This window comes from Brassica napus, chromosome C8 (genome assembly GCF_020379485.1).
Source record: "Brassica napus cultivar Da-Ae chromosome C8, Da-Ae, whole genome shotgun sequence".
Classification (NCBI taxonomy): Eukaryota; Viridiplantae; Streptophyta; class Magnoliopsida; order Brassicales; family Brassicaceae; genus Brassica; species Brassica napus.
The window spans coordinates 46007960-46068907 of record NC_063451.1 but is presented as its reverse complement, the minus strand read 5'-3'; the positions used below and the strand labels follow the sequence as shown (position 1 = coordinate 46068907).

Genomic DNA, 60948 nt, shown 5'->3' with positions numbered 1-60948 from the left:
TTAATATAATATATGCTCGGCAAAAAGTTCGTCGATGCTAGTGAGAAGATTCGTTCTCGTTGACTCTGCCGCCACGTTCATACTAGATGTAATATCAGCCAAAGTGCAGCCGAAAAATGCACAATAATATCAGCCAAAGTGCAGCCGAAAATTGTTCCATATTTTCTACTTTAATGAAATAAAAAATATAGAAGTAAAAAAGTGTGAAAGACGGAACGAATATATATAAGCACAAGATGTTAAAAACCCAAATTAAAAATGGCATTTTTTCCTGAGTAAATATATAGTATTTGTTTCGGTGCAACCGTGCAAACTCTATACACTGAATTCATCAAAATGAACCAAAACACTAGAGAAGAATAGAGACAAATTAATTTTTCTTGACGTAATGATTTGTAGTAGCTACGCCAAAACAAATCAGAGAGTTATGAATGTTGGTGGATTAACAAATGATGAAGTCAAAAGCCATTTACAAATCCTACTAAAATAATTGCATGTGTTTAGTAGGATTTGTAAATGGCTTTTGACTTCATCATTTGTTAATCCACCAACATTCATTAATTCTCTGATTTGTTTTGGCGTAGCTACGACAAATGGAACCAAAATTAATATACTAACTAGAATACCATGAACCCCAAAAATCAATTTAAAAAAAAAATCATATATGAATATTGAAACTCACCATGAGCTCCACCTAGGTGTTGAAAGAAGCGTCTATGCAACTGCGACGACCAACACCTTCTTTGCTTTCTTCTTGCGTCTTTCTCCGCCTCTCTCTTCCTTTCTTCACCACTGTTAACGATTGGATATTTTCCTATACTTTCATCTATCTCCACAATGGTCTCAATCATCTTTGGTTGCAACCGTTCCTAAATCGCAAAATAAAAATATTTAGAGCGTTGTCATAAGTTAGCTAGTATGCGTTTCAATATGGATATCTTATATATTTTACCTCTTTGGGAAGAATAGGTTCTGGCTGGTTCCAGAGCTGAACAGACTTAAGCCAATCAGATTTCATGTTCTTGTCCTCAGAATCATTGTCCGGATCATGAGTTCCGTGTTCATAGTCGAACTCTTCATCTTCTTCTTCATTGGAGGGCGATGAATCTTTAATAGTTACAAATTTCTCCAAGACTACATGTCTACATTCACCGATTGTCTGCTCCGAGCGCTCTGGTCGTCTGTACAGATTGTATGTCGCCATCTCTGGTAACTCCCTCTTACATGCCTCGATTGCTAAGCAAACAAAACCAAACAAAGTTAAGTTTTCCTTTTTTAGATGCTAGAATTTTCACATATATGTTTTTGCATTTCTTTGTAGTATATATATTATACCACTCATTGTATATGTATATTAATAGATCATAATACGTAAATATGTATGGAAACAAAACAACTCGTACTATATATGTATATTAAATTATAAATGTAATATTAAGGAATAATTTTTATAAGAAAATGATTGTTTAAAAATATGAAATAAAAATTTAATAATTTATTTAACTAGTATTATTAAAAGAAAAAATTATTTGAAGTAGAGTTGTGGATGATTAGATAAATGAGCAAAATTGGGGATGTAGCAAAGCGAAGACCGATAGGCCAACTACATGTACCGATTGGTGCATACCACCTCAGGACGGAATGGTTTACTTTTGGGACCAATCGGTACTATCCCATCAAATCCGCAAATTAAAACTACATATGGTTTAAGACATGTTTAAAAGATAAGAGCAAAATCTTTGGGAGAATTTCACACACCAGAATCGTCTTTGCATGGATCAATATGCTATTCGACCCCAGTTCTACAAATGCTTGCGTTTGAGATCAAACCTCTAACCATCCAAATCGTCAAGTAGAACATCTTCAATAGACATCCATATGAGAATTCCTTTGACTATATTTGAATCGTCTGAGGAGCTGTGTCGATCTAGTAAGACCCATAGTGTTCCTTATAATTACGTGATACTCATTTTCAAGTTTTTTTTCTTGTGATAAAGCAGTTATGTGGCTGAAGTTGTTGGAACTAGGATCAATCACCACATGGGCTCAGTGCAAATAAATCTTCATAGACCACTTATACTCTATAGCAATGACACCGGATTATTTAGGAGTAGGTCTATAAAATAAATATCAATCATGTATGTATTATTCTGCTGATCCAAGTCACTAGTCTATTATTCCCAAAATATTTTGTTACTCTGTAGATTGTGATATAACAAACTAAGTCCCATATTGGAGAATTAGACAAAGAGAGTCTAATATATAAAGAACTATCCAACTCTAATAGTACGAGGCCTTTTGGAAAAAAACCCAAAAGTAAATCCATGTGGGTTTGCCAATTAGGCCCAAAGTTGACAATATCGTACTAATGGATAATATAGAATTGGACATGGGATTTCACTATCCCAACAATTGGTATCAGAGCGGTTGACGAAAAATCTGCAAGAAGACCAAAAATACCCTTCGAGTAGGAACGGGACCAATCGAGTTAGGATTAGGAGGTGTGTGTGGTAGAGATCAAGTCAAAAGATCCTGGAAGTCAGTTGTGAGACACGAGATGAATGTGATCCTTAGTTTGAAGGGGAGAATGTGATATAACAAACTAAGTCCCACATTGGAGAATTAAACAAAGATAGTCTAATATATAAAGAGCTGTCCAACTCTAATAGTACGAGAACTTTTGGGAAAAAGCCCAAAAGTAAATCCATGCGGGCTTGCCAATTAGGCCCAAAGTGGACAATATCGTACTAATCGGATAATATAGAATTGGACATGGGATTTCACTATCCCAACATAGATGTCAAGGTTAGCTTAGACTTTTTTTTGGCTTAGTAGACTTGAATCTTTTGTAATTAAGAAATTAATTTTCAATTTTCGGGGATACATTAAAATTGTAAATCAGATCAAACGTTTATATTCTTTAGACCTCCTGATTTTTGAACTAGATGATTAAAACGCATATAAGTTTATGTTCTTCAAGAGTAGAGAGTTATAACTTATTGTAGAAGCCGGAAAACCGGATCAAAGAAACGATATAATATAAACGACATTAAGGAAAATATATAGACGATTCAAAACCGTAACGAAAATGAAACCATGGAGTCGAGATGAATCTCTTTCCTTAACTCTTAATATTCGCTCCGTTAGTGCGACGGATCTGTACGAATAGGAGTCCCAGGATAAAACCATGATAGGTTATCACGCGACACTCGTGAAGAACCTCTAACGAACTAAAATTTCTACGAAACACTCTCTAGACTTACGCTATAGGATTTGCTGGTTTTGGTTGTGGAAAAACGTTTTTTTTTCAATGAAGAAGGAGGAGAGTCGATATTTAAAGAGACGGAGAAGACCCACTTCCCGCAACAGCTGCTGCACGTGGGCGAAAATCTCGCGGAGATCGAGGGAAGTTGAGTTGCGAAACTCATTCCGCAAGACTCTCTCTTTTCTCGTTTTAAAATTTTTGAGAGGATAAACTGCATGACATTTTTATTTTCTAGACAAACTACTTGTCGTTTTAAATAAAAAAAATCATGTTGTTTTTCTTGTATTGAATGGCAAAACGTTGAACTTAATTTGGTCCAAAAAGAATATTCTTATCGGGCCAGAGGCCCGACACCAAGACCCAAGACCCAAGACCCAAGACCCAAGCCCAAGCCCACGCCCACGCCGAGCCGGCCGGACGGCGGCGGCGGCGCGCGCGTGTAGAGCCTTTCTCTCTCTCCAAGCCGTTTACAACCTCATGTCATTAACACATATATAAACAACTCTTCTTTTCTCTTCTTCCCCGATGTGGGACATTTCTAATACACCACATGACTTCATTTTTTGGGCTTAATAACATTTAGCCCAAGTCATTGTATATTCACATTTTAAATAAAAGCCATTGGGCAATTTATTTGATCCAACAATCCCCCACATGAATAGAAATGACTCTAAACATATGCAGACTAAATGCAGTCTCGATAGACTCTAAAAACTATACTTATTCTAATCCTGACTAGACTAGACATACTTATCGAGAGTGTTTGCGAAAAAATCCACTGTGTTTGAGTTGGTGGCATTTTTAAGCCTTGAACCACTCATAGTTAATATCTGTCGGGTTTACTTTACCAGAAGGTGAACATGATGTCTTGAACCAACCGGTGTTTTATGTATACCGAGACAACAGGCATAACACATCATCATTTTCTCGTAGAACTTAGTTATCTATTGTGTTCATTGTGGCCCTGAACTATTCCTGGTTTTCATGACTGAACTTAGAGAATATAGCCTTGCATTCATTCTCCTAGAAACGGCCCCATTTCACACTCATTAGGTGATTTACCATGAAAAGTATTGAGTAATACTCCGCTTAGAAGCTATGGAATCATTAAAAACTTATGCTTATCCTTCTCACATTTGTTAGCACTTTTATCATCGTAGGAGCTGGGAAGAGACTACTTTGTCACAAGTGCTTTGGTTAGATTATGTTTGATTTTGTTTTCCCTTTGAACCTACGTCTTGGGATCTCCAGTATAGGTAGGGTTGCAATCAAGCATCCTCATTCGTTATAGGCTTTAAGCCCATTCCTTTTGATGATTTAGCAACAACATCTCGTGACAAACCTTTAGTAAATGGATCCGCTAGGTTGTCAGCCGATTTGATGTAGTCTATTGTGATTACACCAGTTGAGATAAGTTGTCTAATGGTTTTATATCGTCTTCTGATGTGACGAGATTTACCATTGTAGAGATTATTCTGAGCCCGAGCTATAGCTGATTGACTATCACAATGTATGCGTATAGCTGGCACTGGTTTCTCCCACATAGGAATATCTTCCAAAAAATTTCTAAGCCATTCAGCTTCTTCTGCTGCTTTGTCTAAGGCTATGAACTCAGATTCCATGGTTGATCTGGCTAACACTGTTTGTTTGGTAGATTTCCATGATATTGCTTCTCCTCCTAGTGTAAATACATATCCACTCGTGGATTTTGAGTTTTTAGAATCTGATATCCAGTTAGCATCACTGTATCCTTCTAAAACTGCTGGTTCTTTACCATAGTGAAGCCCAAAATTTTTGGTGTAGCGCAAGTAATTGAGTACCCTCGTTATAGCTTTCCAGTATGTATAACCTGGATTACTTGTATATCGACTAAGTACGTTTACTGCATGCGCTAGATCTGGTCTAGTACAATTGGTCAAGTACATGAGACTTCCGATCACACGTGCATACTAGTTTTGTGAAACCGCTTCACCTGAATTCTTTGTTAAGTGCATTTGGGGATCTAACGAAGTTTTTGCCGTACTATTAGAGTAATTTTTAAACCTCTCTAATATTGTTTGAGCATAATGAGATTGGGTTAAGATAATTCCGTTTGAATTTCTTGTGACTTTAACCCCGAGAATTACATCTGCTAATCCCAAGTCTTTCATCTCAAATGTCCCTTTGAGCATGTTTTTTGTTTGATTGATAATGTCTTTAGTGCTTCCAATAATGAGCATATCATCTACATATAGACATAGCAAAACATACGCATTTTTGGTTGTTTTGTAGTATATGCATTTGTCACATTCATTTATTTTGAAACCATTTGACATCATTGTATTGTCAAATTTTTCGTGCCATTGTTTAGGAGCTTGTTTAAGCCCATAAAGTGATTTTACAAGTCGACATACTTTGTCTTCTTGCCCGGGAATGACAAAACCTTCAGGTTGTTTCATGTAAATTTCTTCTTCTAAATCACCATTTAGAAAAGCAGTTTTTACATCCATTTGATGGATTTCTAAGTCTCTTAAGGCTGCGATAGCTATCATCAGTCTTATTGATGTTATTCTCGTCACTGGAGAATATGTATCAAAATAGTCAAGGCCTTCCTTTTGTCGGAATCCTTGAACTACAAGCCTAGACTTGTATTTTCCACCAGGTTTTCGTGTCATTATCCATTTATTCCCTAATGCTTTGCAGCCAGGTGGTAAATCTGTTATGTAATAAGTATAATTTTGCATGATCGAATCAAATTCACTCCTGACAACTTCGTTCCAGAATGGAGCTTCTGGTGAAGCCATGGCTTCTCCCAAAGTTTTTGGAACATTTTCTACTAAAAATGCCATTAGGAAATCTTCTCCAAAAGATTTTTCTTTTCGAGCTCTTTTGCTCCTTCGAGGTTCATCTTTTTCTCCATTTTTTGAAATATCATTTATAGAAATCTCGACGTTTGTCTCAGTTTCTGAGTTTTTGTCATTGTCTCTTTCTTCTCGAATTCGTTTTGAACCTTGTTTTTCCTTATATGGAAAAATATTTTCGAAGAAAGATGCATTTCTTGATTCCATGACTGTATTTACATGAATGTCTGATATTTCAGATTTATGTACCAGAAATCGATAAGCATTACTGTTTTGTGCATATCCGATGAAGATGCAACCCACTGTTTTAGGTCCAATAGAGACCTTCTTTGGTGGTGGTACCGCAACTTTTGCCAGGCACCCCCACACTTTGAGGTATTTATACGAAGGTAAATTACCTTTCCATAATTCATATGGAGTTTTGCCAGTTACCTTGTGTGGAATTTTGTTGAGGATATAATTAGTGGTAAGCAACGCTTCCCCCCACATGTTCTGGGGTAACCCAGATTCCTGCAACATTGCATTCATCATCTCTTTTAGAGTTCGATTTTTGCGTTCAGCAACTCCATTAGATTCTGGTGAGTAAGGAGCTGTAGTTTGGTGGATTATTCCATGTTCTTTACAGAATGCATTGAATGGACCATCATACTCGCCTCCTCTGTCGCTTCTTACTACTTTAATAGTAGCTTTAAGCTGATTTTCGACCTCGAGTTTAAATTCTTTAAATTTTTCTAAGGTTTCATCTTTGCTATGTAATAAATATACATAACAATATTTTGTGCAGTCATCTATGAAGGTCACAAAGTACTTTTTCCCACCTCTAGTTTGTAAGTATTTTAAATCACATAGATCGGTGTGAATAAAATGTAGAGGTTTATTAGTTCTTTCAACACGAGGTGATGGCGAAACTCCATATGTTATCATGATAGGTTATCACGCGGCACTCGTGAAGAACCTCTAACGAACTAAAATTTCTACGAAACACTCTCTAGACTTACGCTATAGGATTTCCTGGTTTTGGTTGTGGAAAAACGTTTTTTTTTTCAATGAAGAAGGAGGAGAGTCGATATTTAAAGAGACGGAGAAGACCCACTTCCCGCAACAGCTGCTGCACGTGGGCGAAAATCTCGCGGAGATCGAGGGAAGTTGAGTTGCGAAACTCATTCCGCAAGACTCCATTTTTATTTTCTAGACAAACTACTTGTCGTTTTAAATAAAAAAAATCATGCTGTTTTTCTTGTATTGAATGGCAAAACGTTGAACTTAATTTGGTCCAAAAAGAATATTCTTATCGGGCCAGAGGCCCTCCACCAAGACCCAAGCCCACGCCGAGCCGGCCGGACGGCGGCGGCGGCGCGCGCGTGGAGAGCCTTTCTCTCTCTCCAAACCGTTTACAACCTCATGTCATTAACACATATATAAACAACTCTTCTTTTCTCTTCTTCCAGAATGTGGGACATTTCGAATACACCACATGACTTGATTTTTTGGGCTTAATAACATTTAGCCCAAGTCATTGTATATTCACATTTTAAATAAAAGCCATTGGGCAATTTATTTGATCCAACACTTATAAGCATTCAAGTTTTGTATCCCAATTTTTTTGGTGGATTTTCTTAACCTTATATTTTGGTTGATATAAAGGTAAATTTTAACATATTTCACCGAATAAATTTACATTAGAAATTTTTTTCTTACCGTAATAGAAATAGGGCTGGGTTGCGGGTCAAACCCGCCCCGCTGACCCGCCAACCCGCGGGTTATAAAGTTTTTTTTGTCAAAAAATCCGATCCGCACAACCCGCGAACAAATAAATTTGTACCCGCACCCGCCCCGCTTAATTTTGCGGATAACCCGCGGGTTATATTTTTATTTTAAAAAATATTTATTTAATTTAATTTTTGTAAAATATAATATAAATAATATATTTATAATTAAAATTTTAAATATTTTAAAATATTTTGATTATTATTTTTTAAAATTCCCATATTTTCTTTACAAAATATACATTTTTACAAAAAAAAAATAATATTTTTTTAGAAAAATGTAAAAAACAAAAAATTGCGGGTTGGCGGGTACCCGCGTTTCAAAATCCACCAACCCGCACCCGCCCCGCATAAAATGCTCATAACCCGCACCCGCACCCGCAAATCAATTTTTCTAAATTGTTCGACCTGCATCCGCCCCGCGGCGGGTCAAACGGGCCGAGCCTCGCGGGTAAAAACTCATATTCCCAGGCCTAAATAGAAACACTACCATTTCTCCGTACGATAAACAAATTATTAAAATATTATATAACCTCCAGAATCAAGAGCGTCTGTCCGCATTCATCATCTGTGTCAGACAAACTATTACATTTGCTAAAAATATGTAGACGTGACCATGTCTTTCCTTATTGAATCATTCTCTTGTAGTTGAGCATTTTTATAACTCAACGGTCAATAATTTCCAAAACATACAACAACTATGTCAAGAAAATATAAACAGTCGACAAATAGTATATGATCATTTATGGTCAACGACGTTAATATGTCTTTTAAAAAGAAAAAAGATGCGAGTTCTATAATGTTTTTCAAACCAAGTGTTAACTTGGTAAAATAAAAAGACCAAGTGTTTACTTATTTTAATGAATCTTATACCTATTCTTCATAGTCGTACTTATATCTTGCCTTTGACCTTATCCATCATAATATAAATATAGTTTTACAAAACTCCATCTATATCAAAAAATTATTTCATTTTATTATCAAAAATTAAAAATGCTAGACAACAAAATAAAAAGGTAAATAAGGTACAAATGTCTAATTATATTTTGGAATAACATTTTCAGAAAATTAAACTCTAAAAGATTAAACTGATACTTATGAAATTGAGTAGTTTTGTTTGAACTCATCTTCGGACGAAAATAATATGGTTATATGTTGTATTTATTTCTAATTATTTGACTCGGTTCTACGTTGAATAAAGAGGCAAGTTTGTATATGTAAATCAGTATGTATATAATTCTCTAATCCCTCTACCTAAACTATAATCTATGTTGTCGATATTAATTAGCTCATTATATAACACTACTAGGAGCCGTTATAAGAATTAAAATTATGGTCAACGGCTAGTCCCAACGGAGCCGTTAAACTTGTCAGACGCCGTTATCTCTCTCTCTCTCTGTGTTTCCTCTCCTCTTTTCTTTCGCTATAAAAAGCTGCTTTCCATTTGCTTGATTTACGGGAAAAATCTTGGAAGTTGTCTGTTGTCTATCTTCCCCAGATTTGTTTTTGTTTTGAAAGCAAAACCACAACTTCTTTGCGTCTCTGCTTACATTCCTCCCGATATTTCTGCTCTTAAATCAAGGACAAGAAAGCTTCCTGCTCACTCTATAAAACCCTTCTTTTCTTTAACTTTTCCAGGTGTTTTTTCTGGATTTTTTTGCGAGGCTGAGATGAGTGAACACATGGTGGTATATGTCGACCGACTGATGCAGCCGGTTCCGTCAACTCCCGTTGAGTCTGAAACACCTGAGCCGTTTTGCATCATGGAGGATAATGCAGTTGATATCTACGAGGGAGAGGCAGAGGAGGATCCACTGGTTTGGTGGGGGGAGTGTCGTATTTGTCAGGAGGAATCTGCTATTAAGAATCTCGAGAGCCCATGTTCTTGCAATGGAAGCCTGAAGGTATTTTTTTCCATTGTCCCAAAAAGAAAAAAAAGTAAAAGATGCTAATAAGAAAAAATTACAAATGTTTTTGGACAGTACGCTCACAGAAAATGTGTTCAACGTTGGTGCAATGAAAAGGGAAACACTATATGCGAGATCTGTCATCAGGTATATAAAGCCTCTCTCGACTCTGTTTTAATCTTTAGGAGTAGAGGGAGAGAACTGATGTAGAGCTGGTTATAAGATTTTGGAGAACATAAACATTTAGTATTTTAATAATTTTTTAAAAATAATAATTTAGGGACATACGTCTATGTATATCATCTTAGAATATTTATGGAATCAATGCCAATGAGTTGTGACCAAATCCAGATATGGGTAAAAATTAAAATCACCAGAAACTGAACCTTGATAGATTATATTTTTTTACAGTTTGAAAGATAATCAATTGTAGATAACTGTTTTTCTTAAACCTTTTAGCCAATACTTGTTGCTCAAAAAAAAAAAACCCAATACTTATGAATTAGTTGGAAATCTATGCATTTACTGTAAAAGTTCTATGTAAGTTTGAAATCTGATAGCCTTTTAACTCGTCTTATCCAGCCATACCAAGCTGGCTATACCTCTCCACCACCTCCACCCCAGTCTGATGAAACTACTATTGACATTGGGTATGATAAGTTTCTTAACTCTGCCATAACCTACTACATTTCTATATATGACTCGTAATTGTTCTAACTTAATAGTATCTGTTTGTAGAGGAGGGTGGACAATCTCAGGTCTGGATTTAGACGATCCAAACCTACTTGCAATCGCAGAAGCTGAACGTCAGATTCTAGAGTTGGAGTATGATGATTATACAGAACCAGATACTACTCTAGCTGCATTTTTCCGCATATCTGCTCTTATTGTAAGCCCTATTAAGCTTCTAGCAAAGTTTCAACATTACCGTTTTCTTACCGATGAGTTGTAAACCTGTTAACATCCCTCTCTTGTTTTCTTGCAGTTGATGACTCTTCTATTGCGATACGCACTGACTATACCAGATTATGCAGATGGTGAAGAGGAGGACCCTTCTTCAATACTTTCTGTAAGTTGAAACCAAGTTTCTATAACAGATTATATATGATGATGGTTCCAATTCCAAAACCACAATATTATCATTGCAGCTTTTCTTACTCCGAGCTGCTACTTTTCTTCTTCCTTGCTACATCATGGCATCAGCTATTAATATCTTGCATCAGCGAAGACAAAGACAGGTTAAGCTTTTTAAACACATTTAATACAAATTTTTCTTATCATTTTGACACTTTGTTGATTAAAACAAATCAATGGTTTGAACAGGAAGCAGAGGCTTTAGCCACCCGGTTTGCGTTGGTGCTCAGTTCACGTCAACCTAGAGACATGGTTAATTATTTGTCTATGGAGCCTTGATTTACACCACAATTTAGGTACTTCAGTGTTTTCCTCAGGAAAAAAATTGGTGTGAAAGAGTAACTTGCAATAAGTGAAAAAAAGAGAGGATTTATTGAACCAATCTCTCTTCCTTTCACTTGTTGGAGAGGAATAACACTTTTCTACTGAAATTACCGAGTCATGTGTGGTGTAATGCATCATAAGATCTACAAGAAGGTCCTTCTGAGTCGGCTTTCTCACAAGTTAAAGCGTGACGAAGGAGTGTCCTAACTTAGTGCATGGTTCTTTTAAAAAACTTAACGAATCTAAGATAGATTCGTGCCATCCAATGTATGTAGAGTTTAGAGTTTCTGATTTTGTGCATTGTATAATCTGAAAGATGTTTTGTTTATTTTTAAACATTGAGCTTTTCAATGACATTACAAGCATTTGACTACCGAGACGCGTCGACTATCACTTTTGTTTAGGCTACTTTTGTTCATATGATACCATCATGAGTTGTAAAGGCCAAGTATCACATTAGATATATATATGACTAATATGATTAATTAAAAAGTGAAGAATCCATAGAAAGACAACAAGTTAATTTGCTAGCATGAAGTCAATGAAGTGCATATAAACATGTATCAGGCATGATTTTTCTTGATATAGCATCACTGATGCGGGCAACTATGTTAAATTTTGGCATGGGTATTCATGTTCAGATCAGATATTTTGAATTTCTGTTATAATTTGTATCACATCTTATATTTTATTATAGTGAATTTGCAAGTCGATTCTAATTTGAAATACATTATAAAACTCATAAAATAACCATATATAGTTTGGATTCGGGTTATATTAGTTATGTTTCGATATATCCCAAGTAAAAGACAAAAATTTAAATCAAAACATAAGGAAAACAATTGAATAGAGTGAACATTGACCTCGTTTATAAATAATATGCATTACTATATAGATAGAGTAGATTTGTTATTTCAACGAGCAAATTATGAAGTATTATCTAAAGTATTTATTTAAGTTTTAATATTTATTTTATATGTTATACCAAATAAAAATTTAATTGAGTATTTGAAATACTTATTTATGTATCGAATATTTATATTGACTATTAAATTTGGATTTTTCGGGTTATCCGTTCAAGTTCGGTCAATATCACTTCAGATTCATATATGTTTTGTAATACACTACAAAATTCATTTGAATATTTTTCGCATTTCAGATCGGATAACGGATTGTTTTTTTCGTTCAGACTCGGTTTGATTTTCGGATTCTGAATTTTATGCCCCTAGATAAACTGTGAAACAAAAAAACCTTTTTGGGGGTCAAATTTACCTACCTTAAAAAAAAACTTTAACCTGAGGCAGTTATATGGGCCGTAAGTCTCTCTTATATATTATATGGGCCTTAAAACTCTCCCAAACCCAAATTGAGAGCCTTTTAGTTAACCTAGACAATAATCACATGTATAAATGCCAAGTCATTTGCTTAAGCTTGCTCGAGCAGCAGCAGTCCTGTCGTCAGGTAGTGGAGGAGGGAAAGGAGACAGACGCCATGGGAAGAAGTAAGTTTCTCCATCTCTCTCGTTTATTCATGTCAAGAGCTTCTCTGTTTTTTCACTTACGTTAGATTGTCTTATAAAATGGCCTTTTGTGATTAATTGAGTGTTAGAATGTCTTTCTTAAGACACGAGTTGATTTAGTTATGTCTTGTCGTAGATTCATAGTTTAAGCTACGTCTAATTAAAATCTGAAAATCATTGTAGGACCAGCTAGGTGTTACCGCCAGATCAAGGGTAAACCATACCCTAAATCTCGCTACTGCCGTGGTGTCCCCGATCCCAAGATCAGGATCTACGATGTCGGCATGAAGAAGAAAGGTGTTGACGAGTTCCCTTTCTGCGTCCACCTCGTCTCATGGGAGAAGGAGAACGTCTCTAGCGAAGCGCTCGAAGCTGCGCGTATCGCTTGCAACAAGTACATGGTGAAATCCGCGGGAAAAGATGCTTTCCATCTGAGGATTAGGGTTCATCCGTTCCATGTTCTGAGGATCAACAAGATGCTTTCGTGTGCTGGTGCTGATAGGCTTCAGACCGGTATGAGAGGGGCTTTTGGAAAGGCGTTGGGTACTTGTGCTAGGGTTGCGATTGGACAGGTGCTTTTGTCTGTGAGATGTAAGGATGGTCATGGTCACCATGCTCAGGAGGCTTTGAGGAGGGCTAAGTTTAAGTTCCCTGGTCGTCAAAAGATCATCGTCAGCAGGAAATGGTATGCAGAGATTGATGATCCTTGAGGATCAAGTTTTGTTTGTTGGTAAACTCATCATCAAGTTGGTGACTTTTGTTTCAGGGGCTTCACTAAGTTTAACAGAGCAGACTTTACGAAGTTGAGGCAAGAGAAGCGTGTCGTTCCTGATGGTGTTAATGCTAAGGTATTTTAGATTATGCATCAAGTTGTTATAGCTTGGGTTTATTGTAACAGTCTTTTGTTAGTGAATCTGACAATGTCTTGTTTTTTTTTCGCAGTTCCTCTCGTGTCATGGACCTTTGGCTAACCGTCAGCCCGGAAGTGCATTTTTGCCAGCCACCTATTGAAGTTTCAGGACTGTAGTCTACTTTTCCGTGAAGAGTTGTATCTAGTCTGAATCATTTTACTTTTATCCTTGAAACTATTGTTAAGTTTTTAGTTTGGACACATTCAGTATTAAATGATATTTTGCTATTTCTATGTTGCTCCTTTTGCAAGTTTTGTCGTATCTGCTATTGACTTCTCATTTACTATCTTCAACACTAAAATCAAATGATTTGAAAACTAAAATTGGTCAAATAAGCTGATGTGTTTGTTTCATTACAGTAATACTCTAATGCTAAGATGTTGATTCTTGGGGATTTGTTATACTGTTTATTTATTGATTGATTTTTTTTTCTGTCCAATTAAAAGTATAATAAAAGAGTGATTCTCTTGTGTTTCAGAAGAAAAAAGAGTGATTCTCTTGATGCCTAAAGTACATGTTACTAAAATAGATGTTGCAACTTGCAATATTTTTCGAAGAATATGTTGTAAATTTTGCAATCAGAGAGATGGGTGATTCTTTGGATATCTCTAGAGCATGTTTTGGAAGTGCATGTATTTGAAATTAGTAATGCTTATCTAGCTAATGTTAGGTGAACGTCATTTTTTTTAACATTTATGATCTAATATCTCATGAATTATCTTAGGCTGAGTGATCCAAAAGAAAAATGACAAAAGTCTAGACTACATGTCAAAAATCAGACTCAACCTACCATTTTCATGTGTAAAATCCATTTTTGTGTGCTTTCAAAAAATTTGTTGTAAAAGGTCCAAAACCTGTCAAAGCAGAGAACAAAGGTCTTCATTTAAAATGAGTTTAGTGTAGTACTAGCAAGCAAAATATCAAAGGTAGCTTGCAAGTTGCAACTAGGTCCATGGGATAAAAAGCTCTTTAGTCTTCTCTTTTCTGAGAGGAGAAACATAAAACATAAATACATTTTTTTGTAAAGAATGAATGATACATAAATATTTCCAAGACATAACAAAAATATTGTATTCAGAAAACAAATTCAACAATTTTTAACAGAACTGAAAGACTCAACTTTCTCCACCAACTTATTGTAAAACTTGTTTCGGTTCCTTGCACCAAAGACCCTGACCATTGTACCGAAACTGAATTAAATTGTATAGCCAAATAAATAAGAAAAGGCTGCATGCCACTTTCAACCTCCTCCAAGCAGCCAAGAATCTTTGATTTTCAATTTGCAAAACTTTTGTCAGCAACCCATCACTGCACAATTGTAAACAAAATTAGACGAATGTTTCCTATCAAGCAGTGTCCACACAGGAGGGCTTCCACCACTAGTTGGTATCCAAGAGTTCAGCTCAATGAACCCTCCACCTGAGCTCTTAGGCCCACCAATCACAATCAACCTCTCACCACAAGCTCTAAACGCCAACCCCCAACCATTAACCGAACCAGCTCTCTCAGGCAACCTCCCTAACGTAAACCACTTCTTACTCCCTTTATCATACTTCCTCACCACCATACCAGCATGATCCGCAGCATACAGCTCATTGTTCACAACCGCAACGAGAGGCGGCGCTTCCGCTGACGCCGGCATCTCCCTGCTCCTCGGCGGCGACATCTCCGGTATCTCAGTCCATTTCTTGGCCGCTAAATCGTACTCCTCGCCGCCGCCGACCCCTCCAATCACATAGAACTTCCCATCCATGAAGACACCGGAACACATCTTCCTCGGCTTGTTCATCTTGGGAAGCGTAGTCCACGTCTGAAGCTCAGAGTTATACATCTCCGCAACGTCACTGATCTTACCTAGAGAGTCACAACCACCGGCGAAGATGGCAATCTCTCCTAAGCTCGCCGACCCGAACAAACACCTCGGAGAGTTCATCTTCTTGCCGGGAGACCAAGAGTTAGTCAAGAGGCTGTATCTATACACAACGTGAGAAGAGCCGTCGTCTTTGCCTAGGACAAGCAAGTCTGTTCCGACAGCGAGTGACTCTTTATCCGTGCACATGAAGGTATCGCCTGAACGCATCGTCGGGAGATTCATCCATCTTCTTTCCACAGGGTCGAAGGCAACCCATTCAAGGAGCTGGCAGGAGAAGTAGACCCAGTGCTCGATGATCCGGTTCTGTCTCCGGAGCTTGTAAATGGCTCCGGACTTAACCAGAGACCGGAAACTCCGGTTTAGAGAAGCGATTGAGGCGTAGTCGGACCGGGAGCAGCGAATCAGACAGCTGATGGAAATGTCTCTGCCGATGATGTCGTTGATGAGTGAGTCATCATCAGTCAGTTTGCGAGATTTGGTATGTCTGAGAGCGTCTTTGAGCTCATCGTCATCTAAAGCTCTTTTGCCGGTTTTGAGGTTAGATGCAGAGGAATCTTCTTCTTGTGGTGGATACATGCGATCCCAGTTTGATTCTGAGGGACGAGAAGATGAGAAGACTCTTGATAACAGATAGGTATGATCTTCAACCATAGAATATCAGATTCAAAAACAGAGCCTTTATCAGGAGAATGAAACAGAGAGACGAATTCAATTGAAAGACTAACACTTTCTAACAGATTCCAATAAAAATTTCAACTTTAGATCTCCAGATTCCAAATTTTGAAACCCAATTACACACAAAGATCTGAATATGAACTGCTCAACGGAGAAGAAGGAGGGAGAAGAAGAAAAGAAGAAAAAGGAAGAAGAATCTTTTAAAAAGAACAAAGAGAAGAGCTTATGTAATAAACAATAACAATGAAGGTACTTACGGATTGGAATAACGAAATAGTTTTATTTTTTTAATTAGTCGTTGTGATTCTGTCGTTTCTTCGAAACTCTCTGCGAATCAGAGTGCAACGTATGGTATGGAGTCTCAACGTAAAAGTAATCTAATTAGCCCTAGTTAGAAAATATCTATTCTACTTACCCCACATATTTTCTCATTGCCCCACCTTTTTTCACTCTTTTCCTTTTTCTCCTATTACCCTTTCTTTTTATATTAGTTTTTCTCTTCCCCGCGGACCCCACGATCCATGCACCTCTCTCTTCTGCGTGGACCGCACGTACCTCTCTCTTCCCTGCGGACCCTACAATATTTTTCTCTTGTTCGCAGACTCCACTTTGTTGTATTACTTTAATCTCACGTGGACCTCTTCCCTTCATACATTAAACAGAATCTATGTGGCCCCCATCCCCAGATGTCCTCTTTCTTTTATAACACATGTCCATTTTTTTATTCCCTAACCATATTCGATTTTATATGTTAATGAGCTCTATTTAACGATTTTGAAAGTGATTATTGAGGTAATTTAGTTGCGTTTTTAATAATTTTTTTTGTAGAAATGTATTATTTACGTTTTATGTATTAAGGCTAACGAAAAATATCAAAGATTAGTTTTAAAATCGTGGAGGTTTTTAAAGAAATAGAAAAATGAAGTTTAAAAAAAATTATACATTTTATGTATATTTAATAGTATTTTGAAGGAAAAAAATATTAAAATGGTGTTAGACGATAATTTGGGTTTTGTAATACGTTATTGGTCGTTTAAAACACCTAAACTGATGAAAAACTAAAGTTTTAGTTAGATATACTAGTATAAAACAAATATAAAAATAATGTTCAAAGACTATTTTATATATTCATGTTTATTTTGCACTGTTTTGAAGCAAAATAATATATTATAATGGTAATAGACGATATGGTGGGTTGTATAACACTTTCGTGGTCGGTTAAAAGGGTTAAATCGATTAAAATGAAAATTTCTAAGAATTATTGATATTACTAGTACTACTAAAGTGAAACGTGTATTACTAGTATTATTGGATCGACTATGCATCAAAGTTTTTGAACAACTTAGATTTTTTTAAACTGTTAACTAATAATAATTCTATTTTCAGGGAAATCTATGGCTTCTCATTTTACAATCATATATTTTGACTACGGGAGAATTTACATCAAGGATAAAACTGAGATAAGATGGATCTCGTGAGAAGATGAAATTCACACATTATTGATGTAAACATTTTTGGAAAAAGTTACATATTCTAGATTGGTTGAGAATATATGCAGAAATATTAATTAAGATAGATGGTACGCTGAAGATTAATTATTTTTCAATGGTATCATATTCGAACAAGCCATCAAATATTTGGTGTGATGAAGACGATTTGGATTATCTAATTCAAGTGAATAATTACTAACTACTAGGAACAACTTTGTACAACTATGTCTAATATGAACTAATAGGTACTACTGTAAACTACCTTGAACTAACTTAAAATACCTTGAATTACTATGTATTATGCATATTTTTAAGAACCTTAATGTTCGTCTTGTTATTATTTTTTAGAAGATATATCTCATATATTACGTGATTATATGTCTGTATATGTGTTTATTTGTCAAATTAGACATAAAATACTTTTAATTTCTCAAGTTGATAGAAAATTTTTCATTTCTATAGAAAATATCCTTATACTTCCATACCAACCTTTTGATGGAAAGACCATAATAAGATGAATAACAGAAAATACATATATTTTTATTTTTTTTTCTACCAATGTGTTATATACAATCTAAAACTGTCTAAATTGATTGGTATTACTAATAAAATTTATTTTTTGATGTGGTATCACTAAAAATTGTTGTAATTTACAAAAGTATTACTATGAAGAAAGAAATATTACTACTGTCTTGAGTATTACTAAGTGTAAATATTCAAACATGTTTCTCTCCTTTCAACAAGTTTTAGACATTTTTTTTGTTGAAATTTTTAACACGTTTTAGACAAGTTTTTTTTGTTGAATTTTTTTAACATGTTTTAGACAAAAAAAATTGTTTAAATTTTTTTATCATGTTTTAGACTTAAATTGCTGAAAATGATTTTTTTATCATGTCTTTCCGTGGCTTACACTTTTGATATGCAAGTTACAATTGTATTGTTTTTTTTTTTAAATCTCATGGCTAGCTTCTTTTATTATTGTTAGTGCAAAGCTACTACATTTAAATGTAGGTCGAAGACTTGACTTGGTACAACCATCCAAAGAATGGGTTGCTGCTGCTGTTGTTTCCCGATTCTGGCATCTTCTTCTATACACTGCTGCTCCTCTTCAGCCGCCTTTCCTGTTTCAGTTGCATCTAGACGAGTGTCCAATTTGCTTAGAACGTATTTTTGTTTTGTTTTGCATCACCCAAAGTTGGATAACAAAAGATAGCTTTAGTTTAAAAGTCTTCATCTTCTTCATTTGTTTTGTTGTGTCAGTTCAAAAACTCAATTTTCCTTCCACATAGATTTTCTTTTAGGAGCACTTTGACAATCTTTGGATTATTCACGTCAGACAAGGTTAATTTTTGATTGTTTTTTCTTCTTACCAATCTTTGGATTATTCACGTCAGACAAAAGATATATAAGAAGAATTAGCATGCAGACATAAACTACATTTGACTGTTTGATAAATACTTTGAAAGATTCTTCTACAAAGAGATTTGTTAAAAGTTAAAAGAGGAATGTAAAAAAACGGATTCTCTGACAAATTTCTTACATAATAGTTTTCTTTATTACTAAAGCCTCTGTATAAATCTTACTTTTATAACTAAAGAATAATGATTATGACAAAACCAAGAAACTCTAACCTTTTGTAACTTTTACAACAAAAGATATCCCTAAGAAGATCTGTCTCTCGAGTCGACACAGTCGCAGGATGATATCCTCTCCTGAGATCGAAGTTCTTATAAAGATGGCTTTCCAGATCAGATCATCAGCCACACTGAACTGCCCGCCACACAACATCAGCTTAGATCTTGTCTCTAACACGATGGCTCGAGTCAGAGCAAGTTCTTTCCAAAGAAGAGGTTTAGCTGTGCGCTTGTCTGAACCGGTCTCCAACAAAGAGACTTGTCTAGCCACTTCTCCAACGGGCATCACCAGCGCTTGGTCAGCCGCTTCGAGTGCGTTTGTGCAGACTCTAAGCAGCTCCCCGGCGTATGAAAGTTCTAATCGCTAAGGGTAAGATTACTTGCTTCATAAGAAACAGCAGCTCCGTTATCTTCAGCTGAATGGTCGGAGCTTCGTTGCCGAAACCGAACAGCAAGAAGCAAACCCCCCCCCCCCCATATCTGTTCTGCGGTTTCCCAAGCTCGTGCACCTATATAAACCCTAGCTTGACGCTGCTGGTTCTAGCGATGTTGAATCTCAGTAACATAGAAGCAGCTTCAGCTCCTGATCGTTTGGACTTAGAAAATGCAAAACCACAAGCTATAGCGCGTCTAAGCCTCCTCCTTAAACCTCTACGTTTCTCAGGGTGTTTATAAGCAGACAAAGCTAATAAAGAAGCTAGTACAGGCCGTGGAGCTAACCACCCTCCAGCAACAACCATTCTAGTAGCCAAACTCTTCGGTCCATCCGCGTGATCAAAGATAAAAAAAGTTTTTTTAAACAGCTGCAACAGAAACACACTTCTTCTCAACAAGCTCCCTTCCCGGCCGCAGCTACACGACATCTCTCTCAACGGCATTTTGTTTATAGTATCCAAAAGCTGGCTGGGGTTTATAGGAAGCTCTGATAAAATCGCTCCCACGCCGGCTAATAACGTTTTTGTCGATTAGGGTTCGTACAAAGAGAAAGAGAAAAAAAAAGAAAATAAATAAAGAGTGGGGTCGGGAAGGTTGTTTTGGGAGTTTTAGAGGAAAGAAAGAAATACTCGGGTTAGGTTAGAGGGTTTAGTTTAGGTTTAGTTGTAGTTTTGTAGATTCATTAAGGGTAGTTTAGTATTTAGCCAAGTTTCTGTAATTAAAGAAAAAAGAAAATTAAATTATTTACTAGGAGGGACAAATCAGAGTAAACCATGGAGGTAGTAGGGCGAATCAGAACAAAGTCCCTTGGCCGTTTGTTCTCTGTTTTGTGTTAAAATAATGAACTTATTTAAATATTCTTTTTTTTCTTTCTGCGGTTACGTTAGAGAGTCCAAGTATTTTAGCCAAGTTCTTTTTTTTCCCTCCCCCAGTGGTGGTTAACGTGTATTTAAATCAAGAAACTGAAACTGTTTCTAGCTTTGTTTTCTAGTGTTCAGTGTAAAATGTTCTACAAGTTTCGGTACTTTACCTGTAATAAATCCTCTGGTCAAAGGAAGTTAACTTGCTTTGTAATGAAAGTTATCAAAACCATGTACGTGTGCGTCATCCACAAAAATCAACTTTTTATAGTATGTACGTCATTCATATCTCCTTGCTCATTTTCTCTATAAAAAGAGTAATAATCAATTTTATATCTTTAATAGCATCTTCCTTTTTTCTTTAGTAACGTCTTAGAAAAATATATTTTTTATTATCATCTCATCATGGTTTATATATGATTTAGTTATATAAATTACATTTTCAAATTTTCATCGTAACAGTATCAATGTTCTCTTTCAAACAATTCCAATAAAATAAATCATTTTAACTATTGGTTTCATTTGAAAGTTTTGGCAATGGAATATAGTAGTGGTATGTGAATTGGAAAACAAAATAAAAGACTATTATTCGCATTTCCCACACAAACATTATTAGGAATATAATGCTTCTTTTTCACCGAATATAATGCTCCTTTTTATGTTTTTCCGAATATAACGTCCATTAAAATAACTGTACGGGAGAGCGCATGTATGTGTGTTTCATCAGAAGAATAGCTGAACAAAGAGATGAGGAACACGAGAAAGCTGTCGACAAAGTGAATCTAGGTTCACGGAGCACGTGCCAACGCACGTGGGAGTATATTTTTGCGCATAAACCATGAAATTAGTGTCTTTACTTAATTTAATACCCCGAGATTTACTGCATTACTTAACTTTAGTTATGTAGTGGGCGCCGGCCGTTGACCCCAAAAACAACTTATGTGGTGGTGGGCTCTTTATTCGTCAAATCGTCCGTTTTCTTTGACATGTGTTTTTATCATATTCTACACGTCTTGTTTTTATCGTTTAAACTTTAAACGATGGATTTTTCCACAGAATAGATAGAGACATAAATTAACCTTGGTTATTGAAATGTTTACTAGTATTATAATGAACATTAATTACGTTAACAATGGCAACAATTTCGCGGATTGACTGTGGACTATTCTCCATGATCTTACTGAACCTACAACATTTTACAATTGGACTGAGGAGTTTAAAAATGGGCTATATATCAATCATTTTATAAATGAAAAGCTATATTAAAATACTAGGGGTATATCGAATCTTTTGTTCTTTGTATATTTTGTTTTCTAATAAGTTAAAATTGGTCCGTTTAATCCATTTGATAGTGGTTATTGTCAGTATTGTGTTACTTGATTTTTTATCTGATTAGGCGAAAGAGGAGTACCGTAAGTGATTTCATAGATTAGTATAATAAGAATATAATATATAGTTGATAGATGGACAAAAGTAAATGTAGTACAATGTAAAAGATTAACTAAAGTCAATATTCCAAGCTGCACAAAAGTAAATATAGTATAATGTAAAAGGTTAAGTAAAGTTAATGTTCCAAAAGAAACATGTAAATTCATGTGTTTGTTTACTGTTTTTTCGTGCTAATGTAGTCAACAAATTCGTTCATCCTCTTAAAGTAATAACAATCTTCGCATGCACTGTCCATGTCATGATTGTGGCAATCAGTCAGGGGTTCCATTGTGGTTGTATTTGTTAAATATTTTGTCTTCAAAATGACTCTGATTTCTTTTAGTGAATTCTTAATCATGGTCAAACATTGCGCAGTTCTGACTTGATTAGTTTTCCATGATAACTTATCGAGGTACTTTTTTCCCTCACTGAAATCGCCTCTGCACAACATTAATATACCATAAATATATGTACCGTTGTCAAAGTTTCCATTTGCAGATTGACGAAGATGGTTGAGTCCTTCGATAGATTTGCGGTGCTGAAAGTATTGAAGTAACCCCTAGATGTAGTGATCCCTTGGATGGTCAGTAGCCAAAAATTCATTCTTTAAAATTTTGTAACTATTTAGCATAGTGAGTGGCTCTTCTACAAAATATTGGAGGTCGAGGTTCATGAAATAGATGGTTGGGTCTGTGTGTGAGGAGTTTCCTTCATAGCTACCAATACTTTCGTCTGAATTATAATTGTTTTCTGAATTCGCTGATCCCATTTTGTTTTCTTTTTTTTCCTTTACTGGTTTTCGAATATGGTGGATGAATTGTATTATTATGTTTGTTACGGGTTGGAGGCTAATACACTGTGTGCATAGTTGATTTATTAATTTTGTGGAAGCAGTTTTGTCTAATTGATGTTACATTTGACTTTTTATTTAATTTTTATGATACAATTTTAATGAGCTATTAGATTACTAAAAATGATTGTTTTCAATAAGTTATGGTGAATTGTTCAGTAACGACTAAATAATTTTGTTGGGTTGTTTTTGTTTGTTTGGATGTGAAATTTTTGTTCTCATATAATTGTAGTGTTAGATTTTAACAATAAATATAAGAAGGCTTATTTGTTTTGCATTTTTGTATTCTTAAATGAATTTACAATTCATTTTATGGTATTAGTAAATTAAAGATGCTTATAAATTTGAAAATGAAAATTTCTTGAAAAAAATGATATTATTTTTGTGATCATTATACATGTTATATTTTATGTGTGATTTTGCCTTCATTTGGTTGTAATATATTTATTGATAAAGAAAGACTTAAACAAATGTATTATCTAAAAAATAAAAGGCTGATGATTAGTTCGAAAATAGAAGTATAGAATAATCATATCTTTTCGTTTTAATAAAAGGCGAGTGCTTCTACAATGTCTGGACCAACTTTATCTATTGTAATAAAAGCCCATATCACATTCTTTAAATTAAGCTAGCATCGGATACTAAACGGAACGTTTGAGCTATTTCTATAATTTTAAAAAAGTCCAAATCATGTTAGAGAAATAAGTGAAGCGTTAGCCGAAAATCGTAAGGATGCTTGGTGTGGCGACACGTGTCGTAAAATGTACATCCCTCTTCGATGATGTGGCTTCATAATGAGAGACTAAAGTCTCCTTTATTGTATAAGATTACTAAACCAAAAACCAAATGTCAGTAATTAATGTTCAAATTTATCATACTACTAAAGGTCATATGGGTACGGTGCTTATCTTACATATTACTCCACTATATAAATCGTAGCTCGACTCGCGCCGAAAGATTATAACGTGCAACTAACGGATTATTGAGTATAAAATTTATTTTGCCAGCTTGAATCCACTCATTAACTGACATCTGTGAGAGCCATCGTAATCGTGTTATTTGGACGGTAGCAAAAGTGCTTTACTTTCTCTATTTTTATATATAAATTGTTTACATTTTTTTCTTATATCACTTGTTTTAAAAATTCAATTGAAGAAGTTAATTAATTAAATAATATTTAATAAAAAAATTCAAAATAAATATATTCTATAATTAGTATAATAATTATATTTTATGAATAATTTAATCGAACCATTTTTTTTTATCTTAGATACTGTTTAAGCGTTTGTTTGTTTATTTTTCTTAAAGCTAAGGGTTGAAATGGATGATAATATGGCTGACCAGATATATAGAAAGAGAGTTTTGGTTGTTATCAATAAGGTATTTCCCAAAGCTCATGAAACCCTTTTAAAAGAGTTATGTGCTTCAATGGAATAAAGAAATTAGATAGGTTCGTTGAGGTCGACGAAGCATAAGAGATCTAAGGTCTATATTTTATGTACCAGCATTACTACTTTATAGTTTTCAAAAAAAAAAAAAAGCATTACTACTTTATACATAGAATAAAACTTTGTTTTGTGACATTTAAGGTATTTTATAATAATTTCTGAATAAAAAATACTGAACTTATTTTATGTTGAAATTTCAAAGTTTTACCAAATTTGGGAGTCAACAGTCAATAACTATGAACTACTCTTATGAACGATATATCTATAGTCGGAGAAGATTTGTATGATATCGAATGAATCGTATCTAACTATCTATCTTCATATAACTTTTTGTCCTCTTTCCGTTTTTAATGAATACTGGTTGGAAAAAGGTATTTTTGCTTTTAATTTTCTTGCAAAATGATCGAATAGGACCAATAGGTGACTGTATTTTTGGGTGGTGACTTGTGTCTGAAAGTGAAGTCGTAAGAGCTGTCCACGTGATCTGTTTGTTTTGTGTGTTCACATTCCCTTTCCTTCCACCTTGATCTTTTTTTAACTCACGAGTCCCAGTCGTCAGAAAATATTATCTTAATCGGTGATTACATTTCTAAATTATATATGTGAACGTGTTATCCAAATTCTAAGTAATATGTTACATTAGTCATTAGGGTATAAACATAACATTGCTAAAGAGTCATCACCATCACGTCGAATAACTAATTTACATCTCATCTGAATATCGCATTAGTTGATGGGCCGTCATCGGCTGCGTGACAGCACGCTGCATCCGCAATCACATTCGAAGAAAAAAGACAAAATTGCGAACAATATATTTGGTTACAAAGTTATAGTTACACTATAAAAAAAAAACTATTGTCTTACTGAAAAAATAACTATCCAGCTAAATGTATTTTAAACGAGTTGTTTTGAATGATCGTCTTTATAAGATAACGTCGCGGCTCCTAAATACCTTTTAAAATTTTTTAAAGAACTAAGAATCACATATGAAAAAAGCTTTATAGATATATAGTAAAATAAAATTAATATTATTAGTCATGCTTGAGAAAAAAGGGAAGATATCAACTCCAAACGGAATTCTCTGAATCGAGATCGACTAAAATCGCGAGTCAGATAAAGACGAAAGAAAATTATGATTTAAGAAGATTAGGTCAGATTGATAAAAGACGTGTATATCTCCAAATTGACGTCAACCCAATCTCAAAATCATTCTTTGATCCTCACTGTGAAACTGAAATCCGAACTAAAACCAACCAAGAGAATAGATATAGGTTTGTACATAGACCATATTTAACCTTTTTCTTTTCTTTTCTTTTCTTAACCATATATGGTAAAGACAAGAATAGTTTTGTTGGACCCATATTCGACTATTTCCTGTATAATTTATACCATTTATAGAGTATATTTTTTTTAGTATATACTATTAGGGGTAGTTAGAAATTATTATTATTCTGGACAAAACTATAAAACACTAATAGACGGACCAGTTCTGAAACTCCTTTGGTCCAATGGTTTCACCAAAAATTTATTAATGCTTTTATACTGGTAAGTTTGGATTTCAATTCTTGAAAAAAACGAAGTCAGATGTGAATTCTCGTAAAACATGTAGAGTTGTTGTCTATAATATTGTCAATATAAAGTTTTCATAGTTGGCATAATCAACCAGTTTATATATAAATAGATATTCAAACGAATATATTTTTTTAACTAGTTAAGGATGACACATACAGGTGGGACGTCGCCGTGGGAGAGATGTACAAATAGACAATGAGTGATGGAGAAAGAGAAACGTATGTAATGATTTTGCCAAAGGGTTTTCATATGCAAGAACGGTAAATTAATGTTCTTTGCATTTTCTTACAAATACATCAGACAACTGTTAGCCGCACGTCATTTTCTTCTTTTTTGTTCTTCTCCTTCTGTGAACTTTCTTTTCCAATGTATTATTTCTCTCGTTCATGAATAATTTATAATTATTTGTATGCTACGCATGTCAATAATACATCAGTAAGAAAGAAAGAATTTTTTTTTTAACGGTTAGAAAGATAACATCCAAGTTTTATCCAACATTTACATGCAAAATTAAGTGGCAAGAAGAATAGGTAGTAAGGACTTAATTCTTTTAATGAACTTCAGTATTTATGTGCTAGAGTATAGACTATATAAGATGATTAATATCCCAAAAAGTATACTTTTTTTTTTAACACAGTATCAACGAAAAGTTTGTGATTAAGAATGGTTTACAGTAGAAGCTCCTACGATGTAACGGCCCAATGATCATTTTGTTCGTGAAGTCTAGGACTACTCAGGCAGGTAGAATCAAAGCTCAAACTCTAACGGTGGGTGGTGAAGTCATAGTTATAAGACCAGAGTAACTAGTTGGCTTTACAAATTATGGAGAAGGATGATCCTAAAGTTACAGCATTGATGCAACAAGCTGAACTTCTAAGCTCATTGGCGCAGAAAGTTAATGAAGATAACACAGAACAAAGCATGGAGAATGCTTGGAAGGTAAACCAAGAAACCACAACTTCTCAACATATTGAAATAGAAAAATGTTGTGAGCTTCTTGTTATATATGTTCAGGTCTTTCAGGATTTCATGAATAAAGACAAGAAAAATTATATATTGAGATATGGATTACCTGACATTAATTTTCAACTAGAGGAGTTCAGGGACCTTATAGATGTTTTGAGGAGTAGTTATGAAGACAATCACTCATCTTGGAAGTGAAAAAATAGCTTTCAATCACCACAAGAATGTTTGTGTTCATCCTAATGTTTTGATTGTATAACCTTTTCATTTGATAGGCAACCTGATCTCCATGACTCACCAGATAGCTATGAGTATAGTTCAGGATCAACCATCACTCTGGATCAGTATGGTGACAGAACACAACCATCATTGCCTGATACTCAGACAGAACATAAGGAAGGTGCAGATGAGTTTCTCTCAACGTGTGATGTCCTGAAAAATCTTGAAGAGAATATGCCCATCTTGGGGGAAGAAAACATCAGTTCCCCTATTCAGGTCACGCCACTGTTCAGATCTCTAGACTCTAGCAGACAACATCCAAAGTCTACGGTTCTCTGAAAGTGTAAGCCTATCTTTCATAGAATACTTAGACTCTGTGATCAAACATTGAGTCTTAAAGCTAATCCTTCACAACCACACCCTTGCAAAAGAGTCCTTCTCCATAGTTTGTAAAGCCAACCAACCAACCAACCATATCTCTTTGATTTATTAATCATTGTATTCCCACTTTCGCTTTAGGTTTCAGTTTAAGTGCATGGCAGCCATATCAGCCTGGAAGTTTTTGTGAAGCCGGCATGCCATGATTCTGCATTCCTTCCTCAAAGGTTTTTAAAATTTCTTTGTTTGTTCCTAGAATGTTAATGGTAACATTTCTTTATTTTTTTTAATGGTAACATTTCTTAGCCCCAACAAAGAAAGCTCTCAAGAATCTGCTATCTACTCTGGTTCATAAGGAAGCCATCTACAAAGGAAGGCACCAGTGTGTTCTTATTAGGAGCAATATGGGAGCTGGTAAGGATCTCGAGAGAAGACATAACAAGTCATTACAACAAACAACATTTAGAATTTTGTATATCGGCATGTCTCCATTAGTGAAGTTTCATGAGATTTTGTCTATGGTTGAACCATGGTTTTGTGTCCACACTTCACTTATAGTAGTCCATGTTTTGCCCAAGTGAAGATTGCACGCACTTGATACACATTCGGTAAACTGAAAACATCAGCATAAATCAGAAACGAAACACTTGAAGCGACAAAAAAAAAGGACAAAGCTGAAGGCATCAAGCTCTGTTTAGATGTTAACAAACAAAATTAGTTTCAACTAATAAGCCCAAATACACATCATCAAAACACTAACCGGGACTTTTGTCTCTTGCAAACTAAGATCCAAACATTCTAAGAAAGCAAATCCAGAAAGCTTTTCTTCATTCTACCATCCGATAACATATCCATAACAATCTTTATCGTGGAAGAATCTGCAGAGAACCCACAACTCTTCATTTCTTCTATAAGTTTAGCTGATGTCGCTAAGTCACCTTCTCGGAGATGTGCCCTGATAAGAGTGTTGTATGTACCACTAATTGGTGTAATCCCATCCTCTTCCATTTTCCTAAACAATGCATCCGCTTCAGACAAAGAGCCTTTCTTACATAATCCTCCAATCATTACGGTGTACGTCTTAACATCAGGCTTCACTCCTTTCGAAGGTAGGCTGCAGAATAGATCCCAAGCATCATCGACCTTACTAGCATTGCACATGCCGTGAATGATGATATTATAGATACAAATACCAGGATCAATCATACACTTGTGCATTTTTTCAAGTATTTCCAAAGCCTCTTCTACTTCTCCATTGTCACACAACCCCTCCAGCAAAATACCATAAGTCATAATATTAGGATGAACACCTTCAGAAACCATCTCTTGGAAGAGTTCTTTGGCGACATTAAGTTTCCCAGATTGACAAAACCCTTGGATTAGACTGCTATAAGTGACTGTATCTGCAACCACTCCTCCCACAGACATTTTGCGGAAAAGTCTCATACCTTCATAACCTTTTCATTTGATGTCGTTTAGGCAAACCTGACCTCCATGATTCACCAGCGAGCTCTGAGTATAGTTCAGGATCAACCACCATTGCCTGATACAGAACTCTAGAAGGCATCCCAAGTCCACAGTTCTCTGAAATTGTAAGCTTATCATTCATAGAATACTTAAAAAGACTTTGTGATCAAACATTTAATCTTAAAGACTAATTGCTTTTGCAGGAGAGGAGTTTCCTGCTAAAAGACAATATACATATGAGTGGAAATAATGATTTGACTTTTGGCTTGACTTATCATTAGTACTACATTTTGCTAAGCTTTTCTTTCCTCTACGTTTCGGACCTTAATATGGTAAAAGTAAAATGTTTCCCAGATCAAAAACAAGAATTATAGATTCAGCTTCAAGTCTTCTTCTTCTTCTGCGTCCTCTGCAGCTTCCTCCACTTCAAGTAAATCTGGTAAGACAAACCACCAAACACCATCGACACACATCCCCACTGTTTCGACGACAATGGATTCCCGCTCAGAACCGAAGACACCACGATGCTCACAAACTTCCTCGTCGTTGTTATGGTCGTGTTAGCTAGAGACCCGAATCTGCTTATCGTCAAGAAGATGAAGTTCTGTCCCACCGCGCCGCACAGACAGTACATGAGAATGTCCCACGCCGCCTCGGGGTGCTGCTTGCAGAACTGCACGGCTTCGAATCCGCTCCCATGCGGCAAGCCAAACATGTAGACCATGTTGTATATGGTTCCCCATAAGTTCATCCCCAGCATTATGTCCCACGCGCTGGTTTTCGGATACCTTGCGGTGATGGAGTCCTGGGTGGCGTTTGTGAACCCGTCGAAGGCGAGGTTCAAGAAGCAGAGGCCGTAACCAAGAGGAGCATTTGGATTTGCTAGCTTGCTGATGGTCTTTGAGCTAGTCTGAAACCGGATTCAAATACGGTTTACTATGTTTTCCATAGATAACAAAAAAGTTAATGAAAATGCAGCAGAGATGTGTTTACCTTAAGAAGGGCAAACATGGACACTCCTCCGGCAACAAGAAAAGTGCAGAGATACTCAGGTAAAGTGTATCTTATGCCATAAACTAAGGACCCCATCAACATGACTACATGAAAGTAAAAAAAAAAAGCATTAGAGATATACAAAAAACCTTGGTTTATATAAATGAAGAACAAATAATTAACGCTCTAAATAGTAACCTTACCTGGAATCATTTTAGAAGACTTTGCCAGGACCTGCAGAAAAAAAAATCAATAATAGTTAGGAAATGGTTAAAACATGAACCGGGGCATCTTCAATCCCACTCTATTTTTCACACTAAAATAGAGTTTGAAGTAAAAATGCTCAAATGGTACTTATTTCTCACTCTATAATAGTGTAAAAAATGAGTTTATTTTATATATGGAATAACTTGTTTATTTTTTGTTCATGGCTCTATTTTGCACTCTGAAATAGAATACTATTGGAGTATAAATCAACTCTATTATAGAGTTACTCTAAAATAGAGTGAACAATTGGAGATGGTCTTAGGCTCTTAGCTGAAGTAGGTTATTACCAGTGTTCTAAAAATCGACGCCTAGTCGGCAAATCAGACCTAAACAAAACGATTTTTCTAGTAGATTTTCTTTAAAAAATCAGTCTACGCATTCAAAATACATTCTAAGACGCCCCGCTTAATTAATGATCTCATATAAAGGCCTAACTACCTCCTAGCAATTTCTAGAACATTGCTTATTACAAAACAATGACCAAGTTACCTGAGCAGGGTAACTGATATACTTGAGAGCTTCAATGCCCATGGCAGGACCAATGGTGTTAGTAATGCCAGCACTCCAGTACGTCCACCATGGAGCTCCACCACTACCTTCATTGGACCACAGCTTAATCACTGCTCACGAAAACAAAACATACTTTAGCTTCTTCATCCATTCTTAGCAATACATCTAAAGGAAGAGAGTCTTTCGAATACTCACTTATAAAAGACCAAACCAAGCAGACCACATTCTGAGCCAAGTTCAGAAACGCAAGATGCTCGAACCTCTTCTCGTCTTCACCAAACCTCTTCGTCGACCTAATCGAGAAACCATAAAAGTTTGTGACTTTTGGATCGCAATCACATTAAAAGTTTATGGCTTTGATGATCGGATTCGATTCAGATTATACTTACAGGGTTTCCTGAAGAACGCCTTGGTAAATGTAGGCGGCCCAGATCCCGGCGACGCAGAATGAGAGTAACAGAACTCGCCGGAGACCGGAGCCGTGAGATTCCATCGTGTGTTTCTCTCCGATTATAAACAGGCGAGGATTCGAATGTGAGTTTTAAGTAGTTTTTTTTTGCGATGAATTTATGAGAATGGATCTGAAGTGAGAAACGGAAAGTTATTAACAGTGTCGGAGGCGCGAGAAAGACGTAGATGTTCCACGTGTAATTGTATTATTGGTTGAATGAACTGACATGGTGTTTTTCATTGGACGCGGGACGTGGATTCGTTTATGAAAATCCAAGTCACACACTGGCATCTATGTCTGAGATAGAGAGGTGAACTACGTGGCGTTTGTTTCGATGAAAAACGTCAGGAGTTTCATATAACCTATGTTTCGGGTTTAGTTCGTCTTTTTTGGATATTTTAATTATCCCATAGTCTATATCTGTGAAGTGATTTTGTCACATATCTTCTTTACAGTCAATTTCACAAAACAAATATGACAAAGTTACTGAAATTGATGACATGTCTTCCGTAAAAATATAACATGAATAATTTCATTTAATGTTGATTTATATTTTTGGCAAACTTATTAGAATATGGTAATAATTAATATATTACATTTAATATTGATATTTCTTTTTGGTAATTTTTTTTTTTAAATATGGTAATAACTCATACTTCATCTATAAAATAAATATATTCATATATAACATTTCAAATTTCAAAATATTATTATTTTTGTATAATTATCCAATTTGTATTACTAAAGCTTTCAAAAATTTCTACAATTTTTTAAAATTTTAAATATCTAATCGTAAGATCATTAATTTTTTATATACCTACAAATTTTATAACTATTATCTATGCTAAATTTTTGATAATTATACAATTTTATATTATTTTTATTAGTTTTATACAAATTAATTTAATATATATCAAATATATATTAAATATTAATAAAAAAAAGTAAAATATATAATATTTAATAAAATTTACTTTTAAATATAAGTTAGATTAAAAAAAATCTTTACTGCACCAACACCTAGTTGTACTGTATTTATTCGGCCTTCTTCAGATTAGCCCAAAATGCAGACAGTAAACATTAGACAACGTCGTGGCAAAAAAAAAATTTAGACAACGTAAAGTAAAACTGCAAGAGCACATATAGGGGATGATTGGTAAGTGCTGTAGCGCACTAATTTTTTGTTCTGGAAATAAAGCTCTCTACAGCTATATTTTGATTTTGCAGAAATTTTTTGCTGTGAGTTTTTTAAGGAAAGCAAAGCTCGATTGGTTGACATAGGGGATGATTGGTTGGGGCTGTAGATGCTCTGGACAGCCAAAATTTAGTCTACAGCTATATATGGGGATGATTGGTAAGTGCTGTAGTTTTATATTTTTTGCTGTAGAATTTAATCTGTAGATTTATTTGCTGTAACTTTCCTTGCCGTAGATTTCTAAAGCACTAATTTTTTGCTCTGGAAATAAAGCTCTCTACGGCCATATTTTGATTTTGCAGAAATTTTTTTGGTGCGAGTTTTTTAAGGAAAGCAAAGCTCGATTGGTTGACATATATAGCTGTAGACTAAATTTTGGCTGTCCAGAGCATCTACAGCCCCAACCAATCATCCCCATATTCACATGGTGTATTAATGATGTATTTTAAGAAACTAATTCGTTAATGGAAACTAATTACAGTTTTAAATTACATTAAATATCAGAATGCAAGGTTATTATATTTAAATCTAATTTATTATAATTAACTGACTTGTTCATTTAAATCGATTACAACAGTTTAATAAATTGGCTACCAATTATTCTGTAGCAATAAGTGATGATTTTCAGCTAATTCAATGGATGTTAGTATAGTCCGGATTGAAAGCTTAAGCTGAAAATTGTGGTGTATATAAAAGTTACACTTATCCTCGCGCGGGCTGGAGACGATAATCGTCATTGATGTTAGAAGATTATCGGATTCAATTTATAAACCTAAGATCATGTAATGATGAGAAAATAAACAACATGTTGATTTGCTTCTTAGCAGAAAAATAAAGCCTATATTATTTAACATTTTAGATTAGTCATGGCCTAGCTATATGTCTATGTGTGGTAAGTAAACGTGCAATATGATACATTTAAAAGCAAATGTGACAATAACGTGGAGAAGGCGATCAAACTTGAGAATTCTGAATAAGATATATTTTTTTATGAACGAACATAGAAGTCGCACAGAAGGAGAATATATAGTGAAGGAATGAATTTGTGTAATAAACATACATAATCGTCCTTGATTTGGAAAACCATGTCTGGTTTGAAGAGTCAAAAGAGTGACTATATATTAGTTTATTACCCATTCACACATGTAAAGTTAGCTTGCTTTTTTCTTAAAGCTTACTTCTATTGAGCAGGTATAAAAGAATTCATGATAAGTAACTTGGTCAGATCTCAGATAGTCTAATATATCAGAATAATTCGCGATGGGTAATATTATAATTTACAACGTTACTTCTATTGAGCGAATTCTGAAAAAGATGCCAAATTGTTTTTTGTCCACACGTGCCATGCAGCACTTTCAATTCACGATCAAAAGCAATGTGAACATTGCTCGAGTAATTTTTTGAGTCAATGAATTGCCATGTGATGATAATATTTAAGAAAGACACAAAGAAAAGTATTAATAAACGTTGACCACCACTTTCCATTAGTTCTATGTTACAAACAATGCTTTTACCGCGAGTTTAGTTACTGATCATGGTTTGATACATAAAAATGATATAAAATATCTTAACAATTTATGATTCCGAAATTTAACACTGTATAGCCGCATAGAACGAGAGCACTCTGAACAAAACAAGTTTAATGATAGAACACATCCTAGACCTTATACAAAAACGTCTTCATCTTCTCTATATCTGTCGGTCACTTCTTTATTTTCTTCTGGTCGCATGTGTCACTGTTGAGTCTGTTGTCCAAATCCCTTTTTGTAGTTGTAGAATGAAGTCTTTTCAATTCATGATAAAATTATCTAAGTTCTTAAAATTCACCACGAAACAAAAAATTTCATTTTATATTCTTGCTTTCGCATGTACATTTTGTGCATGCGATTCTTTTAATTTAAGGATGCAATTTCTTTAACCAGAAAAAGAAGAAGATGCAATTTATTCCAGTCTCGGGGTCGAATTATACAAAAAATCTTTGATCCAAAAAATCGACAGATCCAGGGAAATTAACTCCAAAATTTAAAGAGTAAACATTTAATCTTTTGACTAGGCCTAGGCATTCGGGGTCCCAATCGAGTTTCGGTTTTGTCCAATCGGGTCTCGGTTTTTCGGGTTTATCAAAATCAGCCCCATTCGGATTATATAAAAATTCGGTTCGGGACCGGTTCGGGTTTTATCGGGTTCGGATCGGGGTTAGTAAATCTTCAAAGAACCGGTACAACCCGGTGTACTTTCGGGTTTTGGGTTCCAACCGGTTCTTCGGTTTTAAAGTAATTGATTTATACCTATTTTGTAACCAAAACATAAGTAAAATCGGTTCTTCGGGTTTAAAGTACTTGATTTGTACCTATTTTGTAACCAAAACATAAGTAAAATCGATTCAGAAATAAGAAAAAAACATCAAACATGATCATTCAAAGTCAAACGAAAGGTATACATTGTTATTGATAGAAAGAAAACCAATAAATGAAATCATAAAACGAAAAATTAAGTTATCATGAAATGAAAAAAATTATTCAATGAAAATAAAACCAAAATCTAAAAATTTCAAGCCTCAACCGCCACTTTCAACCATATACCTTCATGTAGTAGATAGTTATTGTAGATGTTTAATAATATCTTAGTGTATTTTGGCTACATATCAGGAATTGAAATCATGTTTGGTACAAGTTCTTTTTTGGCATTTTGAATGTTTCGGGTTCTATCGGATATCCATTTAATTTCGGGTTCGGTTCGGATAATACCCATAACCCGAAATACCATAAAACAAGATCCATTCGGTATTTATGTCGGGTTCGGATTGGTTCGGATTCATTTTCATCGGATCGGGTTCGGTTCGGATTTTCGGGTTCGGTTTATTTGCCCAGCCCTACTTTTGACTAGGTAGTAACTCGCGCCATGCGCGGAGTGAAATAATTGATTAGATTATTTATTTTATGTTGTATTAAGATATTTGTTTTATAGTTTTCCAAAGGGATGTACATTCAGATATTCGTTCGGATTCAGTTGACTTATTCGGATTTCTGATTTTTAGAGTTATAAATTTAAATATAATTTGGATATTTACAAATTTCAGTTTGAATTTGGTGTGGATTTGGTTCGAATCATTGAAGGTTCGGTTCGGGTTCGAGTTTGGGTTTCCATTTTAATTATGTAATAAATTTTAACAAAAATCCAAATATAGTTAATCCTCAAAATTCAAAAATAAAAATAATATAAAACAAAAAAAATTTGAATAATGAATTTTTTTTGAATAATGTAAGACTAAATACTTAAATTTACATAAACAATAGTTTAGCTTAAATATTTAGATGAAGAAAACTATATATTTTCCGTATTTTGAACATGTTTTGTTATTTTAGATATTTTCGTATTATTGAATATCCAATAGATATATAATTTAAAATTATAAATATATTTTACTATATAATTGTATTTTAGATATTTTCGGTATCCAAAATATTTCAATTTGGATCGAATTCGGGTCTGGTTATCCAGATATTAAACTTTTAGATCCATTTGAGTACTTAACCAGTTTTAGTTTGCGTTTAGTATAACTTTCAAATCAAGTTCCGTTTGGTTTTTCAGATCTAAATATTTTAGCCAGACTTACTTTCTTCTTTTAATGTAAAGAAAAATAAACAAATGAAAGACAAATATGCTGAGTTTATTTTACATACATAATTATTGGACCATACTTTAAGGGTATGACTGGTTTCTCCGCTATCACCCGTAAATGCAGCTTTTGCGGTCGGTATCGGTTGTTGGCGTTTTGCAACAATCGCTTAAGCCGCTTCAAACCGCTCAATTTCAAAAGCTGGTTCCAGCTAGCGTTTGCGATTGTAGGCGGTTGCGGGAGGATAATTTTTTTTTAAACAATATAAATACAAAAATAAAAAATATTCAATAAAAATTTTAAATTGAAATTATAAAAATACCAAAATATATCTATTATATTTTAATTAATATTATAAATTTTGAAAATATAAATATTTTCTATAATTTTTAAAAATTTAAAACTATAACTTTCAAAATATAATTTTTATATTTATTATGATTTTTGATATTTTTATAATTATATAAAATGTAAATATTGTTAATTTATTATTTAATCGCTGATGCATTTGGTAGTTAACCACTCATAAGTATTCCGCAAACGCACTAATTTCTAACCGCATAACCAGTCGTACAAATCTCTTAAAACCACTAAAAACCGCAACCACCTGTATCTACAAACTCCCGCAACTGCAACCATTGCGTTTGAACCAGTCAGGCCCAAGAATACCAATAAAAATGGTTGGATGTCGTGTTAATATTGTTAGGCATGTTCCAAAATTGATGTAGTCTATAACCAATAACATGTACTTTCGTATAAAATATTTTTGGTAAATATAATTAAAACACGATACAATAGAGTCGAAAATTATTTGATTTCTTCACATGGTACATGAATTCTGTTTTTTTAAATTGATTTTGCGATTTTTTTTTTGTTTTAAGCTTTTCTGATTTTTTTTTTCTATCCATCTGATTATGTTTCTAATTATTGGTTTGATATAAAAAATTTGTAAAGAAAAATAATACATGGTTAAACTAAAGATCCAACTTTGTGTGTGGCGTTTTTCACCTCAGTTTCCTTAATTCTTAAGCAATCACCATTATTTGTTGTTTTTCTATGCATAAACCTCAACCATGGTCAAATTCTGCAAGATACAAAATTTTTAATTTCTAAAAACATTTTCATTCTGGTATTTTAGTTGATGTGAATCTTAATGATTTTGTAATTTATTTATTTCAACAATGATATTATTCAATGTTTGTCTGAATAGAATTTCAATTCACTAATACAATTGTTAAAAATACAAAAATTAAAATTAAGTTGATTAAAAAAAAATAGTTTGTGAACACATTAATTGCTAAATGATTGTGAGGCTGATACGTAAGCATTCTAAAATTAAAAATGATTGTAAGACTGATACATGTCAATATGGGTATGAACACATTTATTGTAAATGTTTTTTTTTTTAATATACAGGGGATTGATAGGGAATATTCCCACAGATTATCGATCGTGACTGAAAACATCAAACTTATTATCCAACAAAATAGACGAGAAAAGTTCAACGAAATGGGCGATCCAGCCCCACCGCCTTTACTGTCCCCTTAATATAAATAATATTTTGAACGTCAACGAAGACCATATATTTGTTTGAAAATCAACAACCAAAAGCCATAAATTCCGTTTTTTTTATTTACGTCAACACAATAAAATAAGACCTTCGTTTTTTTTTGTTTCTTTATTCCATAACTTATATATTTTCATATTAGCTCTGTTCGTTTCGTAGTCGCCGTGTTTGGCGTCTGCGTAAAAAAAAATTCGGTGACGAAGAGAAAAATAACAAAACCGTAGACGCAGAAAATCCAAAGCAGTCGCTAATACATTGCTGGAGACGCAGAAACTTAGACGATGATGATGCTGATTTCTTCCGCATCTGTTATATTAGCTAGTAGTTGCCGCAACGACTGGAAATCAGTGAATAGTGCTTCACAGGTGCGTGTGTTTCTGTCATTAAAAGCTTAATTTTTTGACGCAACAGCTGGAGTCAGTGTCGAAGAAACAAACATGGCTATTAATAAAAATGTATTCGACAGAACAATAAGCAATTTAAATATAAATACTTGATTCTAGTACACGTTTTAACGAGTCAGCTATAGCTTGAGCCATCCAAAATATGCCGTAATAACATTTAAAAGACAAATATGGGAACACTTTTAGTTACAAAAATAAAAAGATGGGAAAACAAGAAACTAAAAGGGGATATTGAAAGATGGAAGGAAAACAAACATTGTAGTAGAAATCCGGTCTGGTTTTATCTGCGTTTGAACTTGAAATTCAATTGGAAACAAAAATACAAATAAATCACGTCTCAGTTGTGCAGTGTATAATTTCTAGTAAAAACGGAAAAATGACAAAAAGCTAAGAATTATTTTGTATAAACTTTTAAAATCTTTTTTTAGCTTCTGGAATTTTTTTTATATTTTTATATATTCACTCTAATGTATTTTATATCAAGAATATTTAAATATTCCTCTTTCTCCCATTCGCAAGCAAGAAAAAAAAACAGACAATGAAATGATATGGGAACACACGACTTTCTCTCCCACCACCTTCCTTCTTGTACTAATCATCACTTAGTTACTGAAAACAAAATATCATTCAAAAGTTTTCTTACGTACAGTTAATAATCAAACGTGAGCATGACGCAACCGGATCTAAGTCGAATTTCCAGAACTGTCCTGTCCGATGGCGTTAGAAACGTTCTAGGACCACGGGTTCTTTTGTCATTTCCCAACGAAAACTGACGTCAATATGGACTCAAGGGTAGTCCTGTCATTTCCACAAGTTATCATGAGGAGAAAACAAAAGCACTCTACGACTTTGTATTACTATTATTTATTTGTTTTTGCTTCAGAACCTCTCTGTTCTTCTTCACCTTCCTTGGTCCTTCCTCTCTCCTTCTTCTTGAGATTTTATTTCTTTCTTGTTGTTTAATATTGTCATTCTATTTAACGTATATATTCGGCTAAGCAGACACTTGCGCCGCCGAAACTTACTGCACTCTGTTCTTGTCCTGATCATCTGTGTCCTTGTTCCACAAGCTTTGTCTGTCTTCAAGTTGCTATTTTAATCTGAGATGGGTAATTGCTTAGATTCATCAGCTAAGGTGGATAGCAGCAGCCATAGCCCACATGCTAATTCTCGTAAATACTAAATATTTCTCTCTCTCTCACGCCTTTGTTGCTTAACTTGTGTTACGTGTTAAAGTTTCTTGAAGATTTGTCCTTATCTCCAAACAGGAATTGTCGAATGATCTTGATTTTGATGTTTGTAGCAAGTTTATAAGAGTTTCCAATGTTTTATTTGATCATTTTTATAGGTTCGTCTGCGTCAAATGTCTCGAGCAACACAAGCCGTTCAACGGCTCCTTCAGGAAGAAGCACAAACTCTTACAGCACAGGAAGCAGTAGTTTAGGATCATCATTACCAACGCAGCCAAGAACAGAAGGAGAGATACTTTCATCTCCCAATCTAAAAGCTTTCTCTTTCAACGAACTAAAGAACGCTACCAAGAACTTCCGTCCTGATAGTCTACTAGGCGAAGGAGGTTTCGGTCGTGTATTCAAAGGATGGATTGATGAAACAACTCTCACTGCTTCACGACCTGGTTCTGGTATCGTTGTTGCTGTTAAGAAGCTTAAGCCTGAAGGTTTCCAAGGTCATAAAGAGTGGCTGGTAAGCCCTGGTTACATTGGCCTTGATTGATTCTTGTTGCTATAACAATGAGTTTTATGCTTCTTCTTTTTTTACAGACTGAAGTGAACTATCTTGGTCAACTTAGTCACCCAAATCTTGTGTTACTAGTTGGTTATTGCTTAGAAGGCGAAAACCGGCTTCTTGTATATGAATTCATGCCTAAAGGAAGCTTGGAGAATCATCTTTTTAGACGTATGTTTTCTTTAATAAAAGAAACAAATAATAACTTTGATTGTGTTTAATAATCAGTTGGGCCAATGATTATTGCAGGTGGTGCGCAGCCACTTACATGGGCAATAAGGATGAAAGTGGCAGTAGGTGCAGCTAAAGGGCTTAATTTTCTTCATGAAGCAAAGTCACAAGTGATTTATAGAGACTTTAAAGCTGCTAACATTCTACTTGACGCTGTAATAAACTAAACCAACTCTCTTCAAGCACTTTTAGAGATTTACTTGACTCTTAACCGGTTGAAACTTTTGTCATATTGAAGGAGTTCAATGCTAAGCTTTCAGATTTCGGTTTGGCTAAAGCAGGTCCTACTGGTGATAACACACATGTGACCACAAAGGTCATGGGTACTCAGGGTTATGCAGCTCCTGAATATATCGCCACAGGTTTGTTATGTAGACTCACAATAGCCACTCCTTTCGTTTCAAAAATCTATATATTTTAGAATTTTCACACATTAAAAAAGAACATAGCGAATTTTGATTTTCAATGCATTACTTTTTGTAAGTAATTATTTTTCACAATTTTTAACCAATAGAATTTCAATAAATGCAATTATTTTTGAATGCAATTGAAAATTTATATATTTTTAAAAAATCTTTTTTTAGACGTAGATCTTTTTGAAACGGAGTGTTAAACCAAGACTAAACCATGAAGCCAACCTGTAGTTTCACACAGGTTTTATCAGTTTCTATGTAAAAACACTTCAAAAAATTTTTCAAAGATCTTTTTTTTCAACAGCTTTGTCTTCTTAATCTTGAATAGCTTGATCTTTGACATCAACCAAAAATTTGTTGACTTTAGAGTGTTTTTGCTTCTGAAGACACTTTCTAAAACCTCATCTTTCAAACTACTGCAGGTAGATTAACAGCAAAGAGTGATGTTTACAGCTTCGGAGTGGTACTACTGGAATTAATATCAGGACGACGTGCCATGGACAATTCAAACGGAGGAGTTGAATATAGTCTTGTGGACTGGGCAAAACCTTACCTTGATGACAAGCGAAAGCTTTTCCGCATAATGGACACCAAACTAGGCGGCCAGTATCCACAAAAGGGAGCTCTCGCAGCTGCTAGCCTCGCGTTGCAGTGCCTAAACCCTGATGCAAAGCTCAGGCCGAAAATGTCAGAGGTTTTAGTCACGTTAGAGCAGCTAGAGTCCGCTGCTAAACCTGGAGGTAAACACACGCAAATGGAATCTCCAAGGGGTCGTCATTCCTCTGGTGTGCAGAAGTCTTCGGTAAGATTTGGTCAAGATCGGCCTCTGGGGAACATAACTCCCGGTGCATCGCCTTTGCCTTCTTACAGTAAGTCTCCTCGTGTGAGATGAAAGTAAATAGATCATACTCGTTGCTTGTATGTGTAATGTATGTAAAATGGAGATTTTGAGATTCAGGTTGTCTATGTGTAGTATGTATGATTGGAGAAGAGTTAAAAAAAAGATTTATAACAGAACATAACTATCAGAGTGAAGTGAATCAACATATGAAAAGGTAACTTATATAATACATATATACAAAAAGATGAACAATTCATAAGGTTTGGTACAAAGTTGTTTTATAAGGATGTTATAGGTTTCATAGAACCAATCAAAGCATCCAAATCACTACAGAGTTTTGGAAAAAACACAAAAAGACAAGAATGAAAAGATAAAGTTGAAAGCTGTTGCTGAATGGTGTGACATTGAGAGAGTAGGAGAAAGAGTTTACAAAAGCCTACAACCAACTAAAACACTAGTCAGCAGTCCAGCTTTGCTCCACAACATCACGCACTCTTCTGTTGTACTCACGCTTGCTTTCGCTGTACATCCTAGCAGCTTCCGAGTTTGCAGGAGAGTTCGGATTAGGGTCACAGAGCAACGACTGCGAATAAGGAAAATGGATTAGAGAAGAAGAGATGTTGGCACGTGGCATTTCGATAATTACCTGGATGGAGGTAAGGATAGCAGCAACATCATATATTGGACTCCACTGGTTTTGGAGAATGTCCAAGCATATACTCCCATCAGCATAAACTGCAAAAGCAGGTTAATATCCGCCAAAAAAGCTAAACAATAACCAAGTGGAAGAAAAGAGAATGGTGCTTACTATTTGGATGGAACATCCGTGACACAAAACGAACTGTTGGCGGCTTATTAGGATAATCTTCAGAGAACTGCAGTGAGAGTTTGAAAGTACCTGCCACGAAGAACAAGCAAGAGCCAATAATAAGAACACTACTAACATGATTGATCCCAATTATAAACAAACATAACGTTACCTCCATCCCATGGGGTGTCATCAGGCCTGCAAACCAACAAAACAAGCGTAAGTAGACAGAAACGAATAGACTTTAGTGCTTGTTCCGTGTTACCCGAAAATGACGGCATTCCAGAGCATGATGTTGTTGTCTTGTGGAGCACCGCTTATACCCGCAGGTGGGTCTTGCTGCAACCTCTTGAAATCCCTCATCAACCTCTTCCTTGCTGGAGTCGACATCCCTACCTTACTCTTATATAACAAACACACACACACACATGTTCATCATTCTGAGGTCTGTCACCTCTGCAAATTTTTAAAAGTTTCTACTAAATAAGACTTTAACCTACGAAACAAAGCTTAAGGTCGCATCAATTCACCAGAACAGCTACAAGAGTGACAAAACAAAACAAACACCCTTTACTATATAAAGAATGACAAGAAACAGCTCAGATGAAGAAAGTAAAACCAGCAAAGAAATGATCAGATGAAAAGATACCGTGGAAAAACAAATCTCGTGTTAAAAGGAAGAGAGGCAAAAGATCGCGGCGAGATGAGGTCGTCAAGCCAACATCTGTGTCAGAGTGGGCCCGGTTCTCGATTTCACCGAGAGATGAGAGAAGATGAAAGCTTTCAATGATTTGGTACGCAGTGATGATCTCTGCTCTGTAAAGTTGATGCCTTTGCCTTTGCGTTTTCGACGAGCTAGTGGCTGGCTACTAAACCGTTAGGGCGAACTTTACCGTACCATCAACCGGAGTTAATCGATTAAAAGTACCAATTTGACCGACATAGAAAACAACTATTCCGGTTTTTGGTTTAGGATCAGAGGCCCTGAACCGAAATAAACAACTTATACTATTAACCGGACAGGATCTTGACCCAAACCAACTGAGGAGAATGACCTAGTCTAGATAACCATTTCAAATCATTTTCATATTTGCTCTTACAATAGAGTTCAATCAACGGCACACAATTCTTGGAAACATCCATTACCAGAACAAGGTCCTAAACCAGTACAGACTACAGATCTAAATTAACATGTCAATCATTGTATTTTTTTTTATGAGCACAGACAAAGGCCTATTGACTGACACCCAGGAAAATAATATCAAATATTTCTCTCTTCTTACAACACATGGGACAAGACGAGATGTAAATGAATCCTAATAAAAATAATAATAATCTGAAACTGCTCATTGTATATGCACTCTTTTAATTACTAACACACATTCATATAACAACAATTCATTTTACTTTCTTTCTCCTCTTCTCTTCTCCCCTTTCTCGTGGACAGCAAGCAATACAAAGCGTAAACTTTGTTTGTTTGTTGGAAGGGGACAATCAACAGGCTTTACCCGGTTCGCAGCCAAGTACTCCTGCGTCCATGGTGAGTTCACGCACCATTGTTCCCGGTTTTGGTCGAATGGCAAACTTGCTTGGGACAGGGTTTTTCGGTTTAGGGCTCCATGCATTTGGTCTTCCGGATTGTACAAAATAAGCTCCATTTAGGAAGTAATCTCCTTCTGATTGCCAGTTCCAACTTTTCCAATCAGTGTAAGACGTGTACTCTCTCTTTGTAACCTCCTTAGCTTGTTCGTTAGGAGGAGCGATGAAACGGTTGCCCTGGCTAATTATTGTAGGGTTCATGTTTCCACCAATTGCATACATTTCCCAATGTGTGTAGTCATTGTTCACCACATGGATCGTTCCGAATCTGCAACGAGGCATTCTCTGTTCCAGTCTCTTACCAAAGTGGTTAAACGCTACTGTTATCTGCATGTTCTTGTCAATCACGTGTTCGTCTTTCGCCCCAAAAAGCATCACCTAACCAGATTCAAAGAAGGGCTTTAAGGCTTCATTTGAAAAATATACGATAAACTTGATGTACAAGAAACCAAAAAAAATAGACAAATATTCTCACATAGCACTAAACCATGTTTTAAAAACAAAATAAGCACATATGAACATTTTTATTTAATATTTAGGTATTGACGCTGCAGTTTAGTATTTATTATGGTTAAGAGTAAATTAGTTTTATTTTGTTAAAAATAAGTGTAATAGTTTTTATCAAATAAGTGTAATTTTAAGAATTTTTATTATTGGGTGCTATTTTTGAAATAATTTTTTTAGAAATGCTGTTTTAGAGATTTTATCTTTACCTCTTGGTGGTCGGTGAAATGGCTGTTGGAAATAGTAACTGCAGTTGATCCTTCAATAGCATCGATCATACCATCTGTACATCTCGTCATCGAGACATGATCGATCCAAACATTAGTCGCCCCAAACAAACTGATTCCATCACCATCACTTTTTGTCCTGAGCCCTACATGTTCCTCAGAGTCTCTGATCAAGCCACCGTTCCCAGGAATAATGTGCTTGACATAAATATTGTTTATGATCACATTATTCACAAACTGCAGCGTTAATCCAGCACCTTCCATGATATAAACCCTTGCTCCTCTTCCATCAATCGTTTTGTTGCTCGTTATCATCAGTTCTTGTTGAAGCTTTATGACCATGCTGTTTGCGAATATGATCCAAAGCGGTCCGTCTCTGGTCACAGCGTGCCTTAACGTACCTGGCTTAGGGTTGACAAGATCGTCGTCTGAGGAGTCGTTGACGACGTAGATAGGCCCGTCTTTTCCTCCGGTGGTTTTCCGGCCGAATCCGAGGACGCACTCCACTAGTTTCTTCCGGTTCTCCTCCCAGTTAGGGTCACATCGCCAGCATTTGTCTATGGGGTTATAAGCTATGCATTTTCCACTTCCCTCTTGCGTTTCCAGACCAATTAGCTCTCTCCTCGTGTTGTTGGTTGATTCCGTGGCGTCCACTGCTCTGTTAAGGAACGAGATTGTTTTATTAGGTTACTTGTGTCACACGTTAGGTTCAATTTTGACTAACAAAGACAAGAAAACTCACAAAGCGACATGGTAATTCAAGTGGTCGGTGACGTTAAGCGGATTAGGGTCGTAAGAGGCTATGGTTTGTTTCAACGCATCGCCTTGACGCTGCGTCCAGTAGTTGTCGAAGATAGCAACATTGGCTTGAACATGTGGGACCAATATGACTGATAAGAAGACTAGAGTGTAGCCGCCAATATTCAAAAACGTTGCTGCCATTTTCAAATGTGGCGATAAATGCCGCTGAGATTTTTTTATTTTTTTTTCTGGTGAAAACCACAAGCAGAAATTGTGGTTTCCAGATATATTTGCTCAGGTTAAAAATTGGATTTTTGAATCATCGATTGCTTTAATAACAAGGACCTTGAGGGAGAGGGTGATAAAGGGTCAACAGAGGATTAAGAATTAACAGAGATTAGTAAACCATTAATTTAGATTTCTTTGACCACAGCTCCTAAAACCCTGTTTGGAGATGCCTTTGTGTGTTGTCCTTCTATTGTGGGATATTTTCAGTTATTCTTGTCTTTACCTAAACTTGAGGTAACTATTTTTGGTTTTACTACCCATATATAAGATAAGATAAGTTTAGTGTATCAATACAAGGTTCCAAACTATTGATAATAATCGAAAAAAACACTGTTATTTTTTTGAAGGAGTGCTCAACTTGTGTTTTCAATATGTGTTCGTTACCATGAAAAAAGAGTTTAACCCAATGTTTTGTCAGAATAGCTAGCAAGAAGATTTTAAATCTGACTTGCTTGAAGAACCGCCAAAGAGAAAATAACGAAAAAAAAAAAGAAAACAAGAGAGAGAGAGAGAAAGGTTTTCTCTCGAGTGTCTCTCCACCCAGACGCCGTCAAACCCTAATCCCACCAAATCGATCTTGTTTTTGAGGGGATCGAAGGCACTTGTCGCCGCCGGTCTCCTCCTCCGCCTCTATTTTGCTCGTCTCAGCCACTTTCATCGATCCCATCGACCGCCGTTACCTCCTCTTTGTCGAGCTACTCTGGATTTCTTCTTCGGTGGATCTAATCGGAAGCTAGAGGCGCGTGCCTCTCTTCTCTGGAGTACAGACGAGGGTGTGATGGTGGTGCGATTCTCGGTGGCCTTGATTCTCTGCCTCCTCCGACTGTCAGCGTAAGATCTGGGTCAGATCTTAATCTCAAGAGTGGTGATTTTTCGAGAGCGTAGCTACCTCTCTTCTCATTGCTGCCTTGCCTCCCGACGGTTCAAGGGTCTAGTAGCTTCAAGGTTCTTTAGAGCCTCTCCTCCAGAATTCGTTTTCTCTGAGTACGGCGGAGCCGTGGCTCTCCGTTGAGGGCCTCTTTCCTTTGCTTCAAGTGTTAGCTTCCATGGTTTGTCCCTGTGTTGTGGCGTGTGTCTCTTTCTATTGTTCTTTGGTGGTTGAATACTCAGGGTTCTTCGAGGACAGTCCCGCCGTGTTCCCTCCAGGTCATGATGCTAGAGCCTCGCTCACACTCGGATTCACCTGTTTTTGAGGTGTCTACTGACTTCTCCAGATCTTCATCTCCTTCGCAATGCTCCGGGATGCTTCTCTTGACTGATTTGTTGTCTGCACTTAATCTCTGGGTCGCGTGGCCGGACTTAAGACCGCCTGCGCTTGACCATGATACCTGAGTTTCAAAACAAATGTGGTCAGCTTTGATAGTCAGGTTGTGAGCTTCCCGAGCGATTATTGGTGTTGTCTTCAACGAAGCCCACCTCAGCTTGCACCGGATTGGGTGTTGCCGGCCCTCCGTCGTCGCAGCTTGAGAGAATCTCCGGGTTTGTCGTCGGCATTTCAACACCGTTTTAGCCTACTCTTCGATGCTGAAGGCTCAGCCTCAGATATCAAGAAATGCTTGTGTAAGGTTCTAATAGCTAATGTTTGTTGCAATAATCTTAGTTCTAAGTGTTGTTCACCTCTGAACACTCTTAGTTCTCTCTAGGTTCTATGGGTTTTTTATATTTTTGCGGCCAATAGAATCTGAATTAGCTTTCGAGCAGATCAGATTTCAATTTGTATTGTGATTAGACCTTCATTCAAGTTAATGATATTTACACTTTTAGCAAAAAAAAAAAAAATCTGACTTGCTTGTTTGTATACATAAAATAATAAAAAAAAATTAAATTTGGATTTGGTTGATCGAATCAGATCAGAATCATTTGATATATCTGGATTTCTCACTTACTAAAAGTAAAAATTCATGTGTCTAGTTACACATTAACAGTCTAATCTTCTTCTTTTTCATCATGCATAACATCTTGTGATTTGATTCGTTAATTAAAAAAAAAATTTATATTGGGTCGAATCAGTTGGTGTCAAACAGAATACAAGCTCGGCCCATATATGTGATATTGAAAGCCTTTGTTCTTGCCGTCCAAGTAACTAAACTTGTACCTTACAGTCAGAAGCTTATTAATGGCGGGACTCTCTTGTTCCCCAACAGAATTTGAAGAAAACAGAACAAGAAATGCAAACTGAATATCATGAATAGTTCACAGAGCAAGTTGATAGAAGATGCCTTACTGATTATCTCTGCCAAGATGGTCCGTGATCAATTTTATACAGATCCAACTTCACCAACTTATCTGAACATTTTCAAAAGCAATAAATAATTTCTTGACCCTTATGATAATACATCTACAGATCATTATGTAGATAGAACTCTGAGTCTGTTATTATACATTAATCACCATAAATGTTTCTTCTCCTAACCATTCCAAGAAAGACAGTAATCACCCAAAAAGGCTTTAACTGTTAAATCTCGTTCTCCGGAAAAAAAAGAAGATTCAGAGCTGAAAATAGAAGAAGCATGAAAGAAGGAAGATTCAAGAAGAACCTATACGCAGTCTTTTTCACTTTCTTCTTCTTCTGCTCCACGTCGGATTTGCTCCTCCCACGTTCGCCGCTAGAGATGCTCACCGGAGGGAGGTGGGATCTCCTGCAGCCGAGTGTAGGCATATCAGCCATGCACATGCAACTCCTCCACAACAACAAAGTCGTCATCTTTGACCGTACGGACTACGGCCCTTCGAATCTCTCCCTCCCTTCTCAAACTTGCCGAAACGCCACCGTTTTCGACTGCTCCGCGCACTCACTCCTATACGACGTCGCTTCGAACACCTTCCGTCCACTCACTCTCCGATCCGACACGTGGTGCTCCTCCGGCTCTTTAAACGCCTCAGGCTCTTTGATCCAGACCGGCGGTTACGGCGTCGGCGAACGAGTTGTACGTATGTTCACGCCTTGCGACGGCGTTTCTTGCGACTGGGTTGAGAACAGAGCGTACCTCTCCTCTCGCCGGTGGTACTCCACGAATCAGATTCTTCCCGACGGCCGGATTATCATCGTCGGAGGGAGAAGAGCTTTCACCTACGAGTTTTACCCCAAGAATCCGGGAAAATCCGTTTTCATTCTCAGATTCTTGGCGGAGACGAGAGATCCTAACGAAGAGAACAATCTTTATCCCTTTCTTCACCTTCTCCCCGACGGAAACCTATTCATCTTCGCCAACCGGAGATCGATTCTGTTCGATTTCGTGAATCACCGAATCGTCAAGGAGTTTCCGGTGATTCCCGGCGGCGATAAACGGAATTACCCCAGCACTGGCTCCTCCGTGCTCCTCCCTCTATCACTCACCGGAGAAAATAACCGATCGAAGATCGCGGCGGAAGTTATGGTCTGCGGCGGAGCACCGCCCGGAGCGTTTCTAAAGGCGGCGAGGACGATCCCTAAAATCTTCGTCGGAGCATCTCGCACGTGCGGGAGATTGAAAGTAACCGACCCGAATCCAAGCTGGGTCATGGAGCAGATGCCGTCGCCACGTGTCATGCCTGATATGCTGTTGTTACCGAACGGCGACGTTTTGATCATTAACGGCGCGAGTAACGGAACCGCTGGTTGGGAAGACGCTACTAACGCCGTTCTCAACCCGATTTTGTACTTGCCCGACGAACCCGACCCGACCCGGAGATTTGAAATTCTCGCGCCAACTCGAATCCCTAGAATGTACCACTCGGCGTCTCTCCTCCTTGCCGACGGCAGAGTCTTGATCGGAGGAAGCAATCCTCATCGGAATTACAATTTCACGGCGAGGCATTATCCGACGGAGCTCAGTCTCGAGGCATATCTCCCGCGTTACCTGGATCCGCTGTACTCCGGCGTGAGACCGTCGATTGTCACGGTGGAGCTCGCCGGGAATATGCTGTACGGTAAGTCGTTTGCGGTCACGTTCGTGATTCCGGCGTTTGGGATGTTCGACGGAAGAGTGTCGGTGCGGCTCGTGGCTCCGTCGTTCAGCACGCACTCGACGGCGATGAACCAGAGGATGCTGGTCTTGCGCGTGAGGCGCGTCGTTCAGTTATCTGTTTTCGCGTACAAAGCTGACGTGGATGGTCCAACGAACTCCTACGTGGCACCTCCTGGGTATTATATGATGTTCATGGTTCACCGTGGAACTCCGAGTGTGGCTATCTGGGTTAAAGTTTAAACGTGAATTCAGTTTTTACTCTGCTTTTGAACTCTTTGTTTTTTACATCATTTTTAGTGTAGTAATACATTTTGTTATGGTGAAAGGAAGAAATAGCGGAAACTAAGAGATTTAAAACAAGAGATATAGAGGATTTATGATATTAGTGAAGATAACAAGGGGTTATTATACATGAAAGGCTAAGCACGTCTGTTATCAAATTATCAGTTTGGGTTTGTGATCCCTATGCATATGAGGAAATTTATACATACCGAATAGTTGTTACGCTTTGATCTCCTTCTACACTGTCTACAATCCGGACATTGTAGTTAATCTTGGACTATATGACACTGAAGTTTTCCTTCACCTAGGCATAACAACTCAAAGTAAAGACAAAATGAATTGGCACTGACAAACCGGGTTGGTTAGATAAATCTTCAGAATTAGGGCTAAAATGCAACTACATGTGAAGTTTTCATTTTAAGACCAACACTTGGAGAGGTACGTACGTCACCCCTTATATTCATTATGCTTTCCCTGGTCATGTGTATGTAGATGGATCGATAGCTTCATTGGTTCACTATCCATGTAGTTTTTTTAATCAAGGAGATCGATCATGCATGACATGTTTGATATATTGTCCAGTAATTTGTTTTCTGTAAGTCGATAATGGATTTTGTACGCATGACCCCAGAGAATAAACATAACAGACTAACAGGTCAGATTTCAGTATACTAGATCGGTCAGTATTGATTTTTTTGAACAAATAATGTGATCACATTTCATAAAGCTTAGAGTAGGAAGAAGAGGGGACCTTATTTTCAACTACATTTATGGAGTTTTCTTCACAAACATAATAAATGTGGCTCAGAATATCATATTTTCTTATTTACTGACCCCAATAAATGTAATAGTGACGACTCTCCATCCTACAAATTCAGTCAATTCTTTTAGCACGGTGAGTAGTGACTTAATATCAAAGTTACTTGACGTAAAAAAAGAGAGTGAACTATGCTTTTTATACTCGAAGACTGAAAAGAGTAATAAATTTATATTTGCTTTTAGTGAGATTGAGACATCCAGTGCACTATATGCTTCACGGTTCTTATCGATCACACATCGATAACACGAATTAAGCAATATACTCAGGTTTACAGTTTGGAGAATTCTCCATCTTCGACGGTTAATATTTGTGTGATCATCAATCACATACACAAGAGCATAGAAACATGTACCTGCATTAAACAATAACACATGCGAGGCATGAAATTGTTCTATACAACAACCAAAGGAAATTGAAACATGTGACATAACTAATAACATAAGATTTTAACGACAAATTCTTTTATTTATCCAACAGCACACTACACTAGTTATGATATACTACCTAATTAAAAAGGGGGAATAATTAATCACTGAACATTCGTACATAAAAAGTGGTTTAATTAGTACTTAATAGATGTGATCGCTTGTGACACCAACTGGATATATTTACTCAACCTACGTCACACACAAGAGGACGTAACTTACAACTCGCGAGTACACTCTCCAGCTCTCTAATAGTAGAAAATATTTGTATTTTATCTCTCTCTTAATTTTGTTCTATTATTGTATGTTCAAGAACAAAATAAAAACCTTTCTTGGCCAAAAAATCTCTTCAATTATAGCCACAATGAAACTTGTATTTTGTTTCTAATAATAATATTGGATTTGTCTGTTTTTGGTCAAGTATTAGATTTGGTTTTTACATTACAAAATAAAAGTAAAAGCAAACACCAGCCTAGCCTGTAGCTACTTTGGTAGTTAATAGTTATGATTGTTAGTCTCGCACCGATTGTAATAGCTAAGACTGCAATTTTAATCCATGGCAATGACGCATGAAGAAAACTGGATTACAATTTACAACCAGAAAAGAGTTATGGTTCGCCATAAATATAGTATCTATTTTAGATATTTATACCCCTTTCAGAAGTCATGTATAGTTATATATATATATTTTTTTTTTCTTGCATGCAGAATTTGTGAACACAATGATCACAAACTGCGAAAAGTCTTATGATTCAAAATGATATAACCAAAGTAGATTTTCTTACATAGCCAAAAGAAGAAGAATAAATAAGACTCGGAGTGGTGATATATTTATTGCAAGAAGTTCAATATATATAACTTCCAAAAGGAAAAAGAAAGATACTAACATATAGACCAGAAAAGAAAAGATATATTATTACCCGATCCATATCACTACTAATCAGATAGCAAATACAAGTTTATATATAGATATAACCACACCAGCTAGAACATTAACATTAAAACCCTAATAGCTAACTTAAAGACGACTAATCATAGCCATAATAAAATCATAAAACGACGTAATTAATATTAATTCATGGGACGATCTTAGTCATGTCGATATTACCAGACAGATCAACATTGTTAACGTTGTTGATCTTTTCGTTGTCGTTGTCTTCCAGATTAATGTTGTTGCTATTGTCCTTCTTGGAGAAGTGGAGCTTATTGTTGTGCATCCAAACCTTAAGGACTCTTCTCTTCACTCCAATCTCTTCACAGAATCTCTGAACAACGGAATCTTCTTGCCTTTGTAACTTCCACCCAACTTTCTCGGCAAAACTCAGCATCTTCTCTTTCTGTTCCGGCGTGAACTTGGTCCTAAATCTCTTCTTCGGGTTGTACGGTGGGGGTCTAGACGCGGTGGTTACGCCGTCTTCCTCCATGAAGTCATCAGACTCCGAGTGATGCATATAACGGTAGTTAGAAACTCCCACCGGCATGATCATTTGGTGAGGCATGGCTGATCTGATATTATGGTGGTTGAGCATGAGTTTACGCGGTGGAGGCGGCTGGTGGAAAGAGGAAATAGCGGTGGTGGCGGTTTCACCTTCGACTTCTTTTCTATGGAAGTTTCTGTGGCAGTTGCAAGCCGAGCAAGTGAGAGCTTCAATGGAGCCATCTTCGCCACTAGGCATAAACTCTCCACACCCATCAGTAGCGTTTCCTCCCATTGCTGCTGCATGGTTCTTGAGACATTCCTTGTACGTTATAATAGGCTTCTTGATGATGGCGTTGTAACTCACATGATGAGGATCTTGATGTTGGCGATGATCATGATTGTTGCCATGACCATTGCCATGTAACGGCATCTGTGGTGGTTGAGTAGTAATGTTATTGTTGTTGTTGTGAGTTGGAGGAGCAGAATTAGCAGCATGATGGTCATGATGATGATGGATCATGTGACCATGACCACCACCACCACCAACAAATGCAGTGTTTAGTGGGATGGGCATATCATGGTCTTCTTGACTTTCAATTTCCATTTTTATTGAATCTTCTACAAAAAAAACCTTCTTGTTGCAAACTGTTTCTTGGTTTGGGGACAAAGAGGCTAGCTAAGGAGAAAACAAAACAAGACAATTGAAGAAGAATAATTAGTAACTAAGACTAAAAATGATTATGAACCAGCAAAGGTGGATGTTTTCTTTATTATCAAAAAATCTTAAAAAGGATTTTTCTTGGAAAATGTCTACTTTTTTAGAAACAACTCACGGAAACCATTTTAAATGATTTTACTGAAAAGAAACACAAAGTTTAGAAAATCCATAAATTAGGACAAAACGGAAGAATACCAAAAATAAAGAAGTTAAGGGAAAAACTCTTATTGCAAGCATGCTCGTAAAAAAGCTGACAAACGCACTTCAAAAGAAGTCTGTACTTCAATGCAAGTGAGATTTATGGAGATCAATAAAAAAACAAAGACAAGAAATTAGTCATAAAAACAACTGTTCTATGGTTATAAACCTCCTTTCTCCCCAGATTTTTATGAGAATTGAATAGACATAGGGAGATAAAAGTTATGAAAGAAAACTGAATTAAGTTGTTGATGATTGAACAGAAGTACACATACCCAGTCAACTAAAAGCAGTAGACTTTGATCTTCTTCAAAAGTTCAGAACTTGGTTGAAGAGAGTCAGCATCAGCCAAATATAAACCATTAAGAGAGGCAAGAGAAGATTAGATATCTAGGGTTTTGTAATGAAATACTTTGAAGGAAGAAAGGAGATAAAGATTTGCATCTGAGTTTTGGATGTGAAGACAATGTCTTAAACTAAGAGAGGGCTTAGGGTATTAGTAGTGGAAGCCTAAAGACTAACAAAGCAAGAGAGAGAAAGCCAAACTAGATATTTTCAATATTTCACTCTCTTTTCTACATACACAACAACATTATTTTTGTCAGTTTTATTAGTAGTATTTTGTATTAATTACACAAATAAAATATAGTTCCATCGAATTTTCAAATGCATATGGTTTCTTTAAATATATGTTTATCATAAGATATAGTATTTTTACACCATAATAAGATATAGTTTAACCTAACTGCAAATACAAATATTATCCAAAGAAGGGGAGAAATGAAGAGAATTAAAGGCTATGGGTGATTGCTTTGCTTGCACTATCAGACATCAAATTTTACACAATTTGTAGAGATAAAATGTGTCAGAGAGTGGTGGGGAGAGTACTGAATCAGTGAGACAAGCATAAAAGTAATAATAAATCAAATAAGTTAACTTTCATACATAAACAAAGTTGATTACAAAAGAAACAAATGTTTTAATTAGTAAGTTAATAACCAACAAATAAAATAAAAATTTAATTTGATTGTATATAATTTGGAATTAAAAACTGTAAACAATAGTCCTACTGAGTAGTATTAGGGCATCCTCAATGGAAATTTTTAAGTAGGAATCCTTAGGGAAAAAATAATTAAATAATCAGTGGATCCCACCAAAAAGTAATGATTCAATTCTTAAAATTTTTAAATAAAGATTTTTTCTTAGTGAATCTTTGCACTATTTGCGGGTCTCCACGACTATGTGGCGGCCCGTGAATGGTCATTTTTTTTTTTTAAAAAAAAATCTAAAATATCCAAGATTAATCCTAAATGCCCTTGTCACTAAGGACTCTAATGAGTCTCACCGGTGCGCATGCTATTATAACCTTGGTACTTCAACCTCCATTAATCGGGATTTTGGGGGTTATCATATTTTACTGAAATTACACGTTTTATTTCCAAAAGTCACATATTAATATATAATAGATAATTCATCGTTAAACATCAAATAGATTTAACTCTTTTTCTTTCCAATAATAAGACTTTGGACTCTCGAGGTTGTCATGTCATGCATGTGAATTATATAATTAACCAGAAGTTACTATTAATAAAGGCCCTACAATATTTCGCATATTTATCATAAAAAGTGTAGTCTCTGTATATAAATGCAATTTAAACTAGGCCTCGAACTTATTATCCGAGATCCGGATTCGATCCGAGATCCGTTCCGGATCCGCTCCGAAAATAGGATATCCAGGGTACCCAGATCCGAATTCGGATAGTAAAATCTTGGATCCGTGCAAACCGAATCCGGATCCGGATATCTTAATTTTTAGGTCCGGATATCTGGATCCGGATCCGTATTTTTAAAATATATTAAATTTTTAAATTTTATTAATATTTATATTTGATATATTAATATATTTATAAATATTTAATTTATGTATTATATTAAAAAAATTATTATTTTTTGTTAAAAAAATTATTTTTAATTATTTGACGGATCCGGATATCCACGGATAATAGAATATTGAGACGGATATCCGAAACCTGGATATCCGGAAACCACGAATCCGGATCCGGATATTAAATCCACGGGTTCGACGGATCCGGATCCGGATCCGATACCTTAAATTTCCCTGATATCCGGATCAGTCTCAGGATTAATTTAAACCCCGTAATTTACACTAGACATGATTTTAAAAACTGAAATTTTAATAAAATCTTTTGATAGTCGGGAATTTGAATTTTCTTAGATATATTAGCTAAAATTACTTACTTTCTCAATGATAAAGTAATGATATCGGTATTTTAGCAAATATTGAAATTGGTGGTGGTATATTATAGTATTTGATTTTAATTAAAATATTTACATTTCTAAGTGCATTTTATCTAAATAGACGAAATATGGTGCATCGCACGAAATTCGAGACTATGATAAACTATTCAGATCCACATACACCACATATCGAACCATGTAAACTATTCGATTCACATCACAGACGAGATATTAATTCTTGTTTCTCCTAATTTGTATATATATTTCTGTAAAAAGTTTCAATATATGGATACATGCCTGTAATATTTGACAAGTTGTTGAGCGTATTTACCACTTAAGTATATAATTATATAGCCTTATAATTTCTAGTACTTTAAATTAGGAAGCATGGGCAAAAGATCGAAAGTTAAGTGTTCGTTTCCTAGATATAGGAAGTCGTGGTCAGATGGAGAAACTTGCTTGAAATTTCAGACTTACTGCTCTTAGCAGTAGTAACCATGTAATAGCTAGCCACTACAATTTGAAATTACATTTGTTCAATGAACCAATATCTTAGTTTAATAATTTTATGGACATCAGAAAAAAAAGTTTTATGGACATCAGGTCACACATTTGAGATGCGTTTTCTTTTTATAGTTCTTGTTTTGTTGTCTCGTCTTATGATAAATTCTTTAAACCAATATTAGTGTTCGTTCGCCTATATTATAGGATGAACCCAAAACTTGGGACAATTTAGAGCACTTATAAATAAATATAAATTTGTTTTGATGTATTTAGTATTTTCAAAATATATTTACTCATGCAACAAGATAAAAAGGGTCCACAAGAATAAATGACGTTAGGTCGATGGTCCAAAATTGTTCACAATTTTCAAGATGTTCGTATTTACTCGTACTTACTCGTACCCCTTTTATAAATATTACGACACTTTAATATATTTATCGCCTGGTTATTTATTTTGTTTTCCAGTTTATCAAAAAGAAGAAGAAAAGATTCAAGAGGTATTTTTTAGTCATGTACAATTGTACATTCCTCAAAAAGACGGGTGAATTTGCAAAGATATTAGAAGATAATAATCCGTTTGATCAAAAAATAAATAAGATCTCTTAAAACTCTTTTTCTTGATGTGTATATATATGTTGATTTAATTATTTGTATCTACATTTTCCCATTTTACTAAAAAAAATATTTATATCTCAGTAACTGAATAATTCCTACATGAAACTTCTATTATTTAGCTATACTAAGGTTTTGATTAAAAAAAGCTATACTATGGTAAGTTAATAATAGGGCAATTCTCCTAAATAGACAATTTTCAAGTTTTGATCACAAAAATATACCACAAAAAGGAAAATGACCAAAATATTTTATTTAATAGGTAAAAAGACCATAATACCCTATATATATAAAAAATTAAAAAATAATTAAAAAAATTTTAAAAACTAAAAAAAATAATTTTTTTTATAGTTTTAGATTATATGTTTTCAAATTCGAACTTTTTTGTAAATTTTTTTTTTAATTTTTTTTTCGAATTTTTTTTTTTCAAATTTTCTTTTTGTAATTCGAAAATATTTTTGAAACTATATTTAAAAACTTTATTTTCAAATTTTTAATATTTATTTTTTATTTCATAAAATTTTAAATCTCAATCCCAAATCTCCATCCTTAACTCTAAACCCTAAGGTTTGGATTAGTTAACTCTGTGAGTATACGTGTATATTTATTTCTTTAATAAAACATTTCGGTCATTTTGATCTTTAGAGTCTATATTTGTGACAGAAATTTTTTCAGTGCTATCATAGGGTATTTCCCTTAATAATACTCTCTTTGTTCCTAAATATAAGATTTTTTAGGTAAAATATACTTATTAAGAAAGTTATTTTTTATCTAAAAAATATCATTAAATTTTAAATTAAAAACTATTCACTCAATTACAAAATAGCTATATTAAATTTGATTGGTTACACAGTTTTTGATAAATTTAAATCTACCTAGAAATATGAGAATATCCTACATATTAGAACATAAAAACTATTCTAAATATCATATATTTAGGAATAGATGGAGTATATTAAAGCAGAATTCAAACCCTTCTATAATTTTTTAAGTCCAGCATTAAGCTATATGTTTATATCTAATATATTTTGTATCTACAAAAACTATCTAATCTATTAATTTAATATTTTATTTTTATCTACCATTAACAAGTTATAGTAAGACCAGAATTAGTTAAACTGATATATTTAATTATTTACATTAGTAATAAACCAACTATAAATTTGAATTTTTTTAAAGTATAACAAAGTCTGTTGATAAATAATCTAAAAAAAATTATTTAAATTTTTAAATATTTTATAAAATAACATACTTATTAAATAATTTCGTAATTAGTAATATAATATTATTATAAATTAGTGTTAACTAAAATTTTATTATAAAGCAAGAAAATGAAAATTATATACGATTTCTGTATAAATTCTATAATTATATTATGTACTATATAAAAATAGAAATGCTATATGAATATTATAAATTTACACAATATATAATAATAAAATGTAAATTATATATTTAAAATATTTGTAATAATATCAAATATATTTATAAAATGAAAAAATATATGCACGAATGTGTGAGTTAAAATCTAGTTACTATTATGATAAGATTCAAGATGTATTTTAGGCATTTTTTTAATATTTATTAAGTGACAAGCGTGCAAAGGCAGCCGGTTCATTTCTTTTTTGGATGGAACCATCAGTTTTTGGTCAGCCAAAGCTTGTATCCCTAAAATAATAATAATAACTTCTTTTTAGATGCCAACTTTCTTCTAACAATCTTTATCACAACAAATCAAATAATTTGTATATGGTCTTATTCTTATATGTATAACCAATATTCCAATCATTTTATGTTAGCTAATCAAAATACAGATTCAAGTCACAATCACATTGACAAATAATATAATGATGAGTTCATTTTAGAGTTGGTTAGAATAAAATTATGATAACAACATCATTTGTTATATTTTAATAGATGAAAAAGTTGTTGATTATATCTCTTAATTCATGATTGTTAGGTTTCATAATCTCATGCATTAGTTATTTCGTGGTTATGTGAGTTATCATTTTATCATATAAGTTATGGGTTGCACTTTGCATTTGAAATCAGGATAAAAATAAGTCCAATATTTTACGTATTTATTTCCCTATTTTGTAATACAGTTTTTTTTTATTCTTACTTGACTTGATCATAATTCATCATTTTTGTAAGTTTCATCATTATGTATATCGCAACAAGCATTTAACTTGAAAGCAACAAAAATGAATCTTAAATTTCACATTTTATTCATGCTCTACCTCTGTTTTTCCATGTGGGATTGTCCTTACTTTTCTCACACACTAGTTGATCCATTTTTATATATATCCCTATATTTGGTATAACTATATCGCTTTGTAAAAAATATTCATCAATATTCATCAATCTACATGCGACAGTTATAGAACTTCTCCAGTAACATTTATGAGTGAAATATAAACATCGTACTAAGTGCAAGAAATAAAAGTTAAGCATTTGCATACATTGCATGAAAAATGTAAAACTAGATAAAATTAACCTGGATTTCAGTTTATAATAAATCTGATGTTATATCAAATTTGTTCTGTTTTTATTATTACTACTATTTTGTAATAAATACTATAGATGAATCCAAAATATAATTTTCGCCACTGATCTTTATTAATACTTTATAGACCTAAAATAAATGGATTTAAATAAATTGTTTACTTTTTATGGTTTGTTATTAAATTTGCATCATATATGGTTAAAAAAAAGTCCGTGATAGAACTTGTTTCTTACAGACATTTCCAAGTTTCTAACATATATAACAAATTCTTTTTGGCAAATTAAAGAAAATATAATAATTTGACTATGATTTATTTACATTTTTATTCATGTATATAAACAAGTTCCGACCACATTTTTGTATTTTATATTCTACTATATCTCTTGCAACACAATATTTATACCAGGCCTTGAATAAATTTGTAACTTTAAGTTCTTATAAAAGCTACAAAATTCGACACTAAGATAGAAATTCAGCCGTTGGGAACATCTTCGCTCTTTATTTTTCTTTGTTATTCTCCTTTTCCAGCTTTTTTTCGTTTATTATTCCTTTTGGCATGAGATTCAAACGCCCCACGCCACTTCAATCAAAAGAAAAGTAAAATCACACTTAATTAAATGTTATTAAATTTCTCGGGATGTCCGACATATAATCATATGGATCCAGTATATTATAGTTTACGGAAAGCCATGAACTTTGAAACTTTTTTTTTTTTGAGAAAACTTTGAAACTTCTTTGGTTTGTTATCCGATGAACTGTGACATCTGCTGTATTTTGGAATTGTTTTAAAGTAACCTTAAACGAAAATGTTTAAAAGAAATAACGAAATTAAGCCTTAAACAAAGATGGTTCGTTAAGCTTCACATGCATCTATTGTAATTAATTAACAAAAATATGTATCCGTATGAATACAATTCCAAAATACAGCATACAAAAGCATTTCTGTGTTACTTCAGTTTTCTAAGGTAATGATCGTTTGGGATAGTTTTTAGTTTTTGTTTTTGATTTTTAAATTTTGGTTTTTGGTTTTTACCTTTTAACTTTTGATTTTCATCTTTTTATTTTGGTTTTTGGTTTTTAGATTTTGATTTTGGTTTTTGGTTTTGCTGTAGGTTTTAAGTTTTTCAAAAAAGAAAGTAATACGTTATTTTAAAATAATACAACAAAAATACAAATAAAACATTTAGAAGTTACTATTAAAATTGATCAAAATATTGTGATTCTTATTCAAAACATAAAAATACATTAACATGTTTTTAATTACTATATTTTAAAAAAACTTACATTATACTAAAATATAAATCATAAATATATCTAAATTATTTTTATTTTTTAAAACTTGAATGGAAACTTTTTATTTTAAAAACTAATATATTATATTTGGTTATTAAAAAATATTTTATGTTTTTATACTTTTTAGTTATTTTTGAATGTCTAATAATTATTAAAATTATTCAATAATTTTATTTATAGAATTTAATAACTAATTTTTACAATTAATTTACAATTAGTTAATGTTATAAATAAATATCTAAATTTATTTTACAGATATGAAATAAAAATAAATGATTTCACATTATTAAACAAAATTACTTAAACAAAAAGATAGAAAGTATATACATATAATGGTCATGTAATTTATATTGATATTTACAAAAATAAGAAAAAATATATATGAAAAGAAGGGTGTTTTTCAAAACCAACCCACTTTTTTAAGTCAAACCTAAAACCAACCTTTTTTTTGTTCATACTATTCATCAATAAATTTTCCATATTATCCCTATGTTTTTGACTTATTCACAAAATTGCCATTTTTATTTAATTTTTTATTAATTTCGAAATTAACCAAAAACTAAATACACCCTAACCAATTCTTCTTATTTACAAAAATGTCA

At 34.7% G+C, this 60948-nt stretch overlaps 12 protein-coding genes across 16 annotated transcripts; 5 read left to right on the top strand and 7 right to left on the bottom strand.

Annotated features, from left to right (window-relative positions):
- Window positions 1-315: 315 nt before the first annotated feature.
- On the bottom strand, window positions 316-1204 carry LOC106377870 (transcription factor HRS1-like). Its single transcript, XM_048767032.1, has 3 exons — window positions 953-1204; window positions 739-869; window positions 316-322 (listed from the first exon to the last, which is right to left on the bottom strand). The coding sequence occupies exons 1-3, from the start codon at window positions 1202-1204 to the stop codon at window positions 316-318; spliced, it is 390 nt and encodes a 129-aa protein (XP_048622989.1).
- Window positions 1205-8835: 7631 nt separating this feature from the next.
- LOC125591300 lies at window positions 8836-11609 on the top strand. The gene is made up of 7 exons (XM_048765273.1): window positions 8836-9775; window positions 9854-9925; window positions 10361-10428; window positions 10517-10667; window positions 10764-10847; window positions 10927-11016; window positions 11102-11609. The coding sequence occupies exons 1-7, from the start codon at window positions 9542-9544 to the stop codon at window positions 11189-11191; spliced, it is 789 nt and encodes a 262-aa protein (XP_048621230.1). The 5' UTR covers window positions 8836-9541; the 3' UTR covers window positions 11192-11609.
- Window positions 11610-12616: 1007 nt separating this feature from the next.
- Window positions 12617-13903, top strand: LOC111211611 (60S ribosomal protein L10-1-like). The gene is made up of 4 exons (XM_048765272.1): window positions 12617-12737; window positions 12939-13440; window positions 13522-13603; window positions 13698-13903. Exons 1-4 carry the CDS (start codon window positions 12638-12640, stop codon window positions 13764-13766), a joined length of 753 nt encoding a protein of 250 aa, XP_048621229.1. The 5' UTR covers window positions 12617-12637; the 3' UTR covers window positions 13767-13903.
- A 760-nt stretch (window positions 13904-14663) lies between these two features.
- Window positions 14664-16651, bottom strand: LOC106380917 (F-box/kelch-repeat protein SKIP11-like). Of its 2 annotated transcripts, XM_048765271.1 has the most exons (2): window positions 16472-16651; window positions 14664-16180 (listed from the first exon to the last, which is right to left on the bottom strand). In XM_048765271.1, the coding sequence occupies exon 2, from the start codon at window positions 16113-16115 to the stop codon at window positions 14961-14963; it is 1155 nt and encodes a 384-aa protein (XP_048621228.1). In that variant the 5' UTR covers window positions 16116-16180; window positions 16472-16651; the 3' UTR covers window positions 14664-14960. The 2 variants fall into 2 exon arrangements, with proteins under 2 accessions (XP_048621228.1, XP_013676217.2); XM_013820763.3 differs by lacking the exon at window positions 16472-16651 and having other exon boundaries at window positions 14664-16460.
- A 10102-nt stretch (window positions 16652-26753) lies between these two features.
- Window positions 26754-27452, top strand: LOC111209084 (transcription factor MYB124-like). The gene is made up of 3 exons (XM_022708854.1): window positions 26754-26870; window positions 26946-27088; window positions 27170-27452. The coding sequence occupies exons 1-3, from the start codon at window positions 26754-26756 to the stop codon at window positions 27450-27452; spliced, it is 543 nt and encodes a 180-aa protein (XP_022564575.1).
- Window positions 27453-28095: 643 nt separating this feature from the next.
- On the bottom strand, window positions 28096-28937 carry LOC111208839 (pentatricopeptide repeat-containing protein At1g12620-like). Its single transcript, XM_022708388.2, has one exon. It carries the CDS (start codon window positions 28935-28937, stop codon window positions 28290-28292), a length of 648 nt encoding a protein of 215 aa, XP_022564109.1. The 3' UTR covers window positions 28096-28289.
- A 134-nt stretch (window positions 28938-29071) lies between these two features.
- LOC111208838 (UDP-galactose/UDP-glucose transporter 3-like) lies at window positions 29072-31346 on the bottom strand. Its single transcript, XM_022708387.2, has 6 exons — window positions 31118-31346; window positions 30924-31021; window positions 30708-30838; window positions 30155-30185; window positions 29952-30055; window positions 29072-29868 (listed from the first exon to the last, which is right to left on the bottom strand). Exons 1-6 carry the CDS (start codon window positions 31219-31221, stop codon window positions 29341-29343), a joined length of 996 nt encoding a protein of 331 aa, XP_022564108.1. The 5' UTR covers window positions 31222-31346; the 3' UTR covers window positions 29072-29340.
- A 7482-nt stretch (window positions 31347-38828) lies between these two features.
- On the top strand, window positions 38829-41382 carry LOC106380925 (probable serine/threonine-protein kinase PBL2). The gene is made up of 6 exons (XM_013820771.3): window positions 38829-39136; window positions 39313-39668; window positions 39746-39881; window positions 39960-40096; window positions 40180-40303; window positions 40777-41382. Exons 1-6 carry the CDS (start codon window positions 39070-39072, stop codon window positions 41244-41246), a joined length of 1290 nt encoding a protein of 429 aa, XP_013676225.2. The 5' UTR covers window positions 38829-39069; the 3' UTR covers window positions 41247-41382.
- A 20-nt stretch (window positions 41383-41402) lies between these two features.
- LOC106380930 (ubiquitin-conjugating enzyme E2 1) lies at window positions 41403-42892 on the bottom strand. Of its 3 annotated transcripts, none has more exons than XM_013820778.3 (7): window positions 42653-42883; window positions 42500-42541; window positions 42269-42405; window positions 42176-42201; window positions 42004-42093; window positions 41842-41930; window positions 41403-41778 (listed from the first exon to the last, which is right to left on the bottom strand). In XM_013820778.3, exons 3-7 carry the CDS (start codon window positions 42391-42393, stop codon window positions 41650-41652), a joined length of 459 nt encoding a protein of 152 aa, XP_013676232.1. In that variant the 5' UTR covers window positions 42394-42405; window positions 42500-42541; window positions 42653-42883; the 3' UTR covers window positions 41403-41649. The 3 variants fall into 3 exon arrangements, with proteins under 3 accessions (XP_013676232.1, XP_022563845.1, XP_013676231.1); XM_022708124.2 differs by having other exon boundaries at window positions 42504-42541; XM_013820777.3 differs by lacking the exon at window positions 42500-42541 and having other exon boundaries at window positions 42653-42892.
- A 237-nt stretch (window positions 42893-43129) lies between these two features.
- Window positions 43130-45417, bottom strand: LOC111211070 (probable pectate lyase 3). The gene is made up of 3 exons (XM_013820769.3): window positions 45076-45417; window positions 44316-44991; window positions 43130-43980 (listed from the first exon to the last, which is right to left on the bottom strand). The coding sequence occupies exons 1-3, from the start codon at window positions 45273-45275 to the stop codon at window positions 43498-43500; spliced, it is 1359 nt and encodes a 452-aa protein (XP_013676223.1). The 5' UTR covers window positions 45276-45417; the 3' UTR covers window positions 43130-43497.
- Window positions 45418-47258: 1841 nt separating this feature from the next.
- On the top strand, window positions 47259-51877 carry LOC111211069 (aldehyde oxidase GLOX-like). Its single transcript, XM_022711936.2, has one exon. The coding sequence runs from the start codon at window positions 47873-47875 to the stop codon at window positions 49547-49549; it is 1677 nt and encodes a 558-aa protein (XP_022567657.1). The 5' UTR covers window positions 47259-47872; the 3' UTR covers window positions 49550-51877.
- Window positions 51727-53710, bottom strand: LOC106346587 (zinc-finger homeodomain protein 4). 2 transcript variants are annotated; one of them, XM_013785962.3, is made up of 2 exons: window positions 53448-53710; window positions 51727-52928 (listed from the first exon to the last, which is right to left on the bottom strand). In XM_013785962.3, exon 2 carries the CDS (start codon window positions 52858-52860, stop codon window positions 51913-51915), a length of 948 nt encoding a protein of 315 aa, XP_013641416.2. In that variant the 5' UTR covers window positions 52861-52928; window positions 53448-53710; the 3' UTR covers window positions 51727-51912. The 2 variants fall into 2 exon arrangements, with proteins under 2 accessions (XP_013641416.2, XP_022564110.1); XM_022708389.2 differs by having other exon boundaries at window positions 51727-52932; window positions 53448-53706.
- Window positions 53711-60948: the final 7238 nt, after the last annotated feature.

What these genes read in the sequence shown, in the direction of transcription:
- LOC106377870 (XM_048767032.1), bottom strand. Translation starts at nt 1,204, where the DNA reads ATGGCGACATACAATCTGTACAGACGACCAGAGCGCTCGGAGCAGACA. An exon ending in AACCTATTCTTCCCAAAGAG is followed by an intron (nt 870 to 952) that starts GTAAAATATATA and finishes TTTGCGATTTAG; the next exon opens with GAACGGTTGCAACCAAAGAT.
- LOC125591300 (XM_048765273.1), top strand. Translation starts at nt 9,542, where the DNA reads ATGAGTGAACACATGGTGGTATATGTCGACCGACTGATGCAGCCGGTT. An exon ending in CTTGCAATGGAAGCCTGAAG is followed by an intron (nt 9,776 to 9,853) that starts GTATTTTTTTCC and finishes GTTTTTGGACAG; the next exon opens with TACGCTCACAGAAAATGTGT. An exon ending in TCCGCATATCTGCTCTTATT is followed by an intron (nt 10,668 to 10,763) that starts GTAAGCCCTATT and finishes GTTTTCTTGCAG; the next exon opens with TTGATGACTCTTCTATTGCG.
- LOC111211611 (XM_048765272.1), top strand. Translation starts at nt 12,638, where the DNA reads ATGTATAAATGCCAAGTCATTTGCTTAAGCTTGCTCGAGCAGCAGCAG. An exon ending in GACAGACGCCATGGGAAGAA is followed by an intron (nt 12,738 to 12,938) that starts GTAAGTTTCTCC and finishes AAATCATTGTAG; the next exon opens with GACCAGCTAGGTGTTACCGC. An exon ending in CTGATGGTGTTAATGCTAAG is followed by an intron (nt 13,604 to 13,697) that starts GTATTTTAGATT and finishes TTTTTTTCGCAG; the next exon opens with TTCCTCTCGTGTCATGGACC.
- LOC106380917 (XM_013820763.3), bottom strand. Translation starts at nt 16,190, where the DNA reads ATGGTTGAAGATCATACCTATCTGTTATCAAGAGTCTTCTCATCTTCT.
- LOC111209084 (XM_022708854.1), top strand. Translation starts at nt 26,754, where the DNA reads ATGGAGAAGGATGATCCTAAAGTTACAGCATTGATGCAACAAGCTGAA. An exon ending in GCATGGAGAATGCTTGGAAG is followed by an intron (nt 26,871 to 26,945) that starts GTAAACCAAGAA and finishes ATATATGTTCAG; the next exon opens with GTCTTTCAGGATTTCATGAA. An exon ending in GACAATCACTCATCTTGGAA is followed by an intron (nt 27,089 to 27,169) that starts GTGAAAAAATAG and finishes TTCATTTGATAG; the next exon opens with GCAACCTGATCTCCATGACT.
- LOC111208839 (XM_022708388.2), bottom strand. Translation starts at nt 28,937, where the DNA reads ATGAGACTTTTCCGCAAAATGTCTGTGGGAGGAGTGGTTGCAGATACA.
- LOC111208838 (XM_022708387.2), bottom strand. Translation starts at nt 31,221, where the DNA reads ATGGAATCTCACGGCTCCGGTCTCCGGCGAGTTCTGTTACTCTCATTC. An exon ending in GGCGTTCTTCAGGAAACCCT is followed by an intron (nt 31,022 to 31,117) that starts GTAAGTATAATC and finishes TTTCTCGATTAG; the next exon opens with GTCGACGAAGAGGTTTGGTG. An exon ending in CCATGTTTGCCCTTCTTAAG is followed by an intron (nt 29,869 to 29,951) that starts GTAAACACATCT and finishes ATCCGGTTTCAG; the next exon opens with ACTAGCTCAAAGACCATCAG.
- LOC106380925 (XM_013820771.3), top strand. Translation starts at nt 39,070, where the DNA reads ATGGGTAATTGCTTAGATTCATCAGCTAAGGTGGATAGCAGCAGCCAT. An exon ending in AAGGTCATAAAGAGTGGCTG is followed by an intron (nt 39,669 to 39,745) that starts GTAAGCCCTGGT and finishes CTTTTTTTACAG; the next exon opens with ACTGAAGTGAACTATCTTGG. An exon ending in GGAGAATCATCTTTTTAGAC is followed by an intron (nt 39,882 to 39,959) that starts GTATGTTTTCTT and finishes TGATTATTGCAG; the next exon opens with GTGGTGCGCAGCCACTTACA.
- LOC106380930 (XM_013820777.3), bottom strand. Translation starts at nt 42,393, where the DNA reads ATGTCGACTCCAGCAAGGAAGAGGTTGATGAGGGATTTCAAGAGGTTG. An exon ending in TGACACCCCATGGGATGGAG is followed by an intron (nt 42,094 to 42,175) that starts GTAACGTTATGT and finishes TCTTCGTGGCAG; the next exon opens with GTACTTTCAAACTCTCACTG. An exon ending in ACGGATGTTCCATCCAAATA is followed by an intron (nt 41,931 to 42,003) that starts GTAAGCACCATT and finishes CTGCTTTTGCAG; the next exon opens with TTTATGCTGATGGGAGTATA.
- LOC111211070 (XM_013820769.3), bottom strand. Translation starts at nt 45,275, where the DNA reads ATGGCAGCAACGTTTTTGAATATTGGCGGCTACACTCTAGTCTTCTTA. An exon ending in TTGAATTACCATGTCGCTTT is followed by an intron (nt 44,992 to 45,075) that starts GTGAGTTTTCTT and finishes GTTCCTTAACAG; the next exon opens with AGCAGTGGACGCCACGGAAT. An exon ending in ATTTCACCGACCACCAAGAG is followed by an intron (nt 43,981 to 44,315) that starts GTAAAGATAAAA and finishes GAATCTGGTTAG; the next exon opens with GTGATGCTTTTTGGGGCGAA.
- LOC111211069 (XM_022711936.2), top strand. Translation starts at nt 47,873, where the DNA reads ATGAAAGAAGGAAGATTCAAGAAGAACCTATACGCAGTCTTTTTCACT.
- LOC106346587 (XM_013785962.3), bottom strand. Translation starts at nt 52,860, where the DNA reads ATGGAAATTGAAAGTCAAGAAGACCATGATATGCCCATCCCACTAAAC.